Source organism: Chamaea fasciata, unplaced genomic scaffold (assembly GCF_029207755.1).
Source record: "Chamaea fasciata isolate MVZ Bird 193981 ecotype frontalis unplaced genomic scaffold, bChaFas1.0.hap1 SCAF_6, whole genome shotgun sequence".
Lineage (NCBI taxonomy): Eukaryota > Metazoa > Chordata > Aves > Passeriformes > Sylviidae > Chamaea > Chamaea fasciata.
Genome location: NW_027094091.1, coordinates 47,329,067 through 47,401,155, shown reverse-complemented (window position 1 = coordinate 47,401,155; position 72,089 = coordinate 47,329,067). Strand labels below are relative to the sequence as shown.

At 39.1% G+C, this 72,089-nt stretch overlaps 1 protein-coding gene and 1 long non-coding RNA gene across 2 annotated transcripts; one reads left to right on the top strand and one right to left on the bottom strand.

Moving 5' to 3' along the window:
- The first annotated feature begins 16,208 nt into the window (after positions 1-16,208).
- Positions 16,209-19,360, top strand: LOC136290666 (uncharacterized). The gene is made up of 3 exons (XR_010721294.1): positions 16,209-16,606; positions 16,718-16,876; positions 19,156-19,360. It is a non-coding gene; the product is annotated as an uncharacterized lncRNA (long non-coding RNA).
- A 6,612-nt stretch (positions 19,361-25,972) lies between these two features.
- On the bottom strand, positions 25,973-67,317 carry DKK2 (dickkopf WNT signaling pathway inhibitor 2). Its single transcript, XM_066186267.1, has 4 exons — positions 66,744-67,317; positions 31,764-31,914; positions 30,975-31,124; positions 25,973-30,449 (listed from the first exon to the last, which is right to left on the bottom strand). Exons 1-4 carry the CDS (start codon positions 66,999-67,001, stop codon positions 30,199-30,201), a joined length of 810 nt encoding a protein of 269 aa, XP_066042364.1. The 5' UTR covers positions 67,002-67,317; the 3' UTR covers positions 25,973-30,198.
- Between the last annotated feature and the right edge of the window lie 4,772 nt (positions 67,318-72,089).

Genomic DNA, 72,089 nt, shown 5'->3' with positions numbered 1-72,089 from the left:
GAGTTTTCTCATCTGCAAGTGTAATAAATTGAAGATTGAACAGGGAGTTTCACTGGAACAAGAAAGTTTCAAATACGTTATTGTTACTTCATTTCAGATTAATCAGGCTCTATAAAGGGAGAGACAATGTGTGTCCTCCAAGTCATGTCTGCATTTTGGGTATGAGCTGGGAGAAATTAAGTGTCTGCATGTTGTTCACACTGTGGTAGGCTTGGTCCTCTGCACGCTACTGTAGGTAGATTGTGATCTCATTTTTACTGGAACCTGCAATGCTCTGCAAAAACTAGAGTTGCCTTTGCTTAGCTAGAGAAGTGCTAAAGCATTTGCAGAGTTGGAACCTGCTGTCATGCTTGTCTTTCTAGCATTTGTGTGTGGCTTGAGAGTGTAAGTGTGAGGTCCCCAAATTACAAGGACAGCCACCTTCCTCCCCATCACACCTTTCATGGAGGAGATGTGCTCAGCAGCGCTTCTATGACTGACAGGCTCAGAAGGCGTCCTGGTTCTGGCCAGAACAGGGTTAATTTTTGCAGTAGTCAGGATGGTTGGGACATGGAGGTTATTCCATAGCAGCTAAAGTTATTTTCTGGGGGTGGGGAAAGCGTGCCCTTCCAGTCGCTTAGTGGGAAGCAAGCAATCGGGTGTTGTAGGGCTCTCTGTGGTGAGCAAATCATGTGTGGATCACACCCCTTTCTTGTACACTTTACTATTAACAGTGCTGTTTTCACTGATGGCTTTCTTATTTCAGTGCTGTTTCCAGTAAATTGGTGTTATCTCAACCTGTCCTCTTTACCTTTTGTGCCTCCAATTCTCCTTTCCAGCCCACTGCAGGAGGAAGTGAGAGAGCGGCACGTGGCTTGGAGTGCTTCAGTGGGAACACAAAATGGGGAAATACCATTCCTAAACCATGACAGAAGGAAACAGATGGCTTCATCATAGCTGTGACTATGATTTAAAATGTTTAAACTCCTACAGTTACTTTGTTTGCTAGAAGGGCAGCTGTGCAAAAGGCAAACTTCAGCTAGCTGACCAGGCTTTGAAAGTTCAGTTCACAGGAGTGAGGGCAAAATCAAGTCTTGATCTCTAAGGATGAAAACAGTTTACCTTTATTTTTCATCTGGGGGCGTATCAAGTGACCTGCCATCAGGCAGAGGAAATGAAAGAGGGATGAGACAGACAACTGGAATTGCAGGTGCTTCTCTACTGGTTTTGTGATGAAACTGTCTTGTGCCTTTGATTCCTTAAAGGGGAGCAGGCAGTAAGGAAAACTCTTGCTTCATTTCAGCGTATGAGAAGGTAAAACGTGTTTCATTAAAACAAGATTCTAAATGTGTTTCATTAAAATAAGATTTTGAAAAATACTTGGATGATGACCACTAGATTCTCAGAGATAGTTTAAAGAAATGGGCACAGCATTCTGTGAACAGATAAAACGTCATCTGTAATTTTTTGGATACATGAACTGTCATACTCAGTTTAAGGTCTTATCAGTAAAGCATATATAATAAAATTGCTATCTCTAACAGAGCATTGTTCTAAAATGGCTTTGTCTGTCAAATGAAAGTCAGGACCAGAAAAGGTATTTAACTGTGCATCTGCTTTTAATAGAGATATGTGAGCAAAACTCACATAATGAATGTTCCTAAAATGTTGTTGGGCTGTTCCTAACTTTTCTTAAGCCAACAAATTCATAGACACTGCAGAGTAGATAAACCTAAAGGTTCAGGATTCCGCTTAAGTGGCTCCACAGGTTGAAACACTACTGATATCTTATGGAGTGAACAATTTCTATATAATCAGTCTGTGACCAATTCATTGTAAGGTAATGAACAGAGGACACACATTTCTGAGGTACACGGCAGAAAGAAGCAGTTTATGTATGTATACACAGATAAAGGTCTTTTGCTGTCACAGCATTTTCACAAGGTTTTTCTATAGTTTGTTTTGTTTTGTTCTGTTTTGTTTTGGTTTTTTTTTTTTGTTTTGTTTTTTGTTTTTTGGTCAAGTAATTTGAATTTTTCTATTTATCAGTAATTTGGTTATTCTGTTCATCCTTGTTATTCAGTGTGTTCCAATTGCTTGAAGTCCAGAAAAATGCAGCACGAAAAGATAATCTGTGACCCTACAAATATATCATCTTTGCAGAGAAATCCTATGTACACAGTAGAGGAATGTAATAAAAGTGTATTTGCCTACAGGACAGCAAGTGGCCTCAGCATGCAAGGAACTTAACTCTTGTCAGATTATTTTGGAAGAGCCATCTGTAAAAGAGGGATATGAGCCTTGTGATATGCATATACTGAAATCCCGTGCAAATACCAAGGTTTCAGTGCAGCCTGACTATTCAGGCAGTATATTTTACAGGGACACCTTTTCTGGCCTCTAATATCTCAGACCATAAGTAGAACTAGAGATTGCTGTCCATTGCTGAGGACAGGGTCTGTTGAAAGTAACAACACAGAGTTAATTAATTCCAGGTCTATGCATTGATTCAAATTAATCATGTGAGATCATATACAAACATGAATACATCTGTGTTGTATTCAGAAGTATTTACTGTTTTGAAACTTTTTCTCTAAACAGCATCATTGCCTATAGTAATTTGCAACATACCCAACTGTACCCATTTACACCATGCTCTAAAGAAGAAGGAAATTTTTGCATCATGGCCCTCACCAGGTTAGTTTCCCTTCTGAAGAAAGTTGGTAAGCAGTAGGAAAAAAATATGCATATGTTATAAAATCAAAATCAGATTTCATTACAGTATTGACTAAACACCTGCAGACATGTTTCCTTTTTCAAAAAAAAAAAAAAAAGCACCGCGGAAAATATTGCAAAACTAAGAAGTAAATGGGTGGGAAAAAGTCAGGGCTGTGAGTAGGAAGGCCCAAATATAGGCATCAGGAATTAAATTCCTGTTGTATTCAAAAATAAGGAACAAATGGAAATGAGTTTTTAGGGTCATAATGACCAAGTGCACTTCAAAGCATGGCACTGATATTCCTGGAAAGAGCAGAAGTGAAAGCCTAAGGGTTATCTGGTGAAGCAGTGAATTTGTGTTTCAGCCTGAGGAGATAATTTTGGTTAATGTCTCTGGTGACCTGTGAAGTTTCTCTGTCAGTGGAAATGACCAGAGGGGGTGAATGACCTATAACATCACCTGTCTGCTTTTGATAGCAGATGCTAAAGCACAGCATCTTGTTGAAGAGAGAGAGGTGTTAACCCACATTTTTGCCTCCCAAAGTTATTCCAGCCAAATGTCTGTCATTCTCAATACATCTGTCATGATGATCCTTGTGGGTAAAATCCAATGGTGGGTGTTCATTTATTTTATGGAACTTGTTTTATTGGTATGTTGGATTTTTTAAAAAGAAACTACTCAACAATTCCCTTTATAGCCAAGCAGCACATTAGTGCACAGAGTAATAGTGCGATCAAACCCTTCTACAAGGAAAGCAATGATGCTCTTTTTCTAGGAATTTAGCGGCATCTTGTAACCACAGTGATATATGCTAGGTTCATGAATTCTCCCAGGGACAGAAGGTAAGGGAATAAAAACATATGCTAGGCTGGGTATCCTTCTCTTGTGATAATAAAAACAACATTGAAGGTTTCAAGTGGGAAAGGCCTAAGTGCAGAAAGTGTTGGAAGATCTGGTGGAAGATTAGTCTTTAAACCTCACGTGGGGGAAAGGGAGGTGAACTCTTTTCCATAAATCATCCATATACTTAATTTGATATCAAACATGAACCTTAACATGTGCCATATAATCTGGTTTAATACACATGAGCCTTATTAAAATTGTATGAGCCAAAGACTGTGCTGATTTACACAAGTTTGAGCAAGTCTTTTGCAAGGCCGCAAAAGTGCCTTAATTTAGAGTACTTTCATTTAGAGATAGAATTTACGATGTTTTTAGCAATTCTAGTAGTATCCTCATAAAGGTGCTGACTGGGATCCTGTTGGTGTAATTGGAAAGATACTTACAGCTTTGCAAAGGGAGATTCATTCCCTTAAATGCCAGCAGTTTTCTGAGGTGTGGTGATTTAACAGGGAGAGAAATACTCCAGGAGCATCTCTGTTTTCTATTGCTTTCCTTTTTTCCTTTCTTTCCATTTTTCTTTTTTTTCCTCCTTTTTCCCTTTTCTCATTTCTTTTTGTGTTCCTCTTTCCTTCTCTCTTTCCCTGGCTTCCATATTTTTCCTTTTTACTTTTTCCCTTTCTTCTTTCTTTTCTCTTTTTTATCACTGTTTCAGGCCAGATGTGAAGTCCTCAGATCTGAGCCGGGAGAAAAAGTTCTTATTCGGAATAAAGTACACCACTTACGCTGTAATATTTGATGCTTGGGACCAATATCAAAAATCAGCAGGTCAAGCAGACACCACTGCCATTGAATGTGGCCCCCTCAATTCGGAATTATCAGCCCTGCTTCCCGCACACTGTGTGGGCTCCAGGCTTTGCTTCGTCAGCACGCTCGGGAGATACCAGTAATTACAGTGTGCTTCATAGGCTGGAAGAGGAATAAAAATAGAGGGGAGGAAAGCAAGTAAAGGAGGATTTCTTGAAAGAAAAGGCAGCAGCAAAGTAAGATTTGAAGCATCAGCTAACAGGCAAGCCTTGGAAAAACAAAGAGAGTTACTACATTTAAGTATACGAAGAGAGTCCATTTTTATCTAATTGAATTTATATTGGGTTCTCGGTATCACTGTCAATGATCTATATGATGTGAATCAGGTCACACTCTGGTCATTGTAAGGTGTGGTGTTTGGGGTTTTTTTACAGTTAAATACTTCAAAAATATATTTGGGAAACTATACAAAGAGATATGCAAGGAGATGTGATAAACTTCTTGAGTGAAAGATGAAGACTCAGTCTGCAAAATATTCTGAAACACAAAATGCCTGTAAAGTAGTTGTGAAGATATATCAGTTCATAAAAAGGTATCTGTAACAGCTTAAAAATGAAGTGAAAGCAGGAATACAGGAACTGTAGGAATCCCTGCAGGACAAGAAGTGCTAGTTGCGGTTGAATTTAGGAATTTTCAAGCTTCCCTACTCCAGTCAAAAGACAGAAATAAAGATATTTTTGTGCTGACATTTTACAGAATTCCTACAGGAATCCTCATTTAAACAAACAAACAGAAAAAGATGATGATTCTGGCACACTAGAAACATGTTAATCGGACCTATGAGAAAAGATTCCTGAAGAACCTGGAAATGACAAAGATCTTAATTTAAATGTAGGAAAATTCTGAACTTTTGTGACCGAGGCACAGGGAACTCAACACTTTCAAATGTGTTAAAAATACAGATGATTTATTGCCGTGGTTAGATGTAAGGAAACTTTAATCTTCTGGAATACCAGATCAGTACTTCTGATTAAACAAAACAAATACATAAAAATAAGGTTTTATCTGCATGATGTATTTGATTAAAAGTAGCCATGTCCTGTTTGACGCTTCATTTTTTAATTTTACTTCTCACATCTTGAAAGCATTTCAATCCTTTCTACAAATGTTTTGTGGCACTGAGAGTGCTGTGTTTCCCAAGTGTTAATCATATGGAATAGTTAGTCTTGTGATGGGATATGATCCAAGAGTTAACTGAAGGAAAAGGTACAGTTCCATGGAATTTGGCACCAGCTGAATCAGGCTCAAGGTGTTGCAAAATTGAGCCTTCAGCAAACACTGAACAGTGATTTTGAACTGGGGGGAAAAAGCTATATTCTGGTATTTTTCGTCTGGCAGAACAATTTTCTTTATTCCATGAAAAGTTACTTCACTGGGATTTTCAATAGAGAGAGGTATTAACATCAAGATTATGGCAGTGTCTTACAAATTTGATCAAAAATTACACGTGAAACAATGGGTTGGTTAGTTTGTTTTTGTCCGGTTGGGGTGTTGTTTTGGGTTTTTTTTATGGGGGGGTTGCTTTTTTTTTGTTTGGTTGTTTTTTTATTAGCATTAAATCTAAGACAATAATTGTTCTACTAAATGGTTTGGAACTGCTTCGATCATACCAATTTTTTTTGCAGGGAGTCATGCAAACATAATTCAGAGAACTTGTGGGGTAATAACTTAGTGTGGTTCAAAAAGGCTTAAATGGCAGCATTTGGGTATAGCAATTTTTTCATGGTTTCTTTCTGCTGAAGTATTTTAATTGAAACAGTAACAAAAAATAATGTACTGTACTTAGCTGTAAGGTCACTGCCTTGAGTAGCTGAACAAAGTATCCATATTTTCCACCAAAGAGACTGAAGATAAAAATGTCGGAAGATGAGCATCTATATATGTCAGGACACCCTAATTTTAGCAACTTTTGAGCATTTCTTTTGAGTTAGTAAAAAATACAAGTTCTTCTAAGTAGGAGAGAATATTTGTTTAATAGATTGACCTTTGAAGCAAAACTGATGACCGTAAATATGGGATGCATAGTTTCGTCAGCTGAAGGAGAAATATGAAAGGTGAGGGTTTTTTTCAGTAGTTCTATGAGTCTTTCATTCAACATAGTGTGCTGCCTGCTTTTCCTGCCTGTCTTTTCCTGTCTGCATTCTTCATACCTTGTCTAAAAGATGCACAGTCTCATTCTCTTTAATTCCTTCTCAAATACTCCATTCAGCATTACCATACATGACTCCCTCTCTTTTACTTGAGTGGCTTTTCATATATCTTTTTTCCTTGAGTGATTGGACACATGTCTGCATTTTTGGTTTAGACACCTAAATTTGCTAAAAATACTGAATTCTTTTCCTTATCTGAAAGCAAAGCAATCATTACATGCTGCAAAATCAGCGGGAGAATTTTGGTGAAAGCACAGAAAATACAAAAGTGAAAACTAATGTGAAAGATAGAGAAGCTATAACAAAACTTGTATAAAAAGTTCTTTCTTTTTGGTAAACGATTTGTAGCATGCATTATTTCCAATGTATCTAATTTGGCTTTTGGAAGGGGTTTTTGATTTTGGGAGGGGTGTTAAAACTCTCTCAGTTGTCCTTATTATATGAAGCACAGCCACTGATGACATCTTGTGTAGTGAAGATTATATATGAATATGAAATTATATGATCACTAACAGATGTAATTCAACCTCAGTAATGTTTTTCTTCCATACTGCACTTCAATATAAGGAAAAAAAAGGATAGTGAAGGTATTCTATTCTATGATGGTCATTGGAGAAAAACAAGCCTTGCAAATTTCATTTCATGATATGAAAAAAATAAACAGCAGTGATCTCATGTTTGCAAAACATCTGTTCAGCCACAGGCTTTGAATTCTTTTTTCTTGCTATGTACCCAGGTGAGTCTATTCAGTGGAGGAATTCCTAATTTTTGTACAAGAAAACTGGTGAAAAAATTCCACTGAATAATATTTTGACTTTGCTAGAGCTGATTTCATTGATGACAGAATTTAGTTTATCTAGATGATTAATTACACAGAAATAAAAAAATTAATAAATCCTATTGATTGGATGATCTCATTTGAGCTGACGGTTATTATTGTTGTTGTTTTAGAATACCTTGGGCAGGAGTTTGATTTGTATAGAAATTCTGATTGTGTAAATGCGCAATTTAGATTCTAAATACATACCTCTATCCTTGAATTTTGAAAGGCATAAATTTTGCTTAATGTAATACTCATCCTTATGTACACTAAAACCATGGACTTCACTTGACTATAACTTTAAGTAGTCAAAAACGCTTTTATTTCAATATCTCACTGAAAATGTGTTCTGTAGGACTTTAATGCACAATTTAGGGAGTCATACAATGGAAGTCTTTTGGAAAAAATATTTAGCTGTAAACTCTGAAAAATATGAAGAAAACTACTCTGGAAGTGTATGTTATCGGAAGGGGGAGAGGTGGAATTCCTGCATATGGAGATTTTTTCTTAATTTGTATCCACGGTGTAGAAATATTTGTAAAGCACAACATCTAGGTAGCTCAGAAATTTCACAGCAGAGAAGAAATTTCATTGTATTTTAAATAGTGTTTCTTACTAATGCTGAAATTAGGGTATCTTAATGCTGTCTTAGTAAAATCCTCTGTATGGTATTTTACCCATGGTAATGAATGCTAAATACAAATTTAAATAGTTTTTCATTTTTTTTTTGACACATAACCAAAATAAAAATAAATATCAAAACAAAAATAAAAAATTAAACTTCCCTCTATAATTACACTCTCGAACAATTCTCTTTTTGTATATGCTTAAATGGTTTCTAGTTAGAAGGATTTTGACTTGTTATTTATATGCAACATGCTTTTTTGGAATTGTCTTTTTTAGGTACAAATCTAATATGATTTGTACCTAAATCATATTAGGTACAGTTTTATATTTTCAGAGGGGTAAACTGTGGCATACATATATCATCAGTCCAGTAAATTTAACTCTTATTTTATTGCACCCAAAATTGTTCAGCTCGTGAACCAGAGAAGGTTATAGATTAATGCACAATTTTGCTGCGAATGTGTGCGGCTGAAGCCTTTTCGCATAAATTCATTGCACGCTTTCTAAGACAGCGCTCTGGGCTGTTTCCTACTCCAGCCACAGTTTTAGTCCTGTTTCTGATCTTAGGCTGAACCTCTGTTGATGACTCACTATTGATGGAATTTTTATTTTGCTTAAAATTATTGTGTGGGGGGAATATTGTCAATTCACATGACCCTGAATTCTGACCTGTGGTTTATGTCCCAGTGTTACTACTTTTGCTTGAGGCACAGAATTGAGGACTAGAAGGGCCTCAGCTGAGGGCGGAAAGCATTCCTATGCTAATTTGGACAAACTCTTCTCCATCTTTCTGCTTCTCTTATTTAACTAAAAAAAATGTGATCAATAACCCTTGACTATCTCTTTATTTTTTAGTAATGCTGTATTGGAAAACTAATTTTTAAAAAAGCAGCATTTAACCCATTTGTGCTCTAGATGTGGACTCGGGCAGCAGCTCTGTTGGCAGAACTTTCCTACAAAGCTTCTCTTCACATACTCAGTGTCGAAGCCCAGTTGAGGCTTTGTACAACCACTCATTGGCATCTGTAGAGAGCTCCCATCATGCCACAGAGCACTAAAGTGATGTTTTCTCTTAACTTGGTAGGGGCACTAAAAAATGCTTTTCCTCCAGTTGCTTCTGAATTGGTGGTGTTTGCAATTTTGGAACAAAATGCTTTTTTAGGATTTGATCCAAAAAGATAACATATTATAATGCTGCTTAAAAAACCCTAAAATTGTCTGTTGCCAAGTTTGAGAAAGAGCCCAGTTAAACCTATTTAAGTCCTCTCTCGTATATCATTAGAGATTTACCATTCAAAATCTCTCCATTAGTGTTATTTATGGAGCATTCAAAGTAATATTATTTTATGTTAGGGGGAAATAAAACTTTAGGGATTAAATATTTTACTTGTCAATGTTCATTCCAGTAAATGTATTTTTCCCTAGGTAAATCCTAGAGTTCTTAGGATAATAGTTTGCACTTGTAAATACTTGTATCTGTGACCCTGATCACTCTTTTCTCATCAAAAATGAAATAATTATATTTCACAAATAGTTCAGCCAGCCAACCTTCGCTACATTGTCCCAGAGTTCTGTTTTGGTTTTGCTGTAACCTGAGGCTGACATTTCATAGTAAAATGAGGAACAGATCTATGAGGAATTGACTCCTAGAAGATGCTAGCTATGACTTTTTGAAAGCAGAAATAAATTCGGTTCAGCTATATCTCAGTCACACTTGATAAGATCCTGAAGGTGCACAGGTTCAACTGTGGGTAGTCTGGTAGAATGAAAACAGTTTCTCCTTTTCTTCACAGATTTTAGAGTAACAGTGAGTCATCATGCACCATCAGAAAGATGGTTTTGTAGGGAAAATCACTTCTTTCATCTCCATGCCTTTCAGTTACTGGCACCTCTGCTAAGGATTGAGTGGCAGCTTTGGTTGTGATTTTTCATAGGTGATGGATAAAGATTTTGTATGTCTGCTGGAGTCATCCTGAAGAGAAATGTGGGTTCCTGTGGTACATGGGATACGAACAGCATATACATGTGTACGTGATGTGTTTAGGAGTTATTGCACATGCATATGCCTTTGTGCAGGTAAATCTTCCCGGTTAGGTTGTTCTAATGAGGCCAATAAATCCAACCCAGGATGGAGTCTATTGCACACCACAGGGGATTGATTCTTGGAAAACCTGGTGTGTGCAGCACCCCTTGCACCTTGCTGGTTGATTGTGTGTGAATCACAGTGCTGGTCTGAACCTGAGCAGTGCTAAATCCTCTAGGGCTGAGTATGACAGCCAAGTCCCAGTCAATCACCACTGTGCCTACAGTTTCAAGCTTCATTCTTTTGCCCCTAGTGCTATTTATTTGTCCACTCTATTGTGTTCCACACTTAGCAAATTAAAAATAATGAATGGGTCACAAAAGCATTTCCAATCTACATCTGGAAACAGAGGAAGAAGACATTTTCTGGCTGATATCCTTGATCAACCATACAAAGGAAAGCACCTATTGGGCTGAAAACCCCAAAAATTGTGGATTACTTCATGGTTGCACAGTAGATCTGCACAGCACAGAAACAGAAAAATGTAAATTCTAGATTGATTTTATTTTATGCAGGTTACTGGGAGGAAAAACTGTCCTTGAGCTGGATATGGATCTTTCATCTATTATGTTACTATATATAAGACCTTTTCTTCCTTTGCATATGTGAATGTATTTTGTATCATGGCATATACATTTGTGTTGCTGTGGAAACACAATAATATTATTTTCGTTGTCCTAGGAAACACAGACGCAACACCTGATACTGGTTGTTGTACCAGTTTGGATGGATGTTTGTTTTCTTTTCTTTCCAAAAAAAATCTTCCATTCCTTTCTGTACCTGAAATAATAGAGGTTCTTGTGATTATTAGCATTATCTTTAGGTATCCATTCCCACAAAATAGGATAGGCATTTCATACATGAAAGTATTCAGTCTCACCAGCACAGGCTTTCCCGTTTATGGCACTGGTCCAGGTAAGTCACTTTTGCCCTCACTTAACATCCAGCTAGTGAGAAGTCCCACTGAAATCCATGGGACTGCTCATGTGCTCAAAGTTAAGAGCATGTGTAAGTGCTTTGCTGGACTGATGCCGAACTAAAAGTACATGACTGGCCCGTGGCTTAGAGTAAGTACTTGAGAACCTGAGAAAGGTTGTGGCTATTGATTTGGTTTTAAAATGGAAGAAGATGTATTAGCTATCCTTGAGTTTCTGTGTGTCTAGCTACTCAGCCATAGAATCACAGAATAAGCTGAGTTGGAAGGGACCCACGAGGCTCATCGAGTCTAACTCCTGACCCTGCACAGGATACCCCAAGGATCACACCATGGCCCTGAAAGCATTATCCAAACTTCTTGAACTCTGTCAGGCTGATTTTGTGACCAGCCCTGGGGAGCCTGTTCCAGTGGATTCTTGGTATCCAGCTTAAGCCTCCCCTGACTCAGCTTCATGCCATCCCCTCAGGTCCTGTCACTGATCACAAGAGTGAAGATACCAGGGCCTGTTTCCCTTTATAAGGACATTAAAAAACAAAATAAGGTCTCCCCTCAGCCTCCTCTTCTCTAGGCTGAAGTTTTTATCTTATTTGGGGGAAAAAAGAATTATGGAGTGAACTTGAGGGGAAGTTGTACACAGGGAAACTGGTTACCTTATGCCATGGGAATGCCTAGATTTGTTGGGGTTTAACCCCAGCCAGCAGCCAAACCGCACACAGCCGCTCGCTCACTCCCCTGCCAGTGGGATTGGAGAGAGACTAGGAAGGGTAAAAGGTCAAAACCTCATGGGTTGAGATAAAGACAGTTTAATAGGGAAAGCAAAAGCCTCACGCACAAGCAAAGCAAAATAAGGAATTAAATCAGTGCTTCCCATGGGCAGGCAGGTGTTCAGCCATCTCCAGGAGAGCAGGGCCCCATCCCATGCAGCGGTTACTGGGGAAGACAAATGCCATCATTCCAAACGCCCCTCCCTTTCTATTTCTTCCTCCCACATTACATACTGAGCCTGATGTCATGTAGCCTGGAATATCCCTTTGGTCAGTTGGGGTCACATGTCCTGGCTGCGTCTCCTCCCAGACTCCCATGCACCCCCAGCCCTCTTGCCAGCGTGGCTGTACAAAAAGGCCTTGGCTCTGTGTAAGCCCTGCTCAGCAAAGACAAAAACATCTTTATGTTATCAACTCTGTGTTCAGCACAAATCCAAAACACTTCCCCATACCAGCCACTGTGAAGAAAATTAGCCCAGCACAGGGTCATAGAGGTGATTTTCTGAATGTTTCAGCAAAAGTTCAGATTTGCCTTTTCTGCTGCTCTTCTCTGGGAAGGGAAGCACAGGCTAGCATTATTGTCACATTATTTTATTAGCAATGAAGCCCCATATGCAATTTGTAGGTTTTTGACCATGTGCAGTTATACACAAAGTTTTGATTTTTTTTTTTTTTGGTTCCATGTGTTTCCATAAAATCTGTTTTCACAGAATCATATGATTGAAAAATTATATTTATTTTATAAAGAAACTTAGATTAATTTTATAATACTACATGCAAATGTCAAATGAGTAAATACAAATTCTCAGTAAAATCAGGTTCATAATCTGTTACACATGGTTAAAGAAAAACTTGTTTTCCTTAGACCATAGATTTATGTCTTAAACACTCTTCCTGATTTGTCCATATATACTTCCTCGTGTTCATTGTTTTATAACTATATTTGAATGCCTGTGGCAAAAACAAAAGCCAAGCATTTCAGCATGTAAGAATATATTTAGCCTATATTTATATATGGACCAAAGTTCCTGGAAGAAAAAGTTGATGGGTTCAAGCATGAGTCCAGTATAATGATAAATTTTGACTCCCTGCGGATTGCTTAGTGCTGACAGAAAAAATACCTTGGAATTCTGCTGACCTTTTTCCCAAAGGACCTGGCCCCAGTTACTCCTCGTTACTGGCTTCATATAGTACTGTCAGTAAGAATAACTGCTCTTCATTCTGTGCAAAACTTTGTAGCTTATCCAAAGTACAGTATTTGTGCATGAGATACAAGCAGGTAGGGAGGGAGAGGGAGTGAAAAGGAGCGGCAGGACTTGTACTTCTAGAAATTGTTTATTTTACTTTTTGAAAATCACTTCTCCTACTGTTCTTCTAGCATTCCTTTCCCCACAATTATTAAAGCTTTTCGCTATACTCTAAGATGAGCAGTGTGCGAAACAGAAGATGGACCATGTAGTAACCCAAGTGTGAGTCTTTGAAAAAATGTAAAGTATCTCTGAGAAGGAGTTCTTTGTTAGAAACATTTTTCAGTGGGGCCTTCCTTCAGATGAATGGGCTGACAGACAAGAAGGAAAAAAATGGAGAAAGCAGTTAATAAAACCTATAATTCTTAGGCCATACGTGTCTGATTCTTCAGAGACGATTTGGGTGTGGTGGACATTTCTGGCTTCATTCTTGCTGGACGCGGCATTGGGTGTCAATAGCACGCAGAGCAGCACATCTGCATTTTCTGGCCTGGGATAGCTTATTTCATTACTACATCCGTTTGTGGGGAGCAGAGAGAGAGAGAGAGAGAGAGTGAATCTGCTCCTTAGGGAAGCAAATCCAGTGAAACGCTTGTGCCAGAGCTGCTCTGTGCTCCGTGTACAAACTATGTAACCCTCAAACTGTAATTGAGAGCTGACTGTAGTTCTATGCATATTAAGTTTCTAGGGTTCTTCATTAATACGTTTAAACTTCATTGTGTGAGAGTGAGAAAGTAACGTTCAGAAAAAAGCAAAGCATTCAGTAAAACTTGAGGATCTGTGCAATGCTCTGCTACCTCTTTATATGGACAAAGGGCATTCCAAACACATGGCAGAAGGGCTGCCAAGCCTCAGGGTTGGTGCTTCCTGCAGAGTGGAGGGGACCTGCCAGGTGATGATTCAGACCACCTGAATTAAGGACTTACCTCCCCCCAGTACTGCCAGGAGCCCAGCTTCCTCGTGTAAGAACTTGATTTAGATGTTTTACAGGAATTACGTGTTCCTCTACGATTTCTGAGCTGAAGGTTTGTTTCTGAAAATTTTGGATCTACACATGCCATAAATCAGCGTAGCTCAGTATCAAGTTTGATTCTGGATGACATTTCCTCATGTGGACCGCAGTTTAGCACCAAGGCTGAATGCATTCTTATGCTTGTGATGCATTGAAGTAAGTGGAAATCCTGACAGCGCTGAAGCTAAAGGGCAAAATTATTTGACTTCAGTCTATATTGCAGTTACACAAAGATGAATTTAATCTCCTGTTAACTTTTAGGGGCTTGGGGTGCACACCCCCAGAGAGCACTTACTCGCTTTTCCCTGCTGACCGCCAGTAACTTATTTCTGATTTTATTATTTTCTCTCTGTCATAGCTTAACATCTTTATGATGCTGTCTCACTTTCCATTTGTCAAGCACCAGGGATCTCTCTTTATGTCATTCAAGCCACTCTTTGGAACAACTTTTCTGTGTAAACCTCTCCTAGTAAAACTGATTTTGTCTGTGGTCTTATGTTCCTACTTCTTTGGGAACAGGGAGAGATTGCATGTTTTATCTAGTGAGTGAGATGTGACAGTAGTTTAGACCACAGATTTTTGAGGCATAAGTCTTTATCTTGCCTCTTGTTGAAATATTAGATACAGTTACAGTTCTCAGCTCTTTTTAATTCTTGTTTCTTTGATTTTCCATAAAAATTTCATGCCGTCAAGTGTCAAATCATGATTCAAATGAACACATAGTCTATAAAAAAATATTATTCCAAGAAAGGATTGATTTCCATTGCATTCAAAGCAAATTTCTTGCATGTAGTATGGGCACAAATCAAGATCCAGTGCTTTTATGATTTATACCTTTTTAATAGCAATAGATTGTGTCAAAAGTACCATTTTATTCTTTATAACATTTTTTTTTCTTTACCAATAAATGACAAAAACTGCAATATTGAAAACAATGTAAGCATAAAACTGAAAAAAATACGCTTTTGTACAATTTCTTCACTGGTCTTTCCCCAGCCTATTTGGATAGGAGCCTTTTCCTTTATCCTAAAGCAAAAAATGTCGTATTTGTTAGAACATGTAGCACAAGATACATGATCTGTTACATCATTGTTGACCATGCAAATAACTATTTCTACTCTGTAAATTGGTCTTCTTGATTATGGTAGTTAGGAAAACATCTGTTTCCATTTTCACATGTTTACTTATTATTTTTTCTTTATGGTGAAGACCATCATTAATGTTTACCAGAATTTTATTAGGTATTGCATTGATGAAAACAAATCGGTTTGCATGCACGTAAGTCTCACTGGCACTTGTTGGGGACCAGGATTTATTATGATGATAAAGATAGTGGGTGGGTCTGTTAGGTGAACAGATGTGAGTGCAAGAGACCCTAAAACTTTGGTTGGGATATTTATTAAGATTTATGTAATTTGACCAGTCTATATTTTAACATAGTTTGTTAAACTATAATATATTTTCTGCAAGTTATGTAGTATAAATATCAGCACATTTTAAAAGCTGATCTTCAATAACAGTTAATACAGGTAAGCAAAAGGACAAGTTAAAATGAAGAAAAACATTGTAACTTGCCCATATTGAAGTGAAGTGATTTGGTAAATGATCAGAGAAATGAAGGGCATTTTAGGAAAGGGCTGTTGCCAAAGGAAAATTTGAGCAAACCAATAGACCCCAATAGTCTCAAGCCTGACACTGACAGGAGAACTGCAGATTGTCCTCAGGTTTTCTCTGACTGTCTCTGTCTTCTACAAGCTCCCATGCCTTCTGTCCTTCCCACAAGCTGGGAATTAGTAAGTACAGTATTATCTCCCCCAAGGGAGAAGCAACCTGACATTACCTAAAATGAAGAAGAGGGGAGCCTGAACGAATTAACAGTGATGAGCTGAAGGCACGGGGCTTGCAGATGAGTTTAACATTTGGGCTAATTCACAGCGTGGATGTTATTTATAGCAAATCAGGTAGAGGCATGATCACCTGGGGATTTCATGGGGTTTAACTCAGAGAAGCTTGCTCTGACCACAGGTTGGTCTGGATCAGGCATTTGTTTTGCAGGTAACACAGACTGTCACAGGTAACTTGTTAGAGTAACAATGACCAGGATTGCTAATTGGAGATAAAGTTCAGAATATGGTGAAGTGTGTGAAGGAACGAGTCAGCCATCCTCCCATCTCAGGGTACCCATCTCCATGTTTTGTGGTACCTTGCTGTGCTCCACCTAATATCCAGGAAATGGCTATTAGCTGACCATTATAACTAAAATTAATATGGGATGAGAATAAACAATACACCGTGGGACTCATTATTTGTCTTCCAGATGCAGGGGGTGAGGAGAATATGGGAGTTACTGTTTACCTTACAGTACTCTTATTCTGATGGCCACAGTCCAGGCCCTGACTAATGGTTTTGAAATGCTGAGGACAGAAGTTAAACAGGCATCTACATCCCAGACGCCACTAGGGAACCTCTGATTAGTGTGTGGAGGGTGAGAAGCAAGGGAAGCGCTGGAACTTGAAGCCTGGCCAAGAGCATAAAACCCACAGGGCTTGTGGCTATTGCAGGTAATAACAAAGGGACAGTGTCCATAGGAGGGTAAGAGAGACGGTTCAGGGAAGGGCAAGTCAAGAAGGTAGAAGGCTGAGGAATCAGATGGTCCCTGCTGCATGTTTCAGGCATGGCTTGGGGAAGGCAGTGGCTGAGCAATGGATCTGCAGTGAGACGTGCCCACAGGGGTGTCCCCGTCCCCGCTGCGCAGGACCCTGCACAGGAGCGATGGTCGGGGCAAATGGAAGCTCTGAAGAGCCCCAAGTGCCTGTTGAGAAAGCTGATGGGTAAGAACATTAGGAAATCTGGCAAACACCACTGGCAGTTTATTTTTATAGCTTTGTCGAAGCAAGTTTCACAGGTTTCCAGAATGCTGCACTCTTCTCATGCTGTCTGATTTCTCATTATGTTACATAGAATATCTGGGTCTTGGTGTAATTGTTCTGCTTAAAAATGTCGTAGAAAAATGACATGCAGGTGTTTGGGACAAATGGAAGTCTGGGTTGGTTTAGTTTTTAGGTTTTCAAGAAACAAAGTATTGTAGCTGTACTGAGTAGTGAAGAGAAATTCAAAGAGAAAAGGTGGTAAACTTCAGAAACTGAAGCATTTTATTAGGCCATGAGTGAAGAATTACAGCCTGTGGTGAGACTACAGACAACTCTCCCATTTGAGACAAATGACTAAAAATATGATTTTCTACTTAGTGAGACCATGGTACTTTCTGTCAGAGTACAGCTTGAGAAAATAGCTCATCACCATCAAAAATCCCGGTGAGGAAGTTTCCTTGCTTTTCTTCTTGCAGAGATTTTACTGATTGTGCTTTTTATGAGGGACCAACCAAAGGCAGGCACAGTTTACAAAGCGTGGACACTATACAAAGAGGCAATCTTCCTGCCTTGAAGAGTAGTGTAGGAATGGACAAAAGGGGAAGAGAGAGTGTTAGTACATAGCTATTAATGTTGTGGTGATAAATGGCATGTTAATTCTCTTTTTTTTTTTTTTTTTTTTTTTTGGTCAGAAGAATATTGTTTAAGGATTAGAAAGGCAAGGAATAAGGGAAATTTGTAGTAAATAGAGAAAGAGAAGAAGATAAGAAGGGCTGTGGAGCACTGCAGAGTTGGGGGGACTGAGATGAGATTGGAACAAGCTTGGATCAAGCACCAAGAATGGCTTTAGCCCAGTCTGAATAAAAAGAATATTTTCAGTTCCTGCTTTAGCTTTTTCTACAGATTCTCTGCTGGTGCCAGTGCCTGGTTGTTGACTCCACGCAGTTGCTTTGGCAAAGCTTCTGTGGCTTGAGCCAGAGGAAATCCTGTCTGAGGGGAACACGTTGCCTTTGAGGGTGACAATTGACAGACAGTGTCCAAGCCCCCGGCACAGTGTGCTGCGGGTGGGGAATGGGCTGTGCCACCAGGACACCCCCCATCTCCTCCGGACTGAGCCCTTGAGAAGCAGCTCTCCCAAACTGAGTCAGACTTTTAAGCATGCAGAGTGTATCTTCCACTTGAGTAAGAAGTGTGGCATGATATGCAGGATTTATAAGTGTTACAAAAGCAAATGGCCTCTTTCTACACCCAGGTATAAAAATTTATCAGTAGGATTTAAATTCAAGTTGCAATTCTGAAGGTATGTCTGCTAATGATACGACAGGTACAGCAAGGGTTGCAACAGCAATGTAACAATTACAGCAGTCATAAAAAATGTATTTAATGGAAATTATTGAAAAATTCAACTTAAAAGCCAGGAGAATTACTAAAAGTAATGTTTCTGAAAAGCGTCACTTAATTCAACGTCATCAGTTATCTCAGACAAATCAAAAATGCCCCTCATTTCAGGACTGGTATCTTAGGACTTATGAATACTAAATCAAGTGTTTTGTCTCTGCCAAACATTTACCTTGTAGGAACAAGTACTGGAAAGTTTGTTTTCCTGGAATTGTAAATTCAATTAAATCATTATAATAATTTTAAATGTGATCTCATTCAAAGATAAGATTAGTTCAACTTACTGCATATACAGGAAAAAAACACAGTAGGAATCTAGGCCTTGAAATTTTTTTATAAGATTAAAGTAATTTAAAAGCTTAAGCCTTTTTTATTAAGCTCAAAATACACATATTAAATTGTTGGATCTGTGGTTTTTAACCCTGGCTAAGCACATGCTTTGCTTTAGAACAGCTAAGCAGTGTTTTCTTCACCCTGTTTATAGTCTGGTATATTCCAAAACCATTTTTACATATTGTGTTAAAGTGACTGTCTTTCCTTTCACCAATCAAAAACATTTCCAAAATACTGTTTCCCAATTTGTGTCTCTAAATACAGATTGCTTAAAATTTGATTCGTGTCTCTAAATACAGATTGCTTAAAATATGTCCTTGGTTTTCCTGGCTCAGATGTGTTTGAAATATAACAAAAAGGTCTCTGAGGGACAAAACTAATACAAGTAGAACTATACTTTTTTTTGTTTGAAACATGATGTCAGTGTTTGAAAAAATTTAAAAGAGGTTGAAATTTTTAATTATACAGAAATGTGGTCCTTAAGGCTTTTTTTCCTAATAAAACCACAGGTGCACACGGCTTCTTCCTTTCCTGAGGAGACCCCTCCCCATGTGCTGTGTGATGGCTGGGTTATGTCACTTTTCTCAACCCAGCGTGGCTCATCTCCCATGGCCACACCAGCATGCAAGCAGCTCCTTTGAGAGGCACTTGTCAGGAGGAAAGAAGGAATGCACCTCTCCAGCTTATTTCTACCTTGGGTCTTGTTATAGCAAAACTGAGACTGCCAGTTGGACCGAAGCTGAGAACTCGACTTCTCTTGGAATAGGTCCAAAACCCCCGACCCCTGGGTGTGCAGAGCCCTTTACCAGCACATCATCAGGACAAGGTCATGGTCCCGAGGTCATGGTCCCCTGGTCGTGGCTGGGCTGGGACCAGGGTGCTTCAGGTGAAAGGTCGCAGGGTTTAAAACTGGCTACACAAGGCCCCCTGCTCTTATCACCCTCCTAATTAGTGAATCTGTCTGGACCCTTCCTTCTCACAATCAACTCCTCCACCTGCTTAGCTGGCCAAAGCCGGCACCTGTCCTCACTTCTCGAAGCAGGCTGTTTTTAATTCGCAGCCTGAAGTCTCCCTTCTATCTGTCCAGGGTTATGTTGCTGTATTTTCCAGGCAATAGATAAAAAAATAAGATTGACGAATGAGTTTAGCATATGACCATCATGCATCAGTTATTAAAAAGAAAGAATAGCTGGAAGGTCCATCTACAGCTTATTTGCCTTGTCCATATGGGAAATGGAATTTAAATTACCACATTGCTTTAGGAGCAGTTTGTAATCCCAGTATAGTGGAGTCATGTTTTTCATGGGATGGGAACAGCAGATAGTAAGAATTTCTGCAGCTAGCATGGTATCAAGTGTGATGGCAAAATACTTTAAAGTATTTTTGTTGCAGATGGAAATGTTCAGTTGCAGAACCAGCAGTTCTACCTCCCTGGGTGAACACACTGAGGAACTGCCAGCAGCTTGCTTGTGTTTGCAGCGTCTTCCAGGATACTCATAGTTCAATTCACATTCCCACTGAAAAGGTGGAACAGCTTCCCAGAGCCTGTAACAGGATCACCTTTATGCAGAGTATGAAGTTTCCTTTTTTTTTTTTTTTTTTTTTTTTTTTTTTTTTTTTTTCTTTTTTTCTTTTTTTCCCCCAGTACTTTTCTAGCCTTTTTTGGTTTGGAAACTCCTCATTCTTTTCCAGCTTACTGACAACAGGCATACTTCCTAGTTTAAGGTCTCTGAACATGGTGGTTTCATGGACCACAACCTGAAAACTGTTGTAGTGTGAGGCAGGACAATGCTCTGTACTATTTGGCTTTAGTAATTGTTAAGAGAGTAATCCCATTTGAAATTTGTGTTTCCAATCATATATGCTAATAAAAATAGGAATGATAATAAACCTTTAACTGTGAATTTCCATGCTCATATACAGTACAAATACGGAAGAAAAATTCAGTCCCAGCACCAAAGGGTTTAGACTTCAAAGAGGTGGCTGCAGACCAGTGGGGGAATAAGTAAAACAAAACAACAGGGCCATGCTGGTGGTTCAGCTGATGTCAAAGGTGCTTGTGGGTGTCCTGGTTGTCTACAGGGAGTCTCTTCCAGACACAAAGGGTGAATTAGAGTAAAATCTCTGGCTGAAAATTTAATTATTAGTTAGGGAAGGGGGCATCATCAGGCAGAGCCAGAAAGAGGGAGAGATAGGAGGGTATGATAGATGTCCCTCAAGGGTCAAGATGGCACTGGAAAAAACCACTCAAACCACTGTTAGAGGTTTGAGGAACAGATCAAGAACCAGATGCAAAGAGAGGCAGTGCATAAAATGTTCATTAGGTGGGTGCAAAAACTGCACTATGCTAGCAAGAGATGGGAAGGTTAAAATATAGATAGTGATAGATCTTCAAATATTGATCTTAGGCAGTATTTGACCCACTCTTCCTGCTGTGCATACAATGCTTAGACCTTTCCCTCCTGTGCACAAAGCATACAACTCATATTCTCCGTTCTTTACTCATCTGAAAGCTACAGGTGTGGTATGAACTGTGTTGAACTGAGTTCAGGTGTGGTATGAACTCTACTCAGTGGAGAAAGAGGCATGCACCAAGCACCAGGAAGTCTTCTACAGAAGCAGGCTCTGACATGGGGCAGGTGAATTATTTTTTCAGTATCTCGTCTGTATAATCTTGTCATGACACTTAACCTTCAGAGAGCTAAAATTTGCTGAAAGGAATCCTGTGCCAGGTCTTCTCTTTGACCAAATCCTTTATTAAGTCCTATATATTTTTAAGCCTTTAAAATAACAAATTTAAAAATGTGGTAAAATTTTCTAGAAAACTAGAAAAATATCCCTATTACTGTTGTTATGCTGTTGTTGTTATTTTTTGTTATTATTGCTATTGTTAATACATAATAACAAAAGTTTTCTGGTAGACTTTTTTTTGGAGTACTCAAAAAGAATTATCTAGAGCTGTCCAAAAATAAAATAAAAATCACTGATAAAAAAAACTACTTTCTAGCCTCAAATGGAAGCAGTAAAAGCAGTAAAAGAGTTTTCCATAGATTTTGCTACCAGTTCTAGTTCTGTTGAGCTTTAAACTACAGTTTTTGAGCATCTCCAAAGTTACTAATTTAAGTGTCAATGAAGCAGATTTGAGCTGTTGATCACTTTAGCAGTTTCTATGAATGTTTCAGTCTCAACAATTTCCCTAGATGCACTGGAATGTGAGTGGCTAGATGTCTTCTTCATCTAGACAGAAAAAAAATCCAGTTAAAACCAAATGGGGACAAGACATGTATTTCAACATGAAACAAGCCACCTTCTATCTTAGTGATTTCAAAGTGAAATGACTTTGACTGAAATATTATTTGCTATCATGTGTGAGCTGTGTTTTAGGACAGTATGCTTGCCTGTTTAAATGGGCTAAGGAGGTAAAATACAGTAGTTTGTTATGCACATGAATATTATGATGTCCTACTGCTTCTTCCTAACATGAAGAATTTTAAATTTCTGCATCAGGTTACCTTCTTTCAACCTCTCATTACTTTATAGCACTTCATAATCATTTTCACAGTAATTCCTTTGTAAAAAGTCAATAAACCCTATCCTCCATAAACCTCCAATAAACCACCATGAATCTTTTCCTGCAAATATTTTCCTGTAATGTTGTTACTTCTGATCACTGAAGTCTTTTCAGTTAGGCATTGAGTTTTGCTAGGTTTGCTTTTATTTTTCCCAGGAAAGGTGACCTGTTACACAAGGACACTTGATAACATTACTGAACTGCTGCAGCTTGGCTGCTGCAACTGACCTCTGCAGGACTTTCTGCCTACTGGATCATTGCTAAATAAGTCTCTATATACTCAAAATGTTTGCACATCACAGAAGTATGTAAGGAAACACATAGAATATACGGAAATAAACAGGAATTCTAGCACCTATTTCAAGCTCTTGCAGGCTTCATCTCACATTTCCCTAACAGATTGTCTACTTGATTTTTTGGTGCTCAGTAGAAATTAGAAATGATCATTCAGTTCTGCTTACTTCTACATTCCATGCAATTACCTTGATTTAAATTCTGAAACTGGGTTAGAAGTGGAATAAACCTGAAACAGTCTGAAAATTACAAGTTTATCTTTCTTTAAAAATACAGATATGTGAATTAATAAACAAAAATAAAACTTGATTTGAACTCGTAGATGAAAACTAATTTCCTGTGTTGTTTTTAGGACATGTAAAACTGTTCTGATAGTACAGCTGAGAAGCTCATTAAATATGTTTGGTCGTGTAAAAATGAACCTCTTTGACCAGATGGGAAAGGCAACACCAGGGAAGTTGACCCTTATTATAGGTAAGTAATTCCATCTTTTGTTAAAATGAATGCATGCAAAGCAACGTTTCTTCATATGAGTGTCTTCCTGTTTGCCTAATTAGAGAGATTGTCACTAATGATGGTAATGGTTGTCAACACACAAATTGCATAGACAGGCTTATGGCACCATGATGGGAATTGCCTGTTTACAATCAAGTATTTTCAGTAAGTAATTTTCACATGGGTGAAATCCTGTTGGTGTAAATGCTGACAGATATATAGCAGTGCAATGATTAGTTAGTGAGGGGGACATGATGATTAGCTACTACATATATATTTATATATTTATACTTTTATATTTTTATGTTATATTACATATAATATTGCAGTCTTGTAATCACTCTAGCATTCAGGTGAGTTGTACTAACACACTTCTCTATTTTTGGTTTGAATTATTAATATAGTCTCTGTACAAGCTGAGTGCTAAATAATTTCACTCTGTCATGGGAGACTTTTCATTTTCAGCATCAAATTTGTAAAGAAAATGTCTGATATTTTCTGCTTTTTGAGCATGTACTTTGTGCATTGCACAATATGGTGTTCAATTGCAATGACATAAGGATGCCTTTCTACAAGAGCTTTTAACATGGGATTCTCAATATATTTCAGAGTTGGTAACTGGATAAACATAAGGAATTCTGTAATCTGCTTCAAAGCATCTGAACATTTTGGATTTATGTTTTGAGCTGCAAATATCATGGAAGCGAGTTCTGCAACGGCGCTTATTATTGTGAGATTCTAATTGTTGTCAGGCTGGAGACAACATGAGAATTGTATTTTGGCATTTTCACATCTGACTGCTAAAATGAAAATTCCAGAGATGCAGATAAAACAAAATTATTCCGATGAATTTGCAAGTTTTGATACATTTTGAGTTCTCACTGGAAGCTGTGGTAGCAGAGGGAAGGCTTCTTGCTTTAGAGTTACTTATGGCCATCCTGGTGAATTTCCAATGGAGACCAGCTATGACCATAGGTTGGAAGGAAGCTCCAGGAAAAAGAGCACTGGCTTTAAAGTAATTAAAAAGTTTTTATAACTTAATCCAATAGGACTCCAAATTTACAGTATTACCAGCTAGCAGTATGCTGCATTGGCAAGGACAGTTATCCCCCTCTTTTGAACTTCACAGAAGAGTTAAATGTTTTTTGAAACAGAAGAGTTAACTGTCCTTTGAGAGTACACACATTAGGATTTTCTCTTAAGCAGTGTTGCAATATCTGAAACTGCTCAGATATTGAGAAAAAGAATAAGCCTGAGTAACTTTGAGGTGGATTTTTCTAAAACTTTGGATACTCATTGGATTCATTAATGTGCTGTATTCCAAAATTCCTAGCAAATTTCTTCCAGAACCCTTTGTGTCATTCAGTACTTTCAATGTATCTATACACTTCGATGGCTCCATAAAAAATTACTGTCACTAAGGAAAGAAACAATACTTGTGAGCCCTACAATTAAAACGGTACTAAATAATGGAATGTTTAATACTTGATTAAAAAAAAAAAAGTTTGCAAGTCTGAGTGAATATTGCTGAATGAGATAGTCTCAGAAATAAATAGTTTATGAGGAATAGGAAATTGTAACAACCATACCATAGCAACCACACTGGTATATCTTTCTGATTTGTTAACTGCTCTTCGACCAACTTTGATAACAGCAGTGGAGAATTACAGTAAAAGCTTTGCCAAAGACCCTAAAACTACAATTTGTGTCAAGAAATCTTTGTGTGTTAATGGTGTTTTCTTCTTTTTTTTTCCTAAAAAAGGAAAAAAAACCAAACAACCTAACCCCTGTGCTTATTAAAATCTTAGTTTCCTCTAAAAGATTATTTCCTCTGCTTCAGGAAGCTGACAGGCAGCAAACCCCTTCTAAATCAAGATGCAAGCTGGTACTGCAAAAAGCAGAGTTTATTGGTACAGACACCTGTAAATAAGTAATTGACACTCATGCTATAACAGTTAGCAATTCCAAAAAAAACCAGGGAGCTGCCAGAACAAACAAATTTGCAACGGGCTCTATCCAATGCTATATCCATCAGGGTCAATCCCATCAGTGGTGGTCAAAATAACAGTTCTGGGACCAGCTGGAGTTCTGCAAAGAGCAGTCATCTCCTGCTTTTGCCTCTTCCTTCCTTCTGCACAGACTTTCAGTGGAATCCCTAGGCACAGGCAGGCTCTGAGCTATAGCAGTGTTATCCAAACAATGTGCCTGAGTCCAAAGCCTCTGGAATTACTGGGATTTGGATACCCAGAGGACCAAGGTGGGAGGCATACTACTTCCAGGGGAAATAGGCTCAGCGCTTCAGCTTTTGAAGGACCTGGGTCAGTAAAACTTGCCTCCCTCTTTGGGTCAGTATTGTTGGGTCGTGGCTCAGGAGCAAAGAGAGGACATTTGCCCTTCCCCTGCTCCTAATTATTGTGTGGGTTACCATTAATGTTCACAGTGTTTGCAATAACATCTAACTACATTTTGAGGTAGCTTGCCCCCTGTACCCACCATTTCAAGCTTTGGGCTGGTTCCCACCCTTGCCACCTTCAGCTTTTTTGGTGCTTTCCCCTTATCCTGCATTTTTGCCACAAGCAAGGCTGTGTAAAGCTGGCAAAGCCATAACAGGGCTGCAGCTGACATCTGGGGCTTCTCAGTAACTCATAGAAACCATGTAAAGTTGAACCTAAACAAATGGTAAGAATGGACACAGGATCTGCATTGTCCAGTAAGCACTTTTTGGTAGTAGTGAGCATGTGAAAAACTGTATTAGCTGATAAGGCACTTGAGCTGAAAGTCTTTATCTCAATGAAATACTAGGATTTAAATGAGGGAGAACAGACCTTGAAGCTAACTGTTTCTTCACTCCTGTCTAGTGAAGCAAAAGAGAGATATCATACCTCAGACTGGTGAGCAAGGTAAGAAACCAAAACTTTATTATTAGTTTGATTTAAAAATCAAATTAATGATTCCTTTGTGTACACTGTGCCCAGAGCAAAAGAAATCCAAAACAACTGCTTTCCCTTTATCAGGGACTACAGGTAAGGTTGCCTGGGTGATGAGGAAGTGTTTGTTTTTTCTCCCTCACTGTGAGCAGTTATTTTCAGAACATGAGACTGACTATCCAAAGAACAAGGTTTCTTTATTTTTTAGAGACGTGGTCTTGATATTACATAATTTTCATAGCAGTTAAATTTTTGAAAGTTAGAGGATAGATCTCAAAATTCCTAAAAGCCAGAGCTTAGACTCTCTGTTATATGAGTTTCTCCTGGTTTTGACCTCCAGGACCTCTTTCTTTGAGGTCCTGAAATGGCTTTCCTAGAAGGAAGCAAACTGCAAGGGATGAAAAATACAAATTTTCTTTGATGGCACTTACTTTTTCTAGTGGGGGTGATGATGCAGAGCTCTAAAGTGAAAGTAGAGTGGGCTGGTGACAAGGAATAGTTTAGGAATGTCTCTTCTCAGCCTCTGCCCAAGATCTTTTATGGTGTTTGGTGAGGGCTTTTTTTTTGTTACTGAGACAATGAGCTGGAAAGTCAGAATATGCAGAAGACAGCTTAAATTTCAGTGAATTCTGGCTTAGGTGTCAGATGCTGGATGTATGCTGTTGAAAGTGTTGTTGTAGAAGAGGATAAATCTATTTTAATTGTTTTCATTTAAAAAAAATGTTTAAAATCATAAATACTATAGGTTGCAAACAATGAGACAAAGCAAATAGTCCAGTAATAGATACACACCCACATTTATAGTGTAAATCAAATACACGTAGTTACAGAGTAGAAATCCATTATTTTTAGAAAAGTAATAAGTATTTCCAAAGAGATGTTGCATTGCTGAGGCTATTCTAGGCTAATAGGAAAATTATTTGAATTGTTCAGCAATAACATCTTGTGTACTTGTGTCGTGACAGCAGATTTCTGAAACCAAACTCACTCTTGTTACTGAACCAAACTCATCCTTAATTCCCATGATGAGTGACACAGTGAGTGAGAGCAATTATCCCCAAATTTAGCTGTTCTTTTATTCTCAAACTGATGTATATTTCCACAAAACACTGTCTGACTGTCTTCTAAGCAACCAAAGTTCAGTCTTACGAAACTGCTTGCATGCTACTCTGTTCAGCTATGTGGCTCAGTATTTGTGGTGTGCAAGGAACTGCCTGTGCCTATTGTTTTTGTTCCCAGATTAAATCTCTGAAGGCTTTGGCAGTCTCTGTTGAAGTCATTGGGCTCTGAAAATGCTCACAGCTTTATTATGTTGATGTTTAAAGTGTTGGAATCTTCAAAGGCCTACCAACCAAATATTGGAAATGGCAGTAGCTAAACCTTTTCATTTTATAAAATCACTAGTGTGACTTGGAGACCATTCCATCCCTCAAATGTACATCTGTTGGAGCAAAGGTTTGCCAGAAACAACTAACAGGGGTATCAAGACCATTGCTCAATAACCACAACCATTATTTTGCAATATTCATTGTGCTCTGCAGGAGTTTTCCTGGGATCAAAACTTGGCTGGTTGTATTAACAGTATTTGCAGTTATGCCACATGGATTGTTTCATGTTATTAGAGTTGATGCTGTACATTGCCATTTCAGAATTGCTAGTTATAGATTTTGCAGGAGCGCATTTACATGCTGATGCCTCTAACAAAATGCTGTGTAATTTGAATACCACCTTTATCCATCATGAATCCCTCTGGTATGTATCACTATCCAGGGAATATGTCTGCATACCTTTCCTACTTAACCTGGTTGATTTTATATTACACAACCAGGTGCATTATTTTTAAAAGGTATTCTTGAGTGTTTAGGTGCAAACCAACCCAAGAGAAGCATACAGGTAGCTGTCACTTAAAACAGTTTTGTAGAAATGTTGTATGGGGATTTTAAGATGACCTTCATGCTTTTTACCAAAACTCAGCCTGCACACAGACACAAGTACAATCAGATGTTTTTTCCTTGCATAACTAAGATATATGATTTTTTTTCAACTGATTTGCATGTTTGTCTGTAAAGAACTACTCATAAGCAGCAGGAAAGGAAAAGAATTTGGGTAAAATATTTGGGGAGGAATGTGAAAGGAAATTTAATATATTTAATCTTATTATACATTTTTCTACATTAAAGTCAACAGGCTGCAAATATATTTTGCTACAAAGCTTTGTGTAAGAAATATCTCTATAAGAAAATACATCTCATTAAACATTTCCTGTAAATAAATTATCCCAAGTAACTGTTTTGCAAGAGCAAAATAGTGGGTAGGCCAATAAGAGCTAAAAAATGCTGGGACCCCATTTCTGCAACGCCCCTGCTCATGCTGGTTATCATTTTTATATATGTAGTGATAATGAGAGCACTTGAGTTCTTCCTCTGAGTATGTCTTGTGTCAGTGTAAATAAAACTTGAAAAATTGGTTCCTAGACTTTTTTAGTATCTTGAAATTTCTGTGCCTTATTCCTTTTCCAGTGACATTGGAACCTGCTGGAGTAAGAAGAGTTGTTTCCAGTAGGGAAAGAGGTGTGAGAAATACTCTTCTGCTTTAGACTCTAATGAAAGATAAGGGCAATGAAGTTGAGGTCTGTGTTCTATTTAGGAAAGCGGAGCCAAATGGTGTAGATAAGCTAAAGCTTTAAAGCATCCCATTGGTGGAAAAATGTGTCAGGTAATGGGCACATGGTCTTTGAAGTTAAAATACGTACTGGCCTACCCGTGTTGTGCAGAACTGAATAAACAGAAAAGTCTCTTGTATTACAGAACAGGAAAACGGGTAAACATAAATGGGTAATTACTACTTAGCAGTAGGTCAATTATAGAATCAGACTTCTTTAAAGTAATATCAGTCTCTTTCCCAAAGTTTATACAAAGGAATATTTGCAAAGTAAAATTTAAAAAGTTTGAAAAGACCTGGGAGACAAGTCAAGGGACAGAGGCTTTTTTTTAACCAGTACACAAACAACCTAGGGTTGGCAGCTGTTTCCACAGTCTATATATTTCTGTCATTCCTGGCAGAACACTCCAGAGTGAGAGGACATCAGTTTCAGGCTGAATACATGCTGGAGGCTGGTATGTTGTGACGTCACACGATGTTTAACAAGTCATTTGTGGTCATGCCATCTTCTTACATCCTCTTCTGTAGGAGACAAGGTGCTCACAAGACCCAACTCCTCTTTCTTTGCTGTCTCGAGAACAAATCCATTATAATGCTGCAGAGTGCCATAAAATGTAAAAAATTTGAGTTTGTAGCAGTATGCTTGAAACACCTCAACAAATGCTGAGGTGTTATATATATTATATTATAACAGCAACAGAGAAACAACTTCAAAGCTCTTCATGTTAAGCACTTCGACACTCTGCTATTTCTTTTGGAAATGTCTATAATGCAAGAATGCTTAGGCAAGGAAAGTATATTTAAGACTAATGAGGAACTGCCTGTATATAATTCTGGATTCAGCATGCACACATACTTGCTTTATCTGTTCAACCCAACGTATCTTAGCAGTAAACTGAGGCAAATACAAGTGATTAAGTGCCATACTATGACACTGAACTACATAAATCATTTCAATTTACCCACGTATAGGAAACAAAACCCTGTTTAAATGCCTCCTCTTAGATAAACTGCTGCTCTCTTGAAATTTTGAGATGGACAGTTTTCACCTTCTTCATAAGGGCCTGCAAAACATAGCACTCTTGTCCGGCAGGAGTGCTTCCTTGCTGAAGTGTCAGCCCTGAATAACGAGGGCATGTGGACATTCACAGTAACTTTATTTCCATTTCTCACACCTGCAATGTGGCCAATAATGTGTTGACAGATGGGTCTTCCTGGCATGCACTGCTTCCTATGTACAACGTATACAATTTCTGTAGAAAATCCTTACCATGCTGCAGACCCACTGTAGCCCTAACACGGAACCCCTGAAACATCATGGGACAACACAGCAAGGTAAGTGACATTCATTTCCACTCTACTTGTTTGCATACTAGCATTTCCCACAAATTGTAGAATTATTTACAGGAGAACTGCGCGGTAGGTGAACTCCAGCTACACTTTCGTTTACCAGCAGCTCAAAAAGAAATGCATTTGATGTGACTTATACTCTAACTGTTACTTTAGCCATTCCACTTTCATTTGCAGTTCCCTTTTTCCACCATGCCATAATGCATTAAACACATAAAAACACAGTTACTTAATAGTATCTTCCCAATTCTCATTCAGATCTTCTGGCACACATGAAGTCTTGATTTAGAAGATGAGGTTGCATCTTTCCATACTTTACAAGACAAACCCTTGGCACAGTCACATCGTTGGAAAATCTCCAGTCCATGGGACCCTTTCTTGCGCTGTTTGGTGCACACCTCCCCCTGATGCAACACAGGCTTGCAAATTTTCGTCCAGAAATGGCGAGCACAGCAATGTCCCTCAATACAGTCTGATGACCGTAGGCAGGGGTCGCCTTCGTGCCCTAAAAAGAGCAACCATATTATTTTATCTCATGGGAAAACATGAAAGCATAGATTCAGTGCAGATTTATGCAAATGAAACTGAGAAAAACAAGAAGTGATATTTCCACCTGTGGCTATTTGAAGGATGTAAACACGAGAAGATACTAATTAGGAAGGTTCAAAGAGGTAATGCACGAGAGTTGCCATAAGACTTAGTGAGGAGAACTTCTGCTACAGGATTGTAATCAGAATTACAAGTGTTCAATTACATGGCTGTTACCAGAGGAGGATGTCTGCAGACTTGCACAACTGATAAAATGATTGTCGGTCCACATCTGACACGAAGAAAGCAGATGCTGTTTCAATCATAGGAACTGTCAGTTAGCATTACATCACTTTCTGAGTCATGCTGTGAACTCTCACAATAGACATTCACTCCCTGTGAAATTACTGCCTATTTCTGGCTTCCACTGCTGTATTTTAACAGCACTGACAGGACTCATGACATGAAGGAACAGAGCAGTCCAGTCCAAATGTGATCTTACCTTTTATGTGTGACAGCTTGGATCGGGATCTCCCCATGTTGTGCCATCCCAAATCCTTGCTTGCATAATGACCATTCTTCTTGTTGCGTGGCCCTTCTAGAGCAGGGATGTGAGGAGTAAGGATGCTTTCAGTTACTGGTATGCAAATACCTGCAAGGAAAAGACAACACTCAAAGATTTGAATAAGAGGAAAAGCAGCTGAGAGACATTCACTGACCATGTCAGAACAACAAAAGCATAGGGGTTTGCCTCAATGATGCTCAGCTCTAATCACACACCTCTGGTTCCTGGCACTTAGCCTCACTACAGCTCTTCTTCACTCACTGTCAGACAGTCTCTCTGTCACTCTGGCTTTACAGTCTGAGCCCCTGGAGAGCTCCTTACAGACATCTCTCTCCAGTCTCCATGGGAATGCAAACAGTATGGTTATAAACCTCCCTAGGGAGAGTAGATTCAGGGTTCGTTAAGTCTCTGTTGCTTCCTTAAAATATGACTTCTGTGGAGTGAATCAAGCCACATTGAATGTAGAGCTGCGATTTTAAGCAGCAGCATTTTCGTGTTTCTCCACCACAAACTATAAGAAAAGACTGGTAGTACCTGAGCCCCAAACATAGAAATACTATTAGAGAAAATTAGGCAGAGTGGAATGAAGCAGACAATTTTTTCTTGGCTTAGAAAAAGAAGTGCTACCACCCAGAGGAAAAAAATACTGTTGCTGGGCACACTCATAGAAACAGGCGATGTCAACAGACTGATTTTCTGGAGAACAGCCCAGAGCTGCAGCTGTACCGTTGTTGCAGCGGTTCCCAGGGCAGCACATCCCGTCCCGGTGGCAGCGTTTCTTCTTCCTGCGGCACATCATGCAGGCAGACGTGGCTTGGTGGGGGCTGTGGCAGTACCGCCCAACTTCACACTCCTTGTCGTTAGTGCAAGGATAGGCCTGGGGGGGAAGAGAAAGGTTTACACAAGGTCTACACAAGGTCTACTCGTTTGCACAAGGAATGGATGCAGCCCATACAAAAAAACCAACCAACCAACCAAAACCAAAAAACCACAAACAAACAAACACCAGGAAAACAAACTACCACCAAAACCTCCAAAATAAAACAATAGCTGAGGTAACAATTCACAGGGCTAGGAGATGCAACTAGGGATGCTCCACTGCAGCCACACAGCAATAGAACCTGCTTGCTCATGGTTTCATCTTTCCTTACCTCAAATGTATGTGAGCACAAGGGATTTCATATTTTCATGGATTCAGGGATCTCATTCATAGGCAAGAGCTTAAAACTCCACAATGAACAATCAACACATTCATGAAAGCAAGTAAAACTACTGAAACAGACCCTCCAATAGGTAACATTTCATTTAAAACTCTGATGAGGCATTTTTATTTTGAGAGTTGTCAGACACACTGATTTATTATCAATAAGCTTGGTGTTGTCACAGCGAGTATCTGCATCACACTCATTCAAATGTCTGTAACTGCACCACTCATCCCTGGCCCACACCAGTGGGACTCCTTGGAAGTGAACAAACCTCACTGGTCAGCATTTCACTTTGATAACCTTTTATTCACTTAATCGTCTTAGTATATACTCCTTAAACTTGTCACCTGCTAAACAACACCCTGTGGTATACAGCATGGAATATATAATGGAGCACAAAATATCTTGCACATGCAACTCCCTCCCAGCAGATACATGCGTGTACAATTCTTCTATATTCATCAAAACCAGCATTACCTCACAGGAAAACAGACTTAAATAAAAAAAAAAAAAAAACAACACTGCATTCTCCTATAAAGATATAGAAAACTTTGTTCCTACATAAGGAAACAAAAGCAAAAGAGAGGATTCTTGAAAGAGACATAATAACATACACTGCCACATTCCAGGATGCTTTTTGCTGACTCCCACACAGCTACAATTATGCTATCTGTTTGAATCTAATTTTACTGCCCATTTAATTAATTACAATTTTTTTTCCATTCTTCAAAATTATTCTTGTAGAATTTGTTTAAATAAAAAAAAGATGACAATAAATTTTGTGCACTTTCTGGGAAATTATGTTTACACTTCCTCAACTAATTTTCTCTAGTATTTCAAATAAATCAAACTATTGCTTTTCAAAACAATTTTGCAATTAGTTGTTTACCTCAAACAAAAAGCTTAACTGACTAATTTCCAGAAAACTAATTAGTTTTCTGTAATCATATTTGAAATCAAGACTTATGTTGCTCTCAGAAAAGAAAAACTTTGAGGCCTTTGAGAATTCACTTTGAAAATTGTTTTTTCAGATGGAGAAACTCTTATCTATCTTCATGCCACTCTGTTGAGAATCACATAATAAATAAGAGGTCTTCTAAGAAAGCCAAACAAATTTCTCTCATGTCAGTAGTGGGAGGGGAAATGATGCCATTACTCATATGACTTCATGAGTTGTTTTCTTTGTCAAAATTTACTTTACAGTACCAAAAGTGCTGGCTGGATATTTCCCAAGTGCTGTTTCCCTATTACTTCTGCCCTCTGAATATGTGTCTTTGAGAACTTTTCCGGGGTGCTGCTGTTTGAAGTAATCCGAAGTATGTGGAAGTCTTTTAGCCTTAAGAATGAACATTTCCTCAAGAGTTTGAAATCAAAGAAGGCTGGGACTTTTAAGCTAGAAGTACCAATAAGAGACAAATAGAAATACCTTTTTGGTACTTTAAAGGCATAAGCAGATGCAACTTTTTCTAGCAAAGTGGAGCTAAATTGCTCTTTCCTCAATCTCATCACTCCTGTCCCTCATTTTTCAAAAAAAAACAACCCAAAACCAAAACCAGCTAACTTTAAAATTATTATATAGTTACCATAAAATTAAGACTTTCCTGATTTAAATTATACCTTACTAACCAAAGGATCTTAGAATACAAAAAAAAAAAAGCAATTTTATTTAGACTTGTGCCTGGTTATACCAAGTTTGGAAAATACTAACTCTGCTAGCTGGAGGAAACGCAAATAAAAAACAGATGGACTGCCTAAAACCTGGAGATGAAGGCATTTTAGACCCTTGTCTGTCATCAAGACCTTCATAACCACATCTTTTTTCCAATATGGGCATGTGGCATACACCTGCAACTTGTCAGCAAGAAGCCTACTTGCAGTTTTATTTTGGTTCTTCAAATAGCTTCTTAAAAAAAAACGTTCCCTGATCCTGAATGGTGCTAAGGAATGCTCTCACATACCATATCTAATGATTGTTTTACTTTTGGCTTTAAGCTGAGTGACATGGAAAAGATATTTCAAGATACACATCTAATTGTCAGCTCTAAGCTCTGTCCTTGAGAATGGTAAAAGTAACAAAAGACAACTTCAAAAATTGCCAGGGAAATCAAAAGAACCCAGCCTTTCTTCCCAATCTAGAGCCCATTGCTAAATAAAAATGATAATTTTGAATTACAAGAGGCCGAAACTGACCTACCTAAGGTGAATGACTGCAGCACATCAAAAAAATAAGTATGTTACATGTAGCTTAGACAATAACTAGCAGGTGCACTCAAAAGACCAGCTACCAGCCAGCCATACAAGAAAGCCTCTTGCAAATGCCTGCTGCCAGAAACTGTTTTGATTTGCCAAAATCACTATCCATTTATATCCTGGCTATCAATCACAGGGACCTTGAAACAAAAATGCTTTTATAGTCTCGTGTCTGTTTCCTAGTCACTGGACATTCATTAGAATAGACATAATTCCTGCTCTTAGCCGAGTAATTTCTATTGCTGCGTAGCATTCATTAGGGAAACATATAGATAAAACAAAATAATATATTGTGTACTTAGCCTTGGCTAGCAAGAGGGAAATGCATCCATAATTTCCTTTGTTGTCAGTTGAGTCAATCTAGATATACTCCTTTTTTAAAATACAGGGTAAAGGAAACACACGTGTAAAAATGTGCATGTTAACTATTATATATACATAAGTCAAGGTTTTCAAAATCTCCTACACTACTGTGCCTGGACAGAGTCTTTACATTCAGAGAATTGTAGAGAACATTTCCTATATACAGCACAAAGACACAGATCAGTCCCAGATGGAGAGGGAAGAAGCAAGCTGTAAACCAGCTCTACTTCCCCAGCAATGACAACTAATTCTATTCTATTCTACATCATCCCTTCACATTCTTCAGCTATAGATATCATTTTCTGGTTGTAAATCTCCATCCACTAAACACAGCTTTGATATCATGGGAAACCAGATGAAACTGAGATAAAATATGTAGCACTCCCTGAAGCTGCATTTAAACAATCTTAATTTTTTATCCCAGTTACAGGCAATCAAGTCACCCGTAGCATGACATAAACTAGATTTGCCTGTGATAATGAGTCACATTTTCAGAATGTGTTGTCTGATTAAGATCATTGTTTGCTGACATGATTTTTCCTCAGCCATTCCAAATAGTTTTTTATCCTTGTAAAAAAAATACTGTTGAGTACTTGTCCAAAATTGTACAGCAAAAGGGTTTTTGCAATGTTGGAGGATTCAGGCTAGATGTTCAATTGGGAGTTGCTTGTGCTGTGCCAAAATGTCACCTGCATCAAATGTCAGCTGTCACCACCAAGACTAAGCTTTACCAGTTGGGTCACAAAAACACAGAGATATTAAACTTTTCTCTTGGAGAGAGAGAATATTCCTTTCCCTTCTGAAGTTATATTCAAAATTCCATGAATGCATGATAGAAATAGCCAAGGAAAATTATGCAGAGGATAGAGGAGAAAAGTTGGGGATTTTTAAGAACAAGTCCTTCCAAGCACTGAAGATCTTCCTTTTTTAATTAACTTCCTAGGAAGGCTGCATAAGGAACTGACTGTCTACATTTTGTGACTAAGTGGGCAATGTCATTCTCATGATCTGAGAATTATGCAGCACTGAGGTTTATGTTTACCTTTATCTTTCCCTTTTGACAGAGGAGCTCTTAGCCCCTTTTCTCAGTGCAATGACACTTTCTTGACATTTTTGCTGGAGTCATTTGCTATCACATATATTTTATAGGCATCACAGAGTTTCACTTCAAGCTCAAGCAATATTAAGTGGTCCGACTGTTGTGCTAAGAAGTCAAACAGTTTGAGTCTCTCTGTCTGGCACTATAAAATGTAATGGAGAAGCACTCCAGGGGGATAGTAAGACAGACGCTGTAATGTGCTGAAGGGTGGGGAGACTGATGGCAAACATACTTTATTGAGCTTTGGGAGAGAAGGTCTTGAATTTCAGCATGGCCTCCAGCAAATATTTGAAGACAATATTCCCAGCCAGTGTCTTAGTCACCAGGCTCTCATCTGTTCATATTATGATGTCTCATTTGTTTTTATGCTGAAGTAGCCCACACTGTACTACCTAACCAAGTCAGTGAAAGGCAAGAAGAGTCACTGGAATTTTTACCTAGGCTGTGTCATCACTTACCCAGCACAAGCAGTCGAGACACTGCTGACTTCAGAACCACCTTCAACACTGAGAGGAGCTGTGCCTAAATAACTGTTTTGATGGAACAGATATCAGTAGCGATTCCCCCAGAAGCAATTAACTTTTTTTTAAAACACATCATAAAGTGCAAGTGCAGAGTCAGTCCTGGCAGAAAATCATGGCTACTACCACTCCCAGCAGGAGAAACAGCACGGAGATTGTCCATTAACCTTTCACTGCAGATGCCAAGGAGCACTCAGTAAGACAGATGAAGTTTCATGTACCACAGAAAAGACAGTACCACAGCACTTATTGTTCTGCACACTCTGCCAGATTTGGTCCATACCATCATCCCCTGATGACAGTGGGGACTGAGTGGATGAAGAGGAGAAAAGCTACAACCAGTTGTACAGCCAGAAAGTGAGAGCCCTCCAGAGCTACCAGGTCAGTCCTACATTATCCTCTTTCACTTGGCAAAGAGGCAGTAGCTATATTGCAAAGGTGAGACTAGGGACACAAGGAAATGGACACACACATTATCCCAGGAATGCCCTTGCTTCCTAGGTACCCATATGTCACAAAACAAATTTAGGCTCTTAAGTCTTGTACATACTATCGCTATTCATTAATATCCCGTGCAAATATCTGTGTCACTAGGCTGTGCTACCACACACTACGGACCTCTTCTTCTGCTGTCAAAATCTCTTCCATGTCACATCTACACAATCTTTTATATTCATACAATGTCTGTGAGACAAGTTACCACAAATGAATTGGTACTGCAACGCAGTTTATAACTCACTTGTTACTTAAGTTATAAAGGTTATTTTCTCTATTTCAATTAATCATACTTCTTTAAATTTTAAAATAATGACTGTGAGGGACGTGGAAGCTGACCTTTCTATATCCAATATGCTGACTAGATGATCAAAACTGTTCTGACCTACAGGCAAGAGGACAGAGTTTCCAACCTCCACTTGAGAGATGAACAAAAGTGCCTGTTTGCCTTTAGTCCTCGGCATATTGCATAATATTCCAAAGCCATCAGGCACAATGAAGCAACCAACTGGCTCAATCATGATGAGAGTCTCTCCTTCCCATCCTGCTTTGGACAGGACAGAACTATCTTTCAGAACAAGGACTTGATCCCCATGGAGCAAACATATGAAATAGCCACAGGGGTGCCATGTTTTCTTTTTCTTTTCTCTTTCTCTGAAGAATTAGTAATCCAAATTAAAAGCATGCCAATAAATTAGGAAATGCAAACATATGCTTTAACCAAATAGCCTGCTGTCAAGACTAACTACAAAGAATGCAAGTCATTGTTTGGCTCCCCAGTTGGGCCTGATTCTGAGTTGGGATCCCAAATTTGTTTTGGCTTTTAACAGATCAACATTGGTGGGACAGTTGTATGCAACATGTGGCCTGTAGAGCTAAATGAATACATCACATGTGGGATTCGTCCCACTCGCCTCTTTGGAGACAGAATGAAGATCCTCTCTAAGAAGTCTGAGAGAAATCCTAACATGATCTCACAGGATACAAACCTTAGTAACAATGGAAATAAAAGCTCTTTATTCAGCACCATATGAATGTGATAAAGCAGAATGGAGGGGGGTAAGAGGGGAATTCAAAGTTTTTTAATAACCAACAAACAAAGCAAACTCCCAGCTCTTTCTGGATTGTCTTTTTCCCTGCAAGGCAACTAAACTACTTACTGATAGCTTCTCAGGTATATCCAGAGAAATCCACCTTTGACAGACTTCAGCCTAACTTTCTCCTAGCTGCTAAGCAGACATGTAGGTCAAGATGCAGATGAGAAATTACCATTATTTACTACTATTTAATTATTAATCCCAAACAAGGAAAGAGTTTATCAACAGCCATCTGGACTGATGAAGTTTTCCCACAGCACTGCTGATGTTGCTTTTTTCTATTCTTAGCTCAACATAGGCATAGATGATAGCGAGGAATCTCACTGTGTGCAAGCACAAAGCCATGGTTAATTTATCCCACAGAGGAAATCATGCTGTGCTCTCAGACAGCTCCAGACATGGATCCTGTCTCAGACTGAGAAACCAGAAACTCTCAACTCTCAGTGACTGCTGTGGCACAGATCCTTCCTAAAAGAAAAACTTACAGGAGTTGCAGTGAAACAGATTTACTTCTTTCAGTTGCCATAGCAAGCTTAATGATTCAATTTTTCTTACCAAACCTTCTTCTTGCTAAAATAACTCTCACCCATTTCTCTGCCAGACCTAAAGAGAAAAGCACCATCTTCAGCCTCTAGATTAAGTACAAGCACTTTCTTCTAGAGATAATTTATTTTTAACTCTTCAATTTAACACAACACTGCTGTTACATGAGGTCTGATTCACAGAGAACCAGACATCATGCATACATATACTACAGCTTCCAAAGATCATTCCTTCAAACTGTGTGGATAATGGTCCCAGAAGCCTGCATTATTAAACAATAAATATTCATGCTTCAAAGGAATTATCAATCCACTATTAGACCACCAGGGAAAGAATATTTCTACAACCTGCAGTAGTCCAGCTCTCATGATTTGCTAGAGCCAAAGAAAACTCAGATCTTAACAACCAGAAAACAAACCTCACTGAGGTCCCTCTGAACCAACAGGCAAGACTCACAGGGGTCCTCTCGTAAGTTTTCCTTGTTCAAACAATAATGCCATGGAAAACAACATCCTGTTCTGCAAGCTCTAGGCAGTTGCTCAGGGAGCTGTGCTCAGGGGGAGTGTGTAGCTGCATCTGGTGGAGAGTGAAACACCTCCAAATAAACAGGGGAGCTGTGTTGCCTTATTTCACACAGCACTAGTAAGTGTGAGTGGTGACTCTCCCAGTGCAGACAAAAAAAAAAAATCTCCAAACACTCTTCCTGAATGAGATCTCAGTCCCACTGTGACCCTATGGGTCTCTCAGCCGACATAATGAATTTCAACATGCATTTTAAGTCTAGACTATCTAGATCATTCCAACTTGTTACTTCACAACTTATATATCTACACCTTCTCTTACAGAAGTTTTCTTACCTACATTTTGTGTCCTACTGGGAGAAGGTAGTGTCTAAAGCTGGCCTTGGCTTCAGAAGGACAAATGGAGGAAGGTAATCTGAAAGACTGCAAATGGATCGGCAAAATTTCTGGGAGGATACTATTATCTCAGTTAAATCCACCTTAATTTAGTGCATTTTACACGTGTCACGAAAGTATAAACCCAAATGTTTAACGCATATAGCATAAACCACTTTAAAATCTTATTCAACTTAATTCACTTTCAATTCCTCATCTAGGTAAAACCAGAAATTAATTACATTTCCAAGTAACTTAAAGGGCAGTACAGTATGCCCAAAATATGCACAGATGCACATTGTTTATCCTAGAAGAGCATCTAACTTGCTCCAGAATACAGCATATACATTGTTGTCCCTGAGGCAGCACAGCTATGAGCCCTCTTATTCTATCCCATCTTTAAGACAAATTAGACAAATTACTGACCCTTAGGTCAATATTGGCACTCTGCTGAATCCTGTCTTCTCAAAGGAAGCAAACTTTGTTTCCTGCCTCATGCACAGTGTACATACAGAGGTGCTTAGGCTTTCCCTGTCTACGTCCTATTGTGACCATGCTATTTCATAGCAGTGTTTCCTCCTCAACATTTGGAGAGATCACGACCCACCTACTCTTCTTGATTTTGAAGGCGACTTCCTGCTCTGTAGAACTGGGACCTTACAGAAGACATGAATTAAGAAGGTACAAAAATTTGGGGAACATTGAGTTTGACCCCAAATCTTACAGACTCTGTCTCAATACATCTGATTTATATTGTGTAGTGAAATACCAGCAGCAGCATCACAACAGAGCATCAAAACAATGTTAGGTAATCTTTGAAGTCAACAGCGCTGTTCTAAATCAACGTGTCAGGAAGCCTCCAGGTCTTAATTTTACTTCATTTTCAAGTGCATCACCAAAGGCTGCTCAAAGAATGGAGGTTTGTTAACACGTGCCTTGTTCTGTGTCCAGTCTTTTCAGCAGACTGTTCTTGCCCTTTTATCTCTGCCTTTTCCCCACCCCTTTTCTGATGGTTTTGCTTTTTAGTTTTGTCTCTAATTGGTTATTTTTCATCCATTTCAGCATGCGACTCTCCTGGATTTTTGATCAAGATGTTTACTGCAACAGATTAGCAGCTGGAATACTAAGAATACTATCCAGATGAAAACAGCTAGCAGACCCAATGGTTCCTAAAGTACCAGGCATTAAACCAGAGGGAAATACTCAGATGATGTGGCTGGGTGTAGAATAATACTGCTGGGAGCTGGCAGCAAGTTACTGTTCAACACCTGGGCCTGAACATCCACAAATCATGGCACACTGTCAAGGTGGAGCTTTTTTGGGAGCCATCTCTGCAAGCATGTATACAGAGCAAGAAAAGTAAGATGACAGCTTTACCCTCTGTAGTATTCCTGCTAAGTGAGTAAACTGCCTTTGCTTACAAACATTCACAAATTCTAGAAAAATCAGGGGGAAAACCTGTCTTATTGAAGTTAGTGCAAAAACTCTCCTTTCTTGCTACACTGCCTGGAGCGAGAATGCTTTCAGGTTATAAACATTTGTGCAGCATCTGCAATCCTCACCCTGGAAATGACTCTTTAGTATTCCTTACAGAATATATTTTACATTGCAGAATACAAAGCATTTAAGACACCATTTTTCAAATTGCACTTTCTATGGTTTTCATATTTAAAAGGACAGCCCTGAAAACATGAATTTGTGGCAGCTGGAGAGACATCCAGATGCCATATATCTGAGAAGGATGAACTGCAGTCTCCACTTCAGCAGACTGCTGGCCACAAGCTAACATCATTACCAAATGTCAGCATTATTGTCTCCTTCCTTTATGGTCATTTATGTGAGAGCACCTGGCCCATGTGCCTCTTTCAATCCCCAGTTCTTTCTCTATGCACCAGAAATCACCATTGTCATCTGATATTCTAAACACCTTCCCTCCCTTCCTGTTCTACGTGAGCCCCTCTGCAACGTGATGGCTGTGACTGCTCCATTGCGGGGAGAACTGGGGATGTCAAAGCACCTACAGAGAATTGAAATGAGGCATCAAAAATCCATCAATCCAGCTTTAATGTCAGAACAACCAACCAACTTTGGGGCACCTGCACCAGCTCCCATTTTCCAGTCTCTTGCACCACAGATGATTCAGAGGCACTGCCACAGAAGTCCATGAGTTTAAAGGAAAAAGAAAGAAACAAAGTCAGTATTTCATCAGTTTTTGCAATTGGTCTGCAGGAGTGAGACTGAGAAACAGGACAAGTCAATAGTGCAGCTTGGGGCTTTCCTTTTCATAGCAACAGGAAGCATCAGACTATGAGAGTACAACTCCTCACCTGACTCATTCTAGGAGCAGTTGTGCTTCCATGAGGAGCCAGCAGTGCTTATGCAGTGGGACTACCTGCAAAAAACCAGCTGTCCTGGGAAAACACTTGGTCACAGCCCCCTGAGGGCACAGACAACCTCTGTGAAGTGCTTAGGCTCATACTACTGCTCAGCTGACTCCTCAGTAAGAGTAAAATGAAAACTTGTAATACTAGGCTATTAAGACAAATTATCACAGTTTACTCAAAGAAGGCCAAAGATGACAAAGGGAAAGGATTCCTAAAAGCTTCATTAAAAATGTCATTGTACTCTTATTATATGATTAAGCTGGAACTGCCTACCAAACTACAGCCTGTGGTAAATAATGTACCAATCAAGGTTTCAACACTATTCACCCTTTTCCCCCCTTTTCTTTTAAAATGCTCCTGATTAATTTTGCACAAACAAGAAAACAGGAACAGCACAGAAAGGCAAGAATAGCTTGTGAGTAAAACCAGATGAAGACTAACATATTTACATAGTGTAATGACTTCACTATTAATTCAAACAAACCCAGATCCCAATTCTCAGAAGAGAGAGCAAGCACATGCAGTCCAGGAGGCAAGAACAGGGTGGCTTCAGACTACATTTATGTCTGCAGCCCCTGAGTTAGGAGAGACTGCTTTAGTTTCAGTCGGCAATAGACTCTGAGGGACCATCTTTCATTCCAGACACTGTACTCTGACTACACCCTCTTCTCAATCTTATGGGCCCCTTTCCATTTTCAAGCAAGACTTCCTTCAGTGTTAGGGACCATTACACAAAAGAGACAGAACAGTAGAATTTCAGAAAATATCTAATTTGTAGAAAAAACCCACACCCAATCTGAGAGAAATGAAAGAAAAAAAGAGAGGGGAAAGAAAGAAAGAAAGAAAGAAGAAGAATGCTACACAATTTCTGAATCAAGCCAAAATGGACACTGTCCTATTCCAGTCATTGTCAGAAAGCGATTACCTAGAATTCTGGCATTTAACATGGAATTAGCTCTAAATCTGTTCTCCACCCTCAAAATAAACTGTTCTGCTGCTGAGACATGCATTTATCCTCTTCCCTGCTACCTTTTATCCTATCTTCTGAACTTACGTTTTCAAGTACTCTTTTCTTGTTTGAAAATAATATTCTTTATGTGGAGTTACAGAATCTCTTTTGTTCCTAGATGTCTTGGATGTTGGTCAACAAAAAGTCATTAAAAAGCTTAATCCCCTATGTTTGGCACTACATCAGACTGAGAGCAATTTCTTTGTGACAGCCTTTGGAATAAAAAAGCATTAAAGGGGGGGGGGTACTTTTTCCTTATACTGGTCACCCACACTTTATGGTGGGTGGCCCTTTCGTTTATCCCATTACTATATTTCCACTTCTAAAGTTAAGCCAGATGCAGCAACCTGATACTACTTTTTAGTTCTCGCAACTTTATTTTAGTGAAAACTTCCGTGTATATCTGATTCTTGTTAGGAAAGGCAAAGAAGCAGGAACCATGGTAATATTGCACCACCTTCTTGACAACTTCTATTCTGCATGAGCTGCATTCCCCAGGGTACTGCATGCTTCATTAGCAGGCATTTTTCACATTTATATGCCCTGGATCGCAAACATAGAGTCATCCTATACCTGAACTCCTCTTGTTGGCATTGTAACTTTGCCCAGAGGCATCATCTAGGTGCTATGCTTTCTTAAAATTGTACATGATCAGTTCTTTACCTGCTAGATAGCCTACACAACAAAACCAACGGGGCAGAAAAGACTTCAAGTGTTTTACTTCATTGGTTTTGTCTACCTTTTCTTTTTTCTTTCTTCTTTCTTTTAAGCACATGGACCCAAGCTAGTGGGGCATAAACAGCTTGCTGTGCAAAGGCCATGTAAGAAGTACACAGTACAGAAATAATTCATTTAACTGGATCATTATTTCTTTTTTTCTGAATTTGTACCCTTCTTTTCAGATGTGCTAAATATAAGCAATAGTGACTGTAACAAATATCTCCTTTACAGAGAGACACAGACACAAATCAAGATGGCCACATTTACCAGCCAAGTAGGAAAAATATATATCCTACTTTTGAGTGATACCCATGGAAGCATATTTTAGACAAATAACTTGATTTTTTAAAGCATATTTTATAGACAAACTTAGTCTATTTAACAACTGGCAAAAATCTTTTAGAGCATGGCTATGTGCAGAGTTCTCCTTTAACTTCATGCTGAAACCAAACATTGACCATGGCTATGTGATTATGATAAAAAAGATTTCCTTCCTACTTTTGGCTACAGTGTTTGCTGGAAGATGTGGAAATATGACTTTTTTTTTCCCTATACTCCACATGACACTAAGGGGAAAAATAAAAGAATTTGAATTTGACAGATAAAAGTTGTTATAACTAAGTATTGGATAGTTCAATTAGCAGTAGTGAAGATGATGTTATTTACATGTTTATATTTCTGATAATGTATGCACATTTGTAATAGTTTACTGTACACAAAGTGTGATTCACGCACTGGGCAACAGATTATTTTCCTACGTGACAAGAAGGCAGAAAAAGACTAGACTGACATAAATTAAAAGTACTTCATCACAGAAAAGTAATGAACACTAGGTGGTTTTTCTTAGTCATGAGAAGGGTATTTCCCAAATCAAGAAATTCTCTTTCAATTTCCTGCTCTTCTAAATCTCCAGGAGACAGGACTGCTCAGAATACATTGGAATTAAAACAAGACAGCACATTTCCCTTTGGGTCATTTCTTTAGCTCTGATGAGCACTTGGCCCTACGGATCTCTCTCCACCTGCACTGGACCAACTCTTACATCAGTGGTGGTTACATACCTGCTCTGCTGAAAGAGCTGCAAAACCCACTAGGCAGCCCTTTGCATACCCAAGTGACTACATTTATCTGAGTGTTTACATATTTTGTGACAAAACACGGGGGAAAAACCCCAAAACAAAAGAGAAAATTACCCCTTTTCCACAGACCACTCATCCTCGAAACAGACACAAATCCCATTTTCTTAAGAAGTTTCTCCCAAGTAGGAAAAGCAGCCCATAAAGTAACTAAGTACCACTGTTTAAAAGTTAGAGTGTTTTCTAAATCAAGTGGATTTTCCTTGAAACCATCTCAAAGGTTCATATGAGATGGGAGCAACCAGCACTTTCCCTACTCAGAGGATCTCTCTAAACTGAGGTACTGGGGCATAGCCTTGCTGCTACTTTCTGCCTGAAAACCCATAATTGGTCATTTTGGTGCACTGTTCTCATTTTAATCAAAAGAACCTCACTTAAGCATGTCACTTCAGGACTTGGCCTGAAGGCAAGTCAGTGCTTAACTTAAAGGATTAACAGCCAGAAGATAATATATTTTAGAGAGACAAATTTTGTCAGTATAAATAAATTATCAGTCAAAATTCTTGGTTTGAGGGTGTCAGGCTATCTTCAGCTGCAACAATAGGGTATATTAATTACTCAATGCTTAGCTCAAGCTTTAGATAGCACATAGTGTACTTACAAAGATTTAATCTAATGTAAGTATATTTGTCCAGGTTTATTCAATAAAAGACCTTTTTCCTCAGTCAAAGCAATGCAATCAGTCTGAAGCCCACAGGCGGACTGTGTGAAAGAACATGAACATGGATACTGAGAAGTCCCTCAGTAAAACATGACATAAGTGCACTGCCCATCAGTTAGGCCCATGTATACTCCAGAATATCTCTTGAACATAACATATAACTACATTGCTATTTTGATGTTTCTATAACACATTCTGAGAGAACACAATCATTCTCCTCCAAAACATCCTTTTCAAATATTTTCCTTATCTTGTAGGAACAAGACTTACCATGCTTGATCATGAGACCTGAAAAAAAAAGTAAGAACATCCTAGTGCGGTTAGGATTTTTCTTTAAACAGAGGACAAAGTTGGTCTACACACACACCCTCACAATCACTGACCTATTCCTCTGCTGAAGTTTTAAGTCTTCATTATAAAACTTAGTGAAGTGCGATGGAAGGCAGTGACAAATGTCAGCATTAGCAGCAGGGAAACAATTTGTCACACCACTAAGACTCAGTCATTTGTAGGGTAATAGCCAGTAGGGAGTGCATGCTAAGAGCAAAATACAAATGCCTAGATCCTCCCCAGCACCTCTTTCAGCTATTTATACAAACATTTACTGACTTTCTTTCCTCATTTCTTTTCAGTGTCCGCTGCTTTTTACTCATGGCTAAGCCACAGTTGTTTACAATACACCAAAAATCGAAGTTAATGATCTTAGAGTCTTCAAGTCAAAGTACATCTGGTCTGGAAACAAGACTCTGTCTTAGGCCCAACTTCCATGTAAATACACACACATCTAAGTGGAAAAACACCCTGTGTGTTACAGATTTGCTGAGGAATGTGCAGTAGTACCCTTATCATTCCTATCGAGTGTAACTCAAGAAAGACTTTTAAGAAGTTCAAAAGAAAAGCAGCAAACTGTGGTTTAAATGAGACTCCATTAGGCAGAACTTTGCCCATGACTCTCCCAGATCGCTGTTTTTATTAGCAAGCTACATGAATAAAAGTTAAGCTATTCGTACAGAGCTCACCAGGCTGGGTGCAGGCACCCATCCTGCCAGAGAGCTTTCAGATGTTGAAACCAGCACTGTTGTTATCTGCTCTGTGAGAAAACACCTGATGTAAACACATGGAAATTTTGTGTCTGGCCAACAAAGGGGCTTTCCCAGCCAAAATCAAAATGAATTTTTAAAGTTATTTGGTAAATCAAAAGGCTAAAAAGCCATGATCTTGCAATCTCTCCCTAATGGGAGTAGTCCTCACAGTGATCACATGGTTTCACTGAGCTTCACAATAGATTTACTCATTACAGACTTAGCTCATGAGAAAGGATTTGAAGAGCTGGTGATCAATACATGATAGAAGAAAAATCATGAAATGTAAATTTTCTGCTGGTTGGAAGCATTCACTTTCAGTTAAAGCAACTTGGACACACTTTTGAAAAGGGGTATAGAGAAATGATTTGTTTTGATCACAGAAAAGCTAAGACCATCTCTGTCAATTTTTCTGAAATACCACATCCACTCATCTATGTACTGAGTAATGTCATGGTCTGACAATATCCACCAAAATCCATCTGGTACATCTGAAACGAAACTCTTACAAAGCTTAAATAAACTGATTTGCAGGCAAAGCTAGTCCCTGAATAGATGTCCTTAGAGCAGTACTTCATTCAGAAAAAAGCAGCTACAGAGCACTCCATAAATCTACCTCTGTGCAAAAACTCAGTTCCAGTTTCAGATTTAAGAATCCAGTCCAATACTACAGAATAAACATATCTGAGAGAATAAACCAGATCAAAGGCTTGATCCTAAGTCTTTCTCCATTGGTAATTATGGCTGAGACAGTACTTCCATTTAGGCTGCCTCATACAGCCACCAAACCTACTCCAGAAAATGAATTTAAGTAGCTACAAAGTGTCCCACACATGTGACCCCATTCATTCTGATGGGATTGCAGATTGAAGGGCTTGTCTCATGACGCAAGCATGAACACAGCAAAGAAACTGCCAATAACATCTCATCTCCCCAAAGGTACAAGAAGTGGGTAAAGTCACCCTTAATCTTCTGTCATTAAATTAACTGCTGAACCTTATTTGCAAAAATCAGGAAATAACACACCTCAAAAAGTATCTTATTTGAAAAAACTTTTTTTTCCAGAATGGTCTTGGGAATAAGATATTAGCAAAAGGAAAAATATCAACAAGAAGTGCTAAGAAGCAGATACACAGATACAATTTAGAGGCTGATCTGCAGCCAAAACCAGGACTGGTGAGTACTCTGAGCATGCCAGGCTATCGCAGGTTCTATGTGAATGCTGACGTGTTCAGGATTCCAAGGGGGGGAGAAATACGCAGGCTTCTGTGCTTGAAAAACATACTGCCTACATGCACATGCTAACACCTATAAGAAAAGTAGTGATGAATTAATTTTAAACATTCCTTCACTTACCTAGATACATGTCACATGACTACTTAGCAGAGATAAAACATGGGACCATGCTGGTGTATGGCAAATAATAACAGAATATAACAAACAACTACTTAATTTGCAAGTATCATAACCATACTATATCTGCTTATATTTTTTTCTAGTGAGGGGCAGTGGAGAAACCTTGATTAGAGATGAGATCTGCATTGTTTTAAGCAAAGCAGAAATAGGAATTCAGTGCAAATGCCAAAAAAGTTCAAATCTAGCTCTATAGTGGATTTTCAAAGAGATGAAGTCCAAAGCCTTTTAGGATATGTCAGCAAATGAAACTGAAAACACAGTGATTCTAACAAGCAATCTGTATGTACTTACATATTGGTATACCTGCCGTGGAAGAATTTGGTTTAGCCATCCTAGTTAGGAAACAATTTAAATTTTATTTGCTTCTCCCTTTTGAAAACAGCATACTATTTTCCTCTTTTTCTTTTATGGGCCACCAAATAACATGTGACCAAATGTACCTATTTAGTGAAAATGGGTTCCATTAGTCTGTAATCTTATACTTGCATTGTTTTCTTCTGAAGGAAAATAATGGGGAACAGGTGGTGATGCTTAGCATCAGGCTCCTGTTTCTAGAATTACAATCTACTGGGAGCCACCAGCAATCTCTGAAAGCTGTCATAAGTGCTCAGAACTAGTAAGATCCAGAGCACACTCAATACATTAAAGCTTCTTTTTGAAAATTTAAGTAGGTGTGACAGGAGAAAACTGGCTGAATGGTGCAGGGATTCTAACGTGTCCCTGCAAAGGGCCGTGATTTCCTTCTGCATCCCACAATAAATAACTCAAGCTGGCCTCCATTTCCACAGCAGAAATTAGACATTTAAAAAATTCAAATAGGTACCATATGCACTATAAACCTTTCTGGTTTAGCATTCAAATGCAGACTCATTCCAATTGTTGGAAAATATGGGATTTAAATTCTGCTAGAAGAACTTCAAACAGCTGTTCCTTTACACTTATTTATTCTTTCTCAGTGCCACAAAAACAGCGGTGCCAATAAATATCTCCTTGATGTTGTTTGAAAAACTACTGGAGTCACACAGCATAAATAGTTTTACCCAGTGAGTCACAAAACCGCACATCAAATGAACACTTCTTTGTTTTATCAATCCCATCCTTACCTTACCAAGTAGGAAGTGGTTTAGAAATAATTCGAAATAACTGAGTTTTTCAACGAGTTTTCGTGATAAACACAAGACAGCTAGCAGTCTATCTATACAAGCAAACAAGCATTACAACCATGTTTTAAAATGCGGGTCTGAAGCTGAGGGGTAGGACAAAAACCACATATTTGTAGGGCAGTTTCAACTGACATACAACTTCATAAAAACAAACCTTGAAGACTGACTGACATTCCTAACTACTGCTAGATGTCAGATATGCCGAGATGCACACTTTTAAGAGGAAAGAATTAATGCAGGTTTGTTTTGTGCCATTGTGGTTTAAAATGATAGGAGTTAAAAGAATATAAAGTTATTTGCAGGGCCAGATTTGCTGTTGGTAGAAATTTGTAATTTCCCACTAATTTCCACAGGAAGATGACAAGTAGTACCAAGGAGTCAGATTGTACAATTCAGATTTCTTGCACAGTTACACGAGATCAATGTTACATTTATTATTACTGCGGTTATTTTGGGGGGGTGACCTTAGTCAAAAGCAGTTCCTGCAAGTTGAAATTAGTTTATGTTTTAACAATGCTTCTTCAACCAAAGAAACACTAGCTTTGTGCTACAAATGTCTTAACTAGTCATTCCGCCTGAAATCAGGTTGTTGAAGTAAGGGAAAATGTTAAATTGTGCCATCAAATCCATCTAAAATCAGCTGTTTTCTGAATTTCCTTAACACAGCAAATATTTTCCCTCATTTAACACACCTATTAACCTGAAACCAGACAGTAATCTTCTTCAGCATGTGCATAAACAGCAAAGTTCTTGACCTAAAGACAATCACAAAATTATTACTACTGGTAATGAGTAAACCAGAAAAAGTGCACAGCCTGATCCCAGGAAAGGCCTAATCTCCAAGGGATAGAATAAGTCTCATCCTGTTCGTGATCTGCTTAAATTTAAACTTTGGAAAACAACACACATGAAAACACATTATGCCACTTTTAAAGCAACCTGTTTTATAATATTTTTACTTTATTTCCAAACTCCAAACTTATCTTCAAAACTATTTAGAAAAGGAAACTTCCTATGCTTTGAGCATTAAATAGGACTGAATAATTAATTTTAAAATCATCAATAATTTTGCTTTCAAAGGACCTAATTTCAAAAAAAGGAGTATTTTCCTCTAACAAGAACTGAAGGTTTTGGGTCTTTATGAATACTTCTTGAACTTCTTTTACGGTGTTTTCCCTTTTTCTGACTAGAGATTGTAAAAACAATTTTAATAACACAGTTTGGTTAAAAAACAGCAACAACAACAACAACAACAAACAATTGAAAATTAATTAAATTAATTATAAGCTTCCTGCTTAATCCAAGTAAGATAAATGGTCTTAGTATATATACACGTATGTACAGATACATAAGTTATATAAGAAATATCAAATTAGCATATGCTATTACAGATGGAAAAGGATAAATCATTTCTTTACTACACCACCCTTAAAATTATGCCCTTGGCTAAAATTTTGTAAGTATTTTAAAGGTAGAAATGCTTTAGTTACCTTCTAAACAACTTTTTCTGACTGATCCCTTATCCCTTGCTAAATCAATTTAAGCACAAATTCACCTCAGCCTGAAGCACAAAGATACTGGATTTAGCTCTTCTAAGTATCATAAACTTACAATTATTGTGTTGTTGAAATTTTCTTTCAATTCAGATGACTTGCACAGGTGGAAAAAAGTCAGTGCAACTCATGAAAAATTATATTTTCCAAGTTATGATAGCTTGCAGTGATTTTTCTTTTCAAAAAAGAACCCTTGGATGTCCAATTCACGTGGTTGCTTGAAGAGGCAGCTGAGTTATAACACTGCATTTTGACAGGATAACTGGCCCTGGAGTCCTTACACTACTTTTCCTCCCTTGATCCTCAATAAGATACTACTACTACTACTACTAAAGAAAGCTCCACGGAAGAAGTGAATTCTTTTCCTTGCAAAAAAACAAGGCAGCAATGACTAATCTACCAAGAAACTACAATAGTAGAGCAAAATATAAACATGGAACCATGTGTCTGACGTTCATAACAGAATAATTTTTGTTTGCTTTTCAGACATAATGATTTTACCATCTTTCTAAAAAGAACAGAAATCTACATTTTCAAAATGAAGTGTTGAAAGATGAACCTGCCCTGAATCATTCTGAACTAGCTGGTGGATCATCCATATGCATTAACCATTTATAATTCATGAGGAATAATGTTCATGGTACCATGACTTCAACAGTTTACTGACAAACAAACTGTTTAATTTTTGCCCAGACTGCATTTCCCCATAAGCAGAACATCAGTACCTTGTGGCAGCACACTTTGCAGACAAACTGCATTGTATCACATATGACACAGTTGCTCACCCTTCTCGGTTTGTAGAGTCTGGATCCAATTTTCAAATGAAAGATCACTTTGCTGAACATTTATTTTTCCTGTGGAATTACTGTTTGGTGAATAGGCTGCTTTCAGCCTTGGGGGTTATTTATTTAGATTTTCATTCTCTTCAAAATGTTGGTGGAAAATGTTTGTCTGCTGGAGGGGTACCATATGCTTCTGATCTGAAGATTGACTGACTCCTACTGCGTAAAAAGTGAGTGAGCAAGTGGAAACACAGACAGAAGATTGAGTGATCATTAAGTATCTAAATGAACTGGGAATTACAGTCCCAGTTTGAAAGGTCTGTCAGATAACTCGAGTTCCAGTCTAATTTAGAGTCCTGGGAACCTAAATTTCTATACACTCAAGCGTTTAATATAATATCAGAAAGAGATGGATGAGAGAGCATGACAGCTGAGAAGGATACAAAATGAATGCAGCATAACCTGCTGATTCAAGAGCAAATGCAGGTTCCCAAAACAAATAATCTTCTTTTCTGCAATAAATTATGCTATTGTTCTGCTTATAATCTTACCAATTGTGAAAACAGCACCTTTTTCTTCACATTGAACAATTAAAAAGAAAAAAGCAGATTCCTTTTATTCCAAGAATTTTTATGTTAGGTATGCATCTTTAAAAACAAAAATATTCCAAGGCAAGTTTAGAAAACCTACTGTTTAAAGGCATATTGACTTACGCAGGATCATATTCAGCCTGTGAACTTCCTATTAAACTTTACAACATTTAATTTCTTCTGTGTTTTTCTTATCTAAAAATACTCCCCATTGTGCAAATGTTTGGTTTGGTCATCTATGTTATCATCTTCCAAACGTTTTTAGTTCCTTAAAATATCATATATTTTTTTCCAAAGAGGCGCATTTTACATGATGGGGAAATTCAGATGGCATACACTGACAGGTTTTTAAAACCAATGCCATAGAAATTTCACGTAAGTGATGACTGAGCCAACCAAATATTACACTTGAAGTCTAACCAACAAAGCATTTGTGATCCTTGTACATACTACTTCACACAGCCATTGAAAACACTCTGCTCAAGTAGCTAATGCTCCATAAGCACAAAAACAGCAGAATGAACAAATACACGCCATTAGCTGGGATTTTTTTTTTCACCAGCAAAAAGATGTCAGAGATTTTAGCAAGCAGACAAGTTCAGGATAGCAAGTTCCTTTCCACAAATGCTTTAGAGAAGGGAGGAGACTGGACTTGGTCACATCTACCAAAATTCATGTACTGCATTAGCCATAAATGCATTAAGTATCTTCACATCAATCAACCGGTCACAAGCTGTCACACCTTGCTCTCAAGCACAGTAGAGAGGCAGCAGCTCTGCCAAGTTTTTTACTGAACCTGGATGGTTGGAATCCAAGTTTGAATGCCAAAGTATTTAAACATATGTGTCAACCATGGCTTTTAACTCTTTTGGGAGTTTGCAGGTGGAAGAGAAGATCAAAGGAGGGTTTAAAAAAAAAAAATTTAATACCATCAATACTCATTAAGTCAGAGATGGTGACCAGAGGCTGTTGCAAGGGGAAAACAACAGAGGGGACACAATACTTTGTGAACTCCAACTTTTTGCCTGATGGAGAGAGGAATCTGGTGAAAGCAGCAAAAGACATGCAAACAAACACACATATACCAGCTCTTATAACACTGTGAATTCTATTTAGGCTCCCAAAAGTCTCTGGTCAAATTGACTTCAAATATAAAACGGGAGATTATTGGAGTTTGACTGTAATCCTGAGCTGCTCTTTGTCCTCAGCTTTTTGTATCTATTTGTAGACAGAGCCAACCAACCCAGTACTTCCCCAGCATCAGAGTAGTTTCCATCAAAACTGTAACAACTTTGGAAACACTGGACTTTTCAAAAATTTGAAGATACTCAGTCCTGTGTATAATGATAATTTGCAAGGAAAGGATTTACTCATTAGCAAAATTCTTGAGGAAATTAGAAAAAAAAAGCAAAAAAGACTGCCCACCCTCAAATCTTCATTCTGAGTAATGAATGACTTGAAAATCTTACTCTTTTTGGAAAGTATTTACTTGTGTAGCTGATTAAATTCTAGCAAAAATCTTTGAAAAGTCTCCCCTGACTTGTGTATCCTACATACTTTGTAAATCTGTTGTAAGCCTCTTTGCCTCTTTCTTCTTTTTTCCATTTCCTTTTCATTGTAGTCATGTTTTCCATTTGCTGCAGCAACCTCTTTGGACTATTCAACATTTTTGACTAAAAATGTGGATAACAAAGCCACACTGGCACTCATGGGAGTGTTAACACTGATGTCCATGGGCATTGGAGAGAATATGAAAATCAGTGCCCACTGTCACAGACCCAAGGATTGGGTTCAGCTCAGTAGTTAAGTTTTTGCATAATATTTGTACATGCACATCCTAACAGAAGTTCACAAAACACAAATGCTTACATTGAACCAGATATGCTTAAGTTTCCTGATAAATTGAGGCAACAAGCTGGGCTACTTATGATACTGATTAAAAAAAAGAAGGTTTTTTTATGTTGATTAAAATTATTAACTGTGTAAGTACATAAAAGTACTCACTAACCTATCAAAGAAAAGTGGCCAGGCCAGCATCCAGCTAGATGCAAATACTCAGAGGAATAAGATTATAGGCAAGCACAGGACTTCTCCCAGTTGCATTCTTCCAGCTTCAGCCAACAGTCACTTAGACACATCTGGGGCTGGAAGTTCAGTACCAACCAGTGCAATCACTCCTCTCTGTCTCCATCTGAGCAGTTCCCACATGTGGCTCCCACAGCATCATGTGGCAATGAGCTCCACAACATGAAAAAGTAGTTCCTGGCTGTCTGATAATTTCACACTGTCTGCTCTTGGCTCCTCTTCTACAGCAAACATTGAGTGATTGCTCCCCACTCACCTTCTTCTGACTCTTCACTACTTTATTTCTCTCCATCCTGTTCTCCCATAGGCATCCCTTTTCCAAACTGGGTCATCGCGTTCTATTTACCTTCTCCTGTATTTAAGCAGTTCTTGTGTTATGTTCATCCCTGCTGTCCTCCTTCTCCACTTAATCCTGACCGTTTTTATATCTTTTAACAGATACTCAGCACCATGAGATTAGAACCAGTTTAAAAAGGCCCTCTGGGGTTTTTTTCCCCACTTCCTGATATTTCACTTGGCTTTTATTTTTATATGTTTTTAGTATTCAATTTTTGTCTCTCTGCTGCTGCTTCACTGTGAAAGATAACTAAACTGACTCTAAACTACAGGTTATCACTGTATGTGCCAAATTGCAATCACATGATGCCATATATATTGTTTTACTATTAGAAATGGAATTTTACCCATGGGATTTATCTCTCAGCTGGTCAGTATACTGGCATTCACTGCAACTCTTTAAGTGGTCCACTCAAGTTTTTACTGTTGTGAATAAATTTTTGTAAAAATTTCTGGGCCCATTTTCCAGAATGGAAAATTTGCCAACAAGTTGGACAGAAAGATTTATGTGAAGCTTTGCTCATAGCTTCCCTGTATGGTGAAATGCGGCAGTAATCCTGTTATTTTTGATCAATTAATAGTTATTCTAATCAGTTATGAAATGGATTATACCTTGGCAATTCCATTTCTTTAAAGTTTTTGTAGTTGAGCTATGGCTCCATTGGCACAAGTATTTGAAGAGCAAAGATGGGGTAATTTTATTTTGATCTGCCATTAATCTGGTAAAAAAATGTCAAATCTTTTTGAAAGAATAACTTTGATATTTTACTCGCACATACAATTAAGGCTATGTATTGAGAGAGTGTTTTCTGAGGTAGGCTGGGAGGAAGAAGGAAGCTTCAGCCTCACACTTACTGTCAGGAAAGAGGAGCATGAGAGATTCTTTTGTTCTGAAAAATATTGAGGTGAAACATACAGTTAAAATGAACTTTAGAAGAAGCAAACATTCACAAAATGTGCTCCAGTACCTACTCTTTAAATTGATTTCCCAACAATAGGGAAATTTAGGGCAGAAGGGCATCAAAAGTTAAAGCAGTGACCATTTTACTCACAAATGGTCAAAGAATACAAGAACAAACACTTCCAGTGAAGTCAAGAGCATCAGGAGCAGCTGAGATCCCCATACTGTAGGGACAGAGATGGGCCTTGTACCACTGACAGGGCACGAATTTTGTTCATGGCTGCTCTTGTCTGCTCCGACTGTTCAGCAATGTGGATCACCCTGCCTGACTTTCATCCCTGTGCCACCCCAGCATCCTTCATGCACTCCAGCTGCTGTCTCGCAGAAACTCACCTGCCCTTTTAACAAAGGGTAAAATTCAAATTAAAGGGGCTACACTGCAAGAGTAAAACAACAACACCACAAAAAAACTGAAACAAAAAAAACTCATTCACACATACATACACAAAAGCACAAACTCTACAACTTCAGAACCAAATACTGACCAGCTGACAGAAGGAGCACTGGAGGTCAAACCAAGGAAAGAGAGAAAATCAAATCCAGAAACTGTCAGTCTGTGTTGTGCAATCTGTTTTCACAGAATCAGCTAAATCTGAACTCGTGAATTCCACTTCAACTTTTGCTCCTACCAGTCCTATATCCATGGTATCTGGGAAATGACTTAAACATGACTCTGGAGAACAGCATGGGACCAGTGCTTCCAAAAGGCTAGAGTCAATACGTTCACATATCAGAGACATGTGCCAGGGTAGCCGTCCCAGCTGCACAACACATGATGTGTCAACTGCTTTACATAGGGTGGGTCAGGAAGAGGCTCATTAAAGACAAGCACTACAGCTCTCCTTGCAACATCTCTGCACTCTGCATTCTCATCCAGTTTTACAGAAAAAAATAAAAAAAAGAAAAAAGAAAGAAAAAAGAAAAAAGAAAAAAAGAAAAAAAGAAAAAAGAAAAAAAGAAAAAAGAAAAAAGAAAAAAGAAAAAAAGAAAAAAAGAAAAAAGAAAAAAGAAAAAAGAAAAAAGAAAAAAGAAAAAAGAAAAAAGAAAAAAGAAAAAAGAAAAAAGAAAAAAGAAAAAAGAAAAAAGAAAAAAGAAAAAAGAAAAAAGAAAAAAGAAAAAAGAAAAAAGATGCTAGTTTAAGAAAAAAGTTACTCTGGATAAAGATTGTAACCCAGAGAAAAGGGCCAGCATAACCGTGTCTGCTACATTAGATACGATCTGTAACTGATCTTTTATATAATTATTTCATCATTGAGGAAACAGCATAAACTATTCTGATTTAATTTTTCTGTAAAAATAATTATAACAAATTATTCTGATGACTAAATTTGGACTACCTTACATAGGTAATGATAGGGAAGAGAGGTCCTCATCCCTGAGCATTCCTTGCCAGAGTCTCAGACAGACGACTTCCTCTGAGTTTCTCTTGTGCATGGAAAAGACCATGACACCACTCCCTAAATGCATGCAGAACCTAGTTCCCACTGAAAACATTCAGGGAGTTAGGTACATAAATACATTTCAGACTCATCCTATTGATAAACAGTGCCAAAGCTTTGAGACGGCTTTCTGAGCAGAAGTATGTGGCACTTCTTGGATAAGAAGGGCAATAAAGCAGCACACTTTGCAGAGCAAAGAGCTGAAGTGTAGCATTTCTGGGCAGCATGAACTTGCATCTATGGCCAAATTTCTTTGGTGCATCTGCTGGAAAGCAGTGCTGGAGCAGAATGAGTTACATGACTTTTGTTCGGGTACTGAATTGTCACCACCATTATGGATGCTACCTTCAGTGTACCTAAAAGCTGTTCCAAAGAAATTAAGATATCCTCACATGGCTGTTAAAGAAAGTAATGTGTTTTCTTTCACTTTAGTGATCCTTGACTATTCTGACCCTTTAACAGTAAAAGAGACTTCAATCCCACCAAACTTAGAAGTGACAAGGGCACCCCAGACCTGGTACTCACACCCCACTATCACACCTGTTCGTACGATGTCTCCATTGGCTTCGAGTCATCTAAAACCTTTAAAACAGAGCTAAGGCAGTGCTATCCTCCTCACCTGTGTGTGCCTATTGAAGAGGATCTTGTGGGTAACTCTCCAAGACAAGAGCCTGACAGTAGATACCCCTTCCACTGTCAAATGGCACCTCGGCTAACTGGAACTGTCTGTGGCACAAGCTTGTTCAGAAAAATCAGAGATTTCCAGAGTGCTAATCCCTCTCACACAGACAATCTGCAGCCCATTTGCTGTTCTGTTTTGACTTCATTTTTTAACAGGGCCTTAAAACATATTTTTCGGTAAAATGACAACGTTCTTTTCTGCCCTCTTTGTTCATGGGGCTTTGTGTGCTCATAAACAGTTTAAGAGTTCCCTTTACACCTGCAGTGCACATGTGTGCCTAAAATAAAGATTCTCTTATCTGTTCTTCACCGATAACTTGAGAGGATAGTGCTTAAGAAAAGGCATCATCCTTATAACTGTAATGGACAAAACCAAACCCAAGTCCCAAACCCACAGCAGTGACAGTGAGGCCAGCATGTCTGGGGAAGGACAGACCCTCAAAGTTAGAGCAGAGAGGCTGAGAGAAGGGCAAGCAGACCCTTTCCAGGTGGCAAATCCTGCTCAAAGACACAAGCACACCTCCCGTACTATCTCATGGTTTTCCTCCATCTTTTATTGACCTTCCTGGACTCTGTGTTGCTTATTTGAAAAATCATGCCAAAAATGCTTCCCAGTTAGCATAATCTGAGCTATGCTGAAGCTGTGCTGCTACTCAAAACCCTCTTGCTAAGGAAAAGCCCCCCATGGACTTGTTTCCTCAGCAGGAGGTGGACCAATGGATTGCAGTGCCATGACTTCTCAGCTTCCTCATGCAGTTATAGCTCTGCTTGTGCTGACATCACTGACCAGCCCCAGCAAAGGAAAACCCAAAGACAGCCTAACCACAGAACAGTTTGGGAATGGCTTTCCCACCCTCTTGCAGCTTAAGCATCGGTACAAAGTCTGAGAGACATTTTTCTCTGCAGAGAAAACCTTAATCTTCTGGTTACACAGCATCACACACTACAATTTGATATTTAATAAACTGTCATGAAGCTGTAATACAAGTATTCACTTGGTCACTTATCCTTTTAGCAATAAAAAACAATTGGTACTGAAGTTCAGTGGCAATTTGTTGCAGCTGCTGTGGCCAGGACCCCCTCAGACAGTAATTTCCAGAGGATTCTTCTTGTTAAAAATCCATTTTCCTGGCGAGGAGTGGGATGTCTGGAAGATAGCAATGGGGACAAATCCAAGCACAGAAGTTTACAAGCATTCCTAAAGTGCATTTTAAAAACTCTGTATTTATTTAAACAATTACAAAAACATTGTATGCAGCTAAGCAGTTTAGTACTACCACCAAACTATAAGTAGACTTTTAAGCCTAGGCAATTTTCCTCTTTACCTGTAAGATGACATGAGGCAGCATTAACATTTGGCTCCACATGGAGAAAGTGTGGAGAGTGGATGGCAACCTCCTGTTTTTATGGTTCTTCCTTTATTCCCAAAATTTCCATTCCTCAATTCTGACCTAAACCCACTCTCCCAACCTACCACAGGAATTGGTTATGAAAAATATGCAAATAGAAATTTTGTTTTGTTGGGAGTAACAGCAACTGGTTTGAAAGAACAACTTTCAGTCTCGCTGGGCAACCCCATATTGTTCAGCTCACACAGAGTGGTTGGTTATATGAGTCAGATGATGTCATTATTGCTACCTGAGTGGATGATAAACTGAAATTTAAGAATGGCAGGTCTGGCAAAACATGACCATTGATATGTCCTGTCTTCCCTCCCTCCTCAAGAATGACAGGGAGATGACGTTTGAAAAAGAAAGAAAGTAAGCAAACACCTAGTACTCCTACCAAAGGGAGAGTAAAAGACTCATAGCTCAGTCTCTGTATGGGCAACCTAAAACCCCAGAAGATAGAGAGAAACACAAACTTTTATTTTTTGAGGTAGAAAACAGCATCCTGAGTCCAACACAAACCAGGAAGGAGGGCTCTGCGCTCTCATTTCCAATCCAAAAGAAAAGAAACAAAGAAATATGGCAAGTACACTGCAGTATGTACTAATCCTGACAGGTCAGGCCACAGCAGAATGTTGGTATCTTTTCAGACTGTCAAGAAGAGGTGCACCATTTTCAGTAGGAACATATAGGAAAAAAAACCCCAAAAACGAATCTAGTTCAGGACGCTACCTTGTTCTGTGTAAAAGGAAAAGTAAAGGAGATCTTCCCCCATCAGATGCACTACTTTCCCTGATGCTGCTCCAGTTAAGAATGAGATTCCAAGAATAAAAGTTGCCTGCTGCAACATCAACGTATTGTGTTCGCAGTTCCTTTAAGAGATCTCCACTGCAGTCATTTCAGATTGGAGAGAGGAGATCATGCTGACAGCAAGTCACTGCTTTACTCAAGGCAAGCTGCCAAAACACGTAGAACTGAACCCTGTCCTCTCATTCACTGGACCGATAAATATGCTTTTAAAAGCATGCACAGCCTGGTTCACACTTACATGATGCACAGAGAATGAGGCAGAGGGCTTGCAGAGTGAAGCAACACCTCATTTCCAAGCATGTGCAGAGCAGTCTGCCTTTGCTTACTGCTAAAAATGCTAAACCAGTGCCATTTGCACTACACATGTGCAACATGCATGTCTCAAAGATTCATTACTATGCATATGAAAATTCAATCATATCAAAGCTTAGCTTTAAGAAAGTCCCAAGGGGCTGAACCGTGTGCTTATGTGCTTTGAGGGGGGAAAACCCAAAAACATTTAAGTTTTTTTTTCTTTTTTGTAGCATTGCTCTGCTCTTTCTGTTAGTAAGAACAAAATAGCTGCTGAATGAGTGAACTCCATGTTCCCACAGTGTGTTTATATCCATTTATTTTCACAACTCAAGTCCGGTTTATATGAACACAAATGTATTAATCATAGATGTATTTAAGTCCGATTCCAAAAAAACTATTACCTAAATGAACAAAACCCATTATTTTATTTGAAGATTGCTGTGATTTAGTATTATGCAGTTCTTTAGTATGAACATATGTATCCTTTTAAGCCATCTCACTCTCTCTCTAACACTACTTTCTGTAGCCCATTCTAGAGCAAAGGATTCTGCAATTAGCTTGGAAGTACCATAAATCATCTATTTCCACATTTCATTACAATTTGAAAATTACTTGATGTTCATTACAATTTCCATTAGAATAAATTTGACCTTCAACCAAAAAGGAAAGAAGTCACACTGAAGAAAAGTGATGGTTTGGGGACACACACTGCCAATGCACATCCTACACTTGGCAAAAAAAAAAGACAAGCTAAAGTTCATGGTCTCTAATGAAAATAAAAACTTTTTCAGAAAAAATTCATTTTAAAAGAGTAGCAAAGAAAACCTTCTCATCTTCTCAGCTTTTGTATTGGCCTCCCACATCCATGGATATGAAGCTCATAGTAGCTTCCTATAGGTTTCAACCTAAAAGTACCAGAAACACTTCCTAGAACACAGCAGTAATACAAAGATTTCAAAAGAATTATCTTCAGTTCACTAAAAAAAAGAATAAATATAAAATTCTTAATACACATGGAATTTTACCAGTGCAGGAAAAGCAGAATGGCGGCTTCTACCTTTCTCCACCATGTCTGTGGTGTCATACAAACTTCAGCTCCTTAAATCCATCATAAACATTTCATGACTGCGGTGCCAAAACCAACACAAAGCTCTGCAGCATCAGAACAGGACATGGTGACAAGCCCATGGCAATGGCGGGCCAAGCAGGGGTTGCTGGCTCCACCACACCCTGATTCCTGCCAGCCACGATCAGTGTGTGCATGCAGACGGTAGCATGAACTTGGTAGGGACCTTGGCAAGCACATGGAGGAGGGGAAGCTCTCTGCTTTGAAGCTGTTCTCCAAATTAACATTTTTACATATATATAAAACTTAAAAAAATTAGCAGATAAACAAAACCTGGAGAGGAAAGCCATGCTGAAAAACCAAACAGAAGCAGAAGCTTAATGGGGCTCCTCCTCTGTAGAGTTGAATTCCTCCTGAATGACATTTCCAGGGTGAGGCATTTGTAAGTACAAGTGTTAAAGGACCAAAGGCTCTATTGACAAGCCATGAGATACGAAGTGCTTGCAAGATACATCCGGTGCGGAGATAATTAAGATCAAAATTAAACTCATGCTATATTTGCATCTGCAAAGCATCAGTTAATCAAACATAATGAGTTAATCAGACTCACTTTTCTGAGGGGAAAATGTAATCATGCTTCATCATCTTCTATGTTGTCATTAAGCTCTGACAGACTTTCCATACAGAAACTGACTCCTCCTAAGTACTTACACACCCAGCAGCATATCAGAATTCTAGAAATTTTCTAGGCGTTGTTGCAAAGCCAATAGGAAATATTTGTAGTAAAGCTACTTTATAGGAGCTTTTGCTGTATATTATGACATCAGTTAATAATAACAATTTGAAGGGGACACCAAGCATGACCCAGGAAAGAGATAATACTCTGCACTTCATTTTTTGCAATTAAGAGAAAAGCCAGTAGGTTGTTTAGCAAGACTGCTGCCAGTAAACCAGTATGTCACCCAGATTTTTAACACCAAACGGCAAGAGCAAAGAATTAATTCTCTGTTGGCGTCTGCAGATTTAGCAATTCGGTATTTTTTAAAATTGAAAAAAATAAAAGGCAGCTATTGGTGGATGTAATTTCTAGTTATTTAAATTAATTTATTTTTAATCCCATTTAGAAATAATTTTTACTGTCTTGGTTGCTAGCTATTTAAGATATTGTGGTTACATTTTTGGTGTCTTTAGTACATTTTCTTCTAACACTGTCAGAGCACTGCATTCAATTACTACATCTCATACTGTTTTACTTGCTACAAAGCATCATCCAAACATTTACCAGCAAGTTCTTGTGGGTAACTATGTCCTGCCCAAGAAACACACATATGTCCATGCGTTAACAGGTATGAAATCAGTATCAAATTAGACATTTGAATAAATTCCTCTTTAGTTTGGCTTCTGTGGTCTCAAACCTCTTAGCTCAAGCTGCAATAGAATTAAAAAAAAATAAACACATCTTTAACATTAAACCAAGTGCATTTGGAATACTAAGGCTTATCTGATAGCTCTCTGCCGGGCCTCTGCAGCGGTAAAACTTGTCCCAGCTTTTCACTCCTCTCTCCCTTTTCCAGAACTCATTATCTCTTAGTCAGCCCTACAGATATGCCAGTTCCCTCTACTCGATGACCCCGTTCTTCCCTCCATTGCTACTGCTCCCATCATGCTCATGGGGAAGGGACAGTCTTCAATGGGAAGCACAAACCCAAACAGCCATGCAGCAGCAAAGGGACAAAGGGAATGAGAGATACATGTTGCTGGAGAATGAGCTGAAACAACAGCTTGTGGCCAGGAGGTGGGAAGGGGAGATGACAATAGCACCCATAGACTAAAGAAGGAAAACAGCTGGAAATAAAGCTTGGTAAGTCACAGCCTACCAGACCATTAAAGGTGTTTGAATGTGAAGGTGTGCAAACCCCAGCATTGACAGAGGGGACACACCTCAGAGGAGAGAGGGGACTAAAACCCAGAGGCAAGAAGTCTAAAAGATGGTGAAGTGAATTAAAGAGGCTACAAAGTCATCAACCAGGAATCTGTGGAATAGCTATACTTTTTAAGCACCGTACAATAAGTTCTATTTTTCCTTTCAGGTTGCATCTCTATAGCTGAGCTAGAGCACTCCCACTCACATGGGAGACCTTGCCCAAATACAGTGGAAGCTATAGCTAACAGAGAGAAAAAATCAATCTATCTTCGCTGTCAGTTATGACCCTGTTCACTGTATCATTTTACCTGGAGAGGGGATATATCCAGAACACTTTCACAGACAGGTCAGGGAACTGAGGTGTTGGATGTCCCTAGAAGCATTTCTCTAAATCAAGTTTTGAAAAGAAATAAATAGCTGACAGTATATAATCCTGATCCCCCCAAAGTAACCTAGATTAGCATGCACTGTACAGCACTATTTTTGAGCATATTTTTCCCTTGTGCAAATGCTGCAGATACTTTCTGATTCTTTGTGAAATTGGGGAAACATTAAGAGTTCGCAGAAAAGGAAAAGCTGTCGTGACAGTAAAGAACAGTGAAGAGAATGAAATCTCACCGATTTAGCACATCAGTGCTTCTCATTCTCTGCTGATCCAAGGCAGTAAAGGGAATAAGAACAGAAAATAAATAATATTCCTCAGAAAGACATAAAAATGTTAAATCTGACTAAAATCCACATTTGCCCCGCCAGTCCCTCTTCAAGCTGGATCAGCTTGTTTTGCTCATGTGAGTATTTTCATTAATTTAAACTGGAACTTTGCCTGACAAAAGAGTGCTGGATCTTCCCTTTCTGGGCAGAAGCACTGTAACTACCAGCTGAAAAACATCAACACTCCAGATAAGCCATGAACTATTGTATCGGTTGATTTATTGCTGATTAAACACTCCCAAGTTGCTCCTAGTCCTGAGAATTTACACAATTGAAAAGCAAATAGGTTGGAGGCTGATGGTCCTTTCATCAGTTTTGGTGATTTCCACCACGTGTATGTACAGAGCCGAAAGCACACCTCAGAGCCCTCACAACAGCAAAATTCTATTAATTTTTCTTTAATTTGCATATCCTTGGTCCTCACTTAAACTATTTCCTAGTTGTAAACAAGACACTCAACTCACCATCTAATGTTGCCAAGATATAAAAGATCCTCTTACTTTTGAGACATTACAGATTCCACTAATTCAACAGATTGTGTTAGAAAGAAAAGCATAGCCCTGCTCTTTGGCAAGTGGCATGGTAAACTTCAGTGCAAAGTCCCATAATCTAAACAAATTAAGCACTAACCTAATAAGAGAGTACTTTAAAAAAGATTATAAAAATGTCATGTCTTAATTGGTTGATATGCGTGACACCACTGTTAAAAAACACAGCGGTTTACCAGCCCTACAGCTGGAAGTATCACTAGAGAGAAAACATTTTCACAGAAGTACTTCTTCTCTTCCCTTTTTTCTTTTCTTTTTTCTTTTATTTTCCCTTTTTTCCTTTCCTCTCTTTTCTTCTCTCTTTTCTTTTCCTCTCTTTCATTTTCTTTTCCTTGTCTTTTCCCTTCTTTTCCTCTTCTTATGGAAATTCTACATTAACTGTGCTGCTTCAGGCAGATGGCCAAAAGTAGCATCTAGAATTATTGGGAGCAAATCTGTGTCATTTTCACATACATCTGTGTGAGGCCATGCAGGATCTGGGGACAGAATCTCAGGGAGAGAGGATAAATTCAGCGCTGACAGCCCTTGATGGGAGGTCAGGCTTCACTCCCTGAGAGTCACAGCCACCAATTCTCCGGGGGTCTTTCCTTATGCTACAAACATGAAATCTTAACATGCATGATGTATCTTCTACCACTACAGATACTTACAGTGCTGTCTCTTGCTTGAAGTGTGCCTTGTGAGTTCATGCCAGTAACTGGAAGTGCCCAGAAATCCCAGAACAGGCTGGCAAGTTAGGGGCAAATCTTGCAAACACAAGTGGTGGGCAGCACAAACTGTTTTTCAGGAACTGGGTGAATTATAGTCAATAATCCTCAACAGTGCGCTGAATACACAGTGAAGCGCTGAAGATGTCGTACACAGGGGAAGGTGGCAAGACTTCCCCAAAAGGCAAAGGCTGGGCAGCACAGACTCACAAAACTCATGAGACTGATAACACTCAGTGGGAAAATAGGACCTGTACTTTGACATTTGACAAATATGTTGACAACAAAAGAAAATCCAAGGAGAATGCAAAAGAAGGTGCATTGGGCACCTCTATCTCCTCAAGGGGATTCAACATAGTAATGTAACAGTAATTAGTAAAATGTGAACTAGAGAAGAGCACAGCACTTTATTAACATGAAACTTTATCACGGCATCTCTTGCTAAACTTTGCTTAGATGTAAGGAGAGGCAACCAAATTCTGGGTAAATTACAAAGCAGTTCAGTGGCTAGGGAAAGAAAGTTTTGAGTGGTTTAAAAACAAATTGCTCACACACAGAAAATAAAACTACCACTCCTGTTACTATGCCAGTGCGCAAAACCAAATTATAACATTCAATTATTAGGAAGCTGATGTGAAACACTCAAGTAAATTTAGTGAATTGAATTTTCAGCTTCTCTGCTGCTATAAAGAAAATTTAAGCAAATACAGACTCTTCAGGCATTGGTATTTTGCCCTTTTAGCACTGAATGTTGGCAGCTCTCTTGCTACTACACTGTTGCTCACTAAAAGCAGCTGCATTTAGAGATACTAAAAATACCCAATAAAATCTATGTTTTCTGAAGAAGTCTACCTCTTTCAACATCACAGCACGCAACATTCATACCATCCAAGTTAAGACTTGAGAGGGCAGAACAGGACTGATGGCTTAAAATACTGCTTTAGAGTTTAGCAAAAGGATAGTTGAATGAAGATTATTTTCTATCAGACTTCCAAGTTTCCAGGCAGGATAGAGAGGCTGCACAAGTAAGTCAGGGTTTTTGGTTTTGGTTTTTTTTTTGGTGGGTTTGGGGGTTTTTTGGGTTTTTTTGTTTTGGTTTGGTTTGGTTTTTGGGTGTGGTCTTTTTTTCCTTCTTCTTTCCTTAACATTAACCTTCTCTTTTTTTCTATAACTTTTCCTATCTTTTTTACATTCAAGCTCTCATAACCAAACAAAACTTCCACAAGCACTGGAGCATATTCTGGACAAGGAACTTAGAATTTGTCTTCTGTCTTATTAAACCAATGACTGTACTTTAAACCATATGACAGGGATAGCATGCTTTTTTATTCTCACCAAGGATCATGATACCAGAGACCAACTTGTGAGGTGTGATTTCTAAACCCAAGTTTGTTACACTGCTGTGAATTTTTACTTCATGTTCAAATTTTCCTCACCTATTCAAATTAAACTCATTTACTGTCTTGAAAGTTAGTAAAGAAATTTCTTCATTTGCTTCTGGCAGCCTTTTGAAGGAGTCAGACAAAGAAATGCTGAAGATTATAGTTTTTTAGATTGCTCTTTCTTCCATCAGTTATTAACCCTACAGAAAAAAATGAATGGTTTACACCTCCCACTTGCACAGCTCTTAACACCTGTTATGAGATGATATTGTCCCAGGCAAGCCCAATGAAGTAAATAAATTAATTTAGCACATTAAAGCTCTGAAAACAATGTGAGGGAGAGGACAAGCAATTATTTACATACAACACACAGATGGACAGACACTCGAGCAACGAAGAGATGTCCTACCTCTCCTTGCCGGTGATAGTGCTTGGGAGGTTTTCCCATCTGCTCTAGCATTTTGCCCTTCTTACTGCTAGCAAGCATCAGTCCCTGGTGGATGCCTGCAGATCTGTTGGTTGCCTGAGTTGGAGCCTCCCCCATCAGGGTGGACTTGATGGAGTTCACCTTGGAGCTGGAGCTGTCTAGCTGGGAGCTCTCCACGATCAGGACCGCGGCTAGTAAGAGGAGACAGTAGGAGCACTTATTCCACATCAGCACGATCATCTCCCCTCCCCCAAAAGGATTATCTATTTTCTCCTTCTTTTTTTTTTTTCTTTTTTTTTTTTTTTTTTTTTTTTTAGCAATGATAACAGAAGGTGGGGGGGGAAGTCTTAAAAAATATCTCCCGAAGTTTTTAAGGAAGCATTGGATTTCAGAGCCACTCAAGGAACTGCTGTTCTGAAACACGGGAGAAAAATATTTTTTTAAAAGTATCCTTTAGGGAAAAAAAAAAAAAAAAAAAAGTGTCAAGTCTATAGGCAGTGAGCAACTGCCAGGTCTGTGATGTCTTTTTCCTCCAGATCCTCGAGAAGTCCAGGCAGTTCTCTAGAAACTGAGAGCAATAAGCTGCGAGGAAACTGCACCCGGGCAGCTCCTCGCCAGCGCAGGCACCGGCACGTTTGCTGAAGTTTCAGAGGAAAGAGTGCGCGAGTTACTTCCCCCCACTCCTCCTTCTCTTGCTGCTCAAGCCAGCAGAGAGGAAACTCAAACCAGATCCAATCCAAGCAGCACCGGCAAAAGCTGAGCTTACTTTTCTTTCACTCCCTCTCCCCCCTCTTTACTTTTTATTCCCCTCCTCCTTTTTCTGTCTTTTTCCTTAGCCTCTGCAGTCAGCAGGAGTGAAAGCGCCCGGTCTCCTCCTACTCTTCTTCCTCCTCCTCCTCCTCCTCCTCCTCTCCTCCTACAGCCCGGCCGGTGCGGGGCGAGGTGTTCTGGGCATCTGGCGGCGGGGGAGCCCCGGGACCGGCCCCTCTCGCGGCGGGGGCGCCGAGACCCGGGAGGGGCGGCAGAGCCCCCGTCGGACTTCCTGCGTTGCTGCCCCTCGCACTCGGTGTCTCCAAGTGTCTGGCTGGCCCCTCCGCAGCCTGCAACCCCCATCCCCGGGGGGCACACGCCGCGCAGAGACTTCCGTCCCCTCCGTCTCCCCTTCCCGCCAGCCTGGCGGGTTCCCCCTCTCTCCGGCGGGGTCTGCCCGGGCCGGGCCTGCCCCGCTCGGGGCTTCAGCCCCGCCGTGCCCCCTCCCCGACACCGGGCTGCCGCTCTGGGACGCGTGTCGAGGTGCTGCAGCTCCCCGAAACGCTCGGACGCTCAAAGCCCGTCATTCCCGCAGAGCTGGGAGGTCAGCGAATCCTGCCGAACCTGCTGCCCGAGCCAGCGATGTCCGCCGCCCAAGCTAAGGGCACGTCCAGCCGAGAAGGCTGCGCTGCACTCTCCCACACCTGACCCTTCTCACTGCCACAGTGCCACCATCAACCCAAGACGGCATCCACCTTCTCTATTTCCTTGGCATGAGCACACATCCAATCGTAAGAAAACTCCCAGTGCTACGAACTACACCCACACCATCCAATGCATCACCTCGCTGCAGCACCAAAACAGTGGGTTTCAGAAACAGGAAGGTATACAGGGACACAGAGCATAAAATTAGCAGCACAGTACAGCTCTTTTCGCAGCAACAGATCTAGAACGAAGCAGAGAACATCACCATGAGGCACTCAGTTACTGCCATGGAGCAGCTACAAGCCCTTGTCCTTCCCCCAGACACGTGAAAGTGGGGTGGAGGGAACAAAAGGTGGTGAGGGGAACAGCGTTCGTGCTGTCCCACGTGTTCTTGTATGAACATTACCTTGATCTGGGAACAGCGGAGAGAATTTTCCTGCTTTTCCCCTCTTCCAGAGGGTCTTTAATCTATCAATCATTTCCTCTTACCCTAGCCCTTTACATGGCAGAAGGGGGAGAACAAGAAATGTGCACTTTGAAATTTCATTTATTCTGAATTAACTGCTGTGCAAATGGCAGTTGCCAAGGCAAGAAAAACCAGAAAGGAACCAGGCACCATTTGGGCCTCCAGTGCTGCTGCTCCCTTGCAGTGAGCAGAAGCCCTCCTGGGGATTTGGGAGCTCTCTGCAGGAATGCCCCAGGAACCACACCACCTTGGATAAGGTTTTTCAAATGTTGTCTAGCTGGCATCATGAGACTGCTAGCGATGTGTCCTAACCTCATGCGCGGGTTGTATTATATTAAACAGAGCATCATGTGAAGAATGGAGTCATTTGTGTCTTTGTCCACAGCTCAAACCTTAGAATAGTTTGAGAGGATTTAAATCCGTCTCCTGGGGCAGTTTTTTGGTTTATTTATCTTCCTTATCAAATGGTCTCTTACTTTTGGGGATTACTACTATTTTTTTTTAAGTAACAAGTGAAATGACATGTCAGTGCCACGACTGAGTTTTAAAATCTTCCACAGAGTATGGCACTTGCTCTGACTCAGGCTTCAGATGAGTTTGTATATACTGGGTTTGAAACTGGAAGAAATGTTATTGGACTAGATTTCAAAAACTTAGGTTCAGAATTGATTTTTTTTTTTTTTTGCTCCGCTTGGCAAAGAGCAAAGAATGAAAAAAAATCTTCACAGCATTTCCTTTTTTTTCTATCTTTGTGCAGCTTCAAATAAACTAAAATTACCTTTCTGACTTCATCCTCAGTAATGCTCGAAGACATTTTAAAGGAAATATTTCTGAAAAATCAGAAAGCAATTTGCAGTGTCACAGGAAAGAGATATGAGCCAGACTTTTTTGATTGTTTTTGACTTGGCTTTTGACACCCAGCCCTCATGGTGCTTCAGCCCTCCCAAACCCAAAACCAAACAGCTATCTGTGTCCACAGGAAAAGCTCTAATAGGTAATATCATGGAAAATTCTCGTCTCACCTGTGTTTCTCTTACCCAGGAAGGAACACAAATTTTTCAGTCAGTGGTAGAGTATTATCCACCACAGTTTCTTGGAATAAGGGAAGACTACAAAGAGAACAAAATAATTTGATGAGACGTGCAAAGAGAATTCATGACAATAAAAACACAATACAATGACCACATGCAAATATCATACAGCTCTTCTTGAAATAAATGGACACTGGTGGTATTAAAAGAGGCACACAGCAGCTAAAGGATCAGACAGTAAGTAGACTCTGTCTAAATTAATTAAGTATATGTCTGTTAATACTTTATTAAAATTTTTACTTACGTTAATAAATGGAAAATGCAAGTCACATTACAAGTCTTTAGATGTAAATAACAAAGTCCTTGTATATCCATAACATTTAGAAATTTGAAGCAAACTTGGAAGGAATGATCAAAGCTTTTCAGCTATCTCAGAACTCATTTTGTCAGTCAGTCCCAAACTCATTTTGTCAGTCAGTCCAGATTCAGTGAAGTAGGAAGTTCATCAGTCAGTTGTATTCAGCTAAGTTTCCAGGCATTAATTTAAATTTAGTGGGAATAGAAATGGGTAACTTTCCAACAGGGCAAGACCTATCTTGTGACTCACTGCTCTGAAGGAAAGATATTTTGCAGCATCTCTGAGGAAATGGGATCAGGTTTTGCTTTATTACCCTGACAGCCATTTCTCTCTGGGGGAAGCAACAACCCACGTCACTGCAGGGCAGCTGCTGCCAGACCAACAGGATGCTCAAGACCACAAAAAGCAGAAGTAGATGGGCAGGACACTAAATCTGTGTTGGGGAGGAGCTTTTATTTTTCTCCCCTTAACAAAAGCATGATACATGGGTATACTTGTAGAGAAACAAGCTATTTGCTAGTTTGATGGGGAGGTGTTTGGGGTTTTTTTCCTCCACTTTTAACTGTCATTTAACCAATGCTTTTTCTACCTCAAATTGGTCACATACAGACTTCCAAACTGATGTGTAAATTTCCTGTGTTCCTCAATGCAGCAGCCCTGATGTACCTCAGAGTCTGTACACAGACTTATTTCACAATATCCACTTAAATAAGACAGTACGGAGGCAAAAATAGCAGGAAGCATCTCTGCTCTTCAGATATATGACTGTGCCACTACAACTTAGGTTTTGAAAAACATCAAGAACTTCTGAAACACTAAAATGCTATGGGGCACATTGTGTTTCTCCATGGCAGAGAACCAGCCACACAAAACTGTGGCCAAGTGCATGGAATGCGCTAATCCGAGGTTGTCCCACTACAGATCATGGAGAAACACAGTTCACCTCTGCATTCTCTGCTAAATTTCGATGCCTATTCTGGAGAAGCTATGGCCCACCTACTTTGTATGTGGTTAGTCAAACACCCAGAGCAATTTGGTATTTAGTGCCCAAAAGGACACTTTGCAAGTAACCATACAGAATAATGGAAGCAGCACTACCCCCAAAAAAAACAGAGTCAATGGCAAATCCTACATCATGTGTGGGAAGATGATGAGAAATCTCTCACCAAGTACCATCCTGCAGGGAATCTGCTCCTCACCATTGCATACATAACCACAAATCTTCCTGGGATGCTCCAGAGGTGGGACTTATCCCTCGCTTCAGGGTATGTTCCACATTAACTGCTGTTTCTTCCTGAAGAATTCCAGTAGGCAGTAGGAGAGAGAGGCTGAGCTGGTTACGACCCAGGCACAGCAGCTTGACAGCCAAGAGGACCAGGCTCATTAAACGCCAGTGAGACCTCCAGTGCAAACACTGAGAACTGCATCAGCGGGCCACAAGTGGTCAGCTCTCCTTTCATGATAAAAACCATATTTACTTCAATACAGAAATGTGCGTTTGTATCTCTTTGGAGCTTTCTGTAAGAAACATAGGGTTTTTCATTTGTCTCACTTGCACCCAGGGAGAGGAGACACACCACAGAGATTCTCTTAATTTCTAAACCAGGTATTCATACCCTGAACAAATGTTGGAAGATTAAATGGTTCAAACACAATCTTCTATTTCACAAATGCTCTGGTGTTTCTTTTAATTAAACTTATTTATAAATTTAATGAGAGAATTGAGTGGCCTTAAGCAAACAAAGGTTTTGCAGAATTTTTCCAGTTATACAACTTATTCTTGGGGTATTTTCATTCAAAAAATATCAATATTTAATTCCTTTTCTACTGTCACTTTGTCTTTCTTCGCCAGGGAGTTCCATTAAGTTAATTTTAGGCCCTTTTTCATTTTTTTTCCTGGGAGGAGAATAGGATTTGGTGGGGGAAGGGTGTCAGGAGAGACATGGAAAAGAAAAGAAACCTTTTGTACTCTTGCCTCCCCCTCCTTTGACTCTGAAAGTTTTAAAAGACAAAATATT

Bases quoted from the DNA above. Each gene is read 5' to 3' on its own strand.
- DKK2 (XM_066186267.1), bottom strand. From the start codon at position 67,001: ATGATCGTGCTGATGTGGAATAAGTGCTCCTACTGTCTCCTCTTACTA. The intron at 31,125-31,763 runs GTACAGCTGCAG...TTTTCCTTGCAG, and splicing joins TGGGAACCGCTGCAACAACG to GTATTTGCATACCAGTAACT. The intron at 30,450-30,974 runs GTAAGATCACAT...TGCTCTTTTTAG, and splicing joins CAAGCTGTCACACATAAAAG to GGCACGAAGGCGACCCCTGC.